Genomic DNA, 72,089 nt, shown 5'->3' with positions numbered 1-72,089 from the left:
TTTATTGAAGAGACCATATCATAGAGTTTGAGTTCCAAATCCAAAATCCATTGAAGTTAATGTGAATCTTTCCATTGATTTCTGAATTGTTTTAACTCCATCCCTTCCTCTTCTGCTCCTCCCCAAGCATGAATAACTGAATTCACTGCAGGCACAGCAAATTTTCTTGCAGGGAACACAACTGATGTCCGTGTGGGGAAGGCCCAGAACTCTAATGTACCAAATTACCAATGCCATTTCCTCTACTCTGACTCCACAGTGGCAAAGGTCAAAGAGTCCAAAGCATCCAGCAATCCTTCACAGTCCACAAGACAGGTCCTTTCTTTGCTAAATTTATTTAAACTTTGCACAAAATTTACCCCAGACTCTGAAAAGTTGCACTTCAGCCCTCCATCTGCACCTTGTCTGCAAGAAGGAGCAGCCCAGAGCCACTGGTTTACACAGCATCCATTTTCTGTGGAGGAAAATATGCAGAAAGTACCTTCTGTAGCACCAGAGCCCAGTTCCAGATGGAAGCAGCTTATTCATTGAGGGAGAGCAGAAAACAGAGACTGTCACTTCACATGCAGTTGAGCATATAAAAAAAAAGTCAGCAACTTGTTAATGGTGGGCAGTTCACCCACATAACCATGAGAGAAGTTTTTGAAGGAAAAGTCAGATGTGGAGCCTGGTTTATTTTCAGTGTGACCCTCTTGTTTTTGAGCATAAGAGCCCCACACCAGAGGATGTTAACAAAGTATTAGGCATCATCTTCCAGCAATTTCAGCCTTGAGCCACTGATTTGTTCCAGAGAGACAGTTGTTTCCTTCAGCTGGGAAGCAAGGAATATATTTCAGAGAATATCACATATGAAAACACAGTATGAATTGCTCAGATGGAGCATTTTCTAAGTTGTTCTTTTGACAAAAAGTTTCAATATTAAAATAGTTCCAAATGGATGTAAGAGCTCTGAGTTCAGAAATGAAGCTGAAGCAAACACATAGATATAACATTGCATTTTCTCTTACTCAGTATAAATTTGTAACCAACTGAATACTTATTGCACATTGACAAAGTATTTCCACTCTGACAAAGGCTCTGAACACATTAATTAAAGAGGAGTTTTGTATTTGAAGACAGCTAAGCTGTCTTTTACAAAAGCCTACATAATTTAATTTATTCCATCTGATTACTTAAAGCAGCAAGAGATTTTATACACAGGCTCAGAATAATTTTTAGTTCTTGTCTTTATTTCTCTCATCTCCATGCATTAACTAAGGTGTTTCTTTATAGTTTCCAACATACAATTCTTGAAGCAGTGCACACACTGTGTATCATACATTCCCTTGAGACACTACCCCTGAGAAATTTAATAGCAGGCCCCAGGGACAGAAGGGTGAAAGGCAAGTGTAAAATATACCTTGCCTAAAAAAACCTCTTTAAAACATTCTTTTTAGTCTGTGACATGAGCCATTAGTTTATAAAATAGCTATTTTCAAGAAATCAGCAGGCTGAACTTGGACTCAGAAACCAAAACTTTAATTACAAGAATAAGAATTGTCACCTGAAAGCAGCTCAGGAAGAGCAACACTAAGGACTTCTCCCACAGAAGTCACCTTCAACCTGTATAGAGCTCTTGAGTGCCAAGACTGAAGACAAACCTTTTTAAAAGAGAATTGCACTTCTAAGTAGGATAAAGAGAAAATAATTCCCATATGTAAGTCAATATGACTAAACCAGAAGTCTCACAGAAAGTCCCATAAAAACTCATCCCAAATTCTCACCAAATCCCAGAGCACTGTATCAGACATTTTGGCACTGAAACTATTTCGAAATTCTAAAACCCCATGAACCTATTTTAGTACTTCTCTATTATCATGGTATGAGGAGAGAGCAGAAGACATTTTTCCAGAAAATTCTGTTACTGCCACAGTCCAAAGGGCTGGTGGTGACCCAGCCTCTTACGCTTTTGAAGCCTTTGTGCCACAATTCTAAGTTCCTTAGTGCAGACTCTATAACCTAAAATTTAACAGATTTTCCCTCACTTTACTGTAAAACCTCAAAAAAGCTGCAAAGCTGGTTTTGAACTAGTCAGAAGGCAGACCCTTGAGACAAGGCTAAAACTTGCATCAAAGAGAATTTCCAATCAGCCTCAAAAGCACATGCAGAGAGTGGTTTATATTCTCTTCCCCAGAGATCTTTTAGCTTAAACAGGCAAGACTAGGGTCTGACTTTGATTTGGCCAAGGCCAGACAGACATTAAACATAACTTTCAAGAATTAATGCTTATGAAATTCATTACTAGAATGTATGGAATTCTCCAAGGCCTCCAGGTATTCATAGCATGGTTCAATTTCATACCAGCTTCCATGAAGGCACAAGGAATTTTATTATGCAAACTTGATAACATGTTTGTAACAGGACTAATATAATCTTGACAGAACAATATTTCCAGTAAGTACACTTAAAAATCCTTCACATAGGCACAAAATGCTACCATCCCCAGGCTGCACTACGCTCCTGTAGCCAGTTAGATTGCAATTTAAGTGAGGACAAAACTCATCCTTAGCCATGCACTCATTAAACGGCAGCTGTCTCATAGGATGGCTAGGGGTGGAAGGGACTTTAAAGGTGTCTTGTTCCAGCCTCCTGCCATGGCTGGGGTCAATTCCCTCCCCTGACCTGCTGGTCACACCTCTTTTGATGCAGCCCAGGGCACGGTGCCTTTCTGAGCTCAGGCACATGTTGCAGTCAGCAACCTCAGGATCTCGTCCAGGGAAGCAGCAGGATTCTGGGGACCAGCATCAAACACCAACAAGACGGGCTCCCATTCATGAAACCATTTATTCAGCATGGGAACAAACCCAGGTCCAGAACAGAGAGCCCCGAACAGAGGCACAGCAGGGGTTTTTGAGGGACAGAACTCTCAAGGGTCCCCACCTTTGAGGGTGGAGTTCAGGGTCAGGGACCAGTAGAAGCACACCAAGAGAGAACCCCCAGGGAATCAAACCCAATCAGAACACCTGGGCCACCCTTCTCAAGGGGTTTGGGGTGGGACAATGGAACTCGTTGTTTCCCTGAGGCTGCTGCCACAGGCACGCACTGCTGGCTTGTGTCCAGCTTCCCACCCACCAGCACCCCGTGTCCTTCCCCTTCCTTTCCCCTTCCTTTCCCCTTCCCATGTCCTTCCCCTTCCCCTTCCCGTGTCCTTGCCCTCAGGGCTGCTCTCAGTCCATTCTGCACCCAGCTTGCAAACACACGTGGGATTGCCCAGACCCAGGTGCAGCACCTTGCACTTGGCCTCGTTGAATCATGAGGTTTGCACAGGCCCACCTCTGCAGCCTGTCCAGGTTCCTCTGGGTGCCATCCCTTCCCTCCACCAGGGCACCACATAGCTTTTCTTTCCTTAAATAAAAACTCAAAGAACTAAGAATACAATGGGTCCGGAACAGAAAATCTGTGGACATTGCATCTACACCACCAAGGGTAGACAAAGCCTGGCCACACTGCCACAAGAAAAGTACCCAGTGAAGCAGATGATTCCATCTCAGTGCAACTCAGCTGATTACAGGCTTGAATAAACCCTGTAATAACAGACTTGTATGAGAAGCAGAGGGTAGGCCAGGCAGAGACTACCTGGACCTTCACTAACCAGAATCCAGTGGGCAATTATCCATCCTTTTCTGCTCATCCAATGCAATCACTCAGGGAAGTGATGGGACAAGCACTGATGAGATATCTCTTACACAATTTGATCATCAAACTCCAGGAGAGCACCTACAGAGGAGGGAGGAAAATAACTCCAACCTGAGACTGAGACAATGTGTTTGAAATGGCATTATACCACAAAAAAAAAAAAAAAGAAAAAAAGAAAAAAAGAACTCATAGCTCTAAAGTCTCCTACTAGCTCCAAATAAGTGATATGTCTGACAGACAAATGAGAGTTGAAAAGATTGCCTGATGTGCAGCAGGCTGAGAAGGAAAAAAATCGAAAGTGCTGTTTAACAGAAGTCAGACTGATCCCTGGGTGCTCCTATGAAAGGAATCAGACCACTTCATCACCATATTTTCTCCCCTTCCCTTCTACCTGCCAGCTATGAGTTGCACTCAGAAAAAATACTTGGCATAAGAGAGCTTTTAAAAAGCAGTAATTTAAATTCCATACTAGGAGGGTATTTTTTTGTGTTTCACAATGTGAAATTCCATCTGTTACGGTATAATGAACCCCAAAGTAACTAATGACTGTGGAAGGCATCCCTTCTTGGACTTGACTTTGGCTCACACGGACACTAGTGAGCTGCACAGAGCTTCAGGAGGACCTGTAGATTAAAATTTAATTTTAATGCTCAGGTAAAGAGCACCAAAAGGTACCACTGGTGCTCCCCCTACTTTCCCAGGAGAGAGGATCCAGGCAGGAGCTGCTGGAACACTGCACTCTGGGTCGCTCCAGGAGGCATTCAGAGTTCTCATGTGTGTTTCCATACAGCCCTTTGCATATTCCTTGGTTTGTAAAGAACTGCTTGGGAGCAACCCCTTACATCCACTACGAGAAGAGAGACATCAATTTGCAACTCTTGTTCTTATCCAAATTCCTTGAAAGAGAGAGGGAAATTCCCACAAATTTGTGTCACATGTTTCTGTCTAAACCTGAAAAATCTGTAGATTACATTCTGTTGGGAAGGATGAAAATTTTACAGGAGAGTTTTACAGATATGAATGCTTAGCAGAAGGTTCTCTAGAAATGAAAGCAAGCTTTGATATATAAAAGATGCTTTTAGGGCCAGTTGTTGCTGAAACAGCTGAGAGAACAAAAGTTTAGTTGAGTTGGAATGTTTAGAACAAAAGTTTAGTCAAGCTGGGAGGAGGTTTTATGGCTAAAGTTCATCAGGTTAAGTGGTCTTAAAACAAGGCGTTTTCTACAAAATAAAAAAGCATAGGCAGACAGAAAGATGTTTTTTACCAAACAAGAAGAATTTTCTACTGCAAAACAAGTTTCTAAGTTTAACATGTAATTACTAACTCAAATGATTAGTTAGTCACTAACACAGTCTGGTAATTTTAGTAGTTTTGATAGGTTATATGTACATGTAAAGGTATTGTGTATGATGCAGATGGGTTGTTGTGTAATAAGATGCACAGCAAAAGAAAAAAGATAAAATGCTTTGTAAGATGAACAGAAAAGGGGCTTCAGGACACAGGGCTTGCCTATAGCCAGCAGCTGTGGGCTGACCCACAACCCTCAACTGCTGTGACCCAGTCCATGCAATAAACAGCATTTTAAAAGAGAGCTGTCTGAGGTTCCCATCTCTCCATCAGGCTCTTACAACATTCCACACAAGTTCCACCAGGAATGCTGCTTCCATATCAGGGAACAGCTTTGGGTTGCCACGGAGCAGAGTCTGATGCTGGGGCAGACAAAGCAGTACATGTAGTCAGTCATACTGTCAGTGTTTGTCTGAAGCTTCCCAGAGATTTTTCCAAGTAATTTCCTGTCAATAAGCCTGACATAAAAAAACCTTGCCAAGCAATTAATCCAGGTCTTGGATGTCCAGGTTGAAGCATGTAGCCAGTGCAGGAAATGGATCCTTTCTGCACTTGAACCAGCTCTCAGAAGTGGGGAGCATTCCAGGACGTGCAGTCCCAGACACTTCTGATTCAAACACCAGCTTCACTGCTGTTCATCTGCTGTGTCTGGCTCTTGCAAGCAGCCTGCACTGGGCTTCCTCAGACAAATATTTCGACTCCCAACCTTACTGGAAATACAGCCATTTTCAGCAGCACAAGCAAAATTGGCAATTACACTAATACCCTGCTTATCATACAAACATAACCCCTAAGATCTGCTGTTGAGAAAGGAACATTTTGCTCCCCATGTGGAGATGGCAAGCATATCATTAGACAATTTCCTGTTATTGACAGATACTATATGTATTAATCTTCTTCTAAGAACACTGAAATACACACTGACAAAAGGAGAAATCCTGCCAGCTCTTGAAATAGGTGTTTCATCCACATTATTTAGACAATAATTCAGATCACAGTTGGGGAGTGAACAGTAATTTGTGAATTTAAGCATAGATTTCTGTAGAAAGAAAGACAGACAGAAAGACAGACAGACAGACAGACAGACAGAAAGACAGACAGAAAGACAGACAGACAGACAGACAGAAAGACAGACAGAAAGACAGACAGACAGACAGACAGACAGAAAGACAGACAGAAAGACAGACAGACAGACAGACAGACAGAAAGACAGACAGAAAGACAGACAGATTGATTTAAATAAAATCAGGACAGAGTGTGTAAAATGGGATTGCTTAAATGCAACACATGTTGCCAGATTCGTTCTGACATATTTTGAGCTTTCTTCCTCAATAGTTCTTTAGTTAGAATGGGATGACCTCGTTAAAAGGGCACACTGGGGAGATGTGACTTTTCTAGGTATGTGAGCAGCATAACTAAAACCTGCACACACTTTCCCCCCCCCCCGCCCCCCATAATTAAGTTTATAAGGTCTCTATCCCATACATGGAATTTCAAAGAAGAAACCAAGCACACATTAAAACACAATGTGATACTTACTTAATAGTATTGGCAAAGGATATCTTCAGTATCTTCATAAGCACTCAGCATCCAGTGAGATCACACAAATCTCTGCAGAAATACAGAAGCCAGAATCCAAAATATTTGCCTTCTATACAGCTTGAAAGCAAAATTCTCCCTTGTTTTTCACCATAGGAAATGGCTCTTCCAGATGAAAACCTCACTCAAAAAGCAAGTAGCTGATGCAGATGAAGACAGGTTTCAGTAAGTCAGTTCAAGCTTACTCTTGGGTTAGACTGCTCAGAAGCCACCAGCTTCTGAAGATCATGAAACAGCCAGATGTTCTATCCAAGGAAGTGTTCTATTCTTTCTATTTATTACTCTATTGTATTGGTGTCTAATGTGGGGAAAGAGGAAGGATAGTGTTAGAGGAGTGATAATAACTTATTCAAAATTACATAAGAGAGGCACACATGGAAATAGCAAATATCTCCTCTCCCCATATGGAGAAATTGGTTGGTTCTTTTCCCTATTTTAAAATGCTAACTAGTCAGAACTGGGCATGGAGCAGTCTCCTTTACACAATAGTTACAGCTGGCCCAAAGTCAACCAAGCTCTACAGGATTTCTGCTAGAGATGATAACTGAATTCACTTGACATTTGGAGCAAACTTTTGTCAGAACTTGGGCACCATGGAAACTTCCCCCTCTTCCCCAGGCAAGGTATTCATCGCTTCTGTTCTCTAGTTTAGACTCTCACCCATCAGTACCCGCTCCAGTGAGTGTCCCATTAAACAATCTTGGAGGTTAAAAGGACATTTTACTAAAAATCTGAAACTAGTTCTCAGACTTCAAGATGAGGCTCGATTGCACAGTGCTACTGATGAGGGTTGAAATTACTCTTGCTATGTGCAGCAGTAAGGACAGCCAAGGAACAGAAGACCTGAAATGCTGAGTGCATTTAGGGTCTGCCTAATCTAATATTCCCAGAATGGTCAGGACCAGGCACTTCATATGATCTGCTTCACAAATGTAACTCTAAACATGGCTCGCATCTGTCAAATATTGTGACGTTAGAAAATGATACTCTAGACAGGGAAGTCTGTACTTAATTAATTACCAATAGTAATTACTTAGCAGGAATGGAATTCTTTTCCCTCTAACATATGGCTTTAGATAAGAGAATTTTTACTTCCACAATCAATGGAAAAGTAGACTTCATTATCTGGAGTACAGAATTGGAGGGCTTGCTTTAATGTAAGCCATATGCCGGGGTGCCGAGTCATCACATGGATACTGTGCTTGGGAAATTCTTGTCACAGTTACCCTACATTTACCCTCTAGTGAGGGTAAACTATTTAACTTCTCATTTATGTTGGCTTTTTTTGTTTCCCATTTTGTAAGCACACTTAAATCTTTCTAACATTTACGTACATGTCTTACTTGAAACAAAGTCCCGATCCTTCCAAAAAAACCCCAAAAAAACCAAGAAACCAGTACTTAAAAGAAAATTAAAAAGAGCTTCCTTTTACCACAGAATACTTAGATTCAATTGCAGCATCTGTTTTTTAAACAGAGTTCCTGATTTCTGAGTTTGCCAGCTGGGCTAAATCAAGTCACAGGAGTCAGCTACCCCCTCGTTTTCAGAGGACATCTCAAGTGACACTCCATGTCAAAAATTAGGAGTGTGTGTAAGTTAAAAGTACAAATTATTCAAGTAACAAATGACACATGGTGTAAGCATTTAATTTCCAGACTTAGAGCCAGACAGTGTCTCCAGGCCACCACAGCAGGGAAGCTGCAAGGCACCAAGAGCACCTCAGGGAACTCAGATTGCCAAGGGAAGGCCAGGGAACATATGCTACAGCAGCAGCCTTGCAAAGGAGCTCAGGTGTGCTCTGTCTGACACCCTGGAGCTGCAGGAGCTGTTGAAATTCCCTCAAATAGCACTGACAGCCTGGAGTTTCCTGCTTTCCTCACTACTCTGCTCTTCAGTCCCTTCTTGGAGCTCCATTCACCACATGGATGCAGCAGCACCCCTCATCTCACACAGGGGTCAACAACTTCTTTATTTCAAACTCTGGAGGAAAACTCAGTCTTTTTATCCTTAAGTAAACAGTGGCAATGCTGGAGGTCATGAATGTGCTCATTTCCCCAGATATAATGGATGACAGCTCAGGATTCCTCAATTAATTTTTAGGACAGGGACAATAGATTTAACGTAGTGGCAAGCACCAGTGGCAAAATGATTCCTAAATAATCCCATTATGGAAGCCTTGACTAAGACATTTATGTAACTCTGTCTCGTGAGCTGAACCTCTCCCTCCCTTAATCACTGGGTCCAGGCTGCAACCTGTTGTCATGGAGCAGGGTGCCTCTGTCACTGCCAAGCAAAGCTCCTCTCCAGAGTGTCACTGCAAACCACAGCACACAGTTTGGAGCTTCCCAAATGAGCCCTGAGGGACACAGGCAGAGATCTGGTCCCCCCTGAGCTCACATGCCTCAAGCTCGCTGTGCAGAGATACTGAGCTCCCTTTGGGCAGAAACTTGCTCAGAACCAGCTGTGGGTCTCTGTGCCACATCTGCTCAGGCAGCTGGACTGAATGGCCACTGCAGGTCCCTTCCAACTGCAACTATTTTATATTTTACATCCACCAGCCTTCACTGAGGTTGTACTCAAACCCTGCAACTTACTCAGCTTCTGTGGTTGAGCTTTAAAATCAAGGTGTTTGGAAAAGAAAGAGTAATTCCATTGCACTTGTACCTTTGACAAAGGAGAATTTTGTTTTCAACCTAACTCAAAGTAAACTGACAGGTAAATGAAACTGTGACATCACACAGATCCTGATGGCCACATCCATTCAGACCACCTGACAGTTCTATGGAGTAATTACTTTGATTTGCATAATACCTGCCCTGCAATAAATCTTTGGACTGGGAGAGAGGGGGAGAGAGGGGGAGAGGGGGAGGGGGGAAGAGGAAGGCTTTGCCTCTGCTCAGGGGAGCAGAAGTAGCATGTTTGGCTTACCTACCGCGCTTTCCCACTCAAAACCAAACTGGCATTCCAAAGGGAACGTAACACAGCACTCCTGCCTCAGGCTTTTTCATCACCTTATTCCACAGACATGCTTTAAAGACTTGTTTTGGAGGCCTTGCTCACCTTTAGGTGGCCAAAAGATTCACTCTGAAACACACATTATATCATGCCCAGATGTAACCCAGAAAAGTGCTGAGTGCTGAGTAGCAGCACGTTCCGAGCAGAAAAGAGGATTCTTTCACCACAGCCCTTCAGCAAATGGACTGAGCCCTTGCCCTTGAGCCAAACATCCACAAACATATTAGTGTTTCTAAATGACAATGTTGAGTTAGCTGGCATATCTGGCACAGTTGCCAAAACCCACTCTTGTTAGCTGTCTTTTGAAATGGTGAGCTGTCTTTTGAAACAGCTCCAGATCTATTTTGGTGTGAAGGACAATTTGCTTTCCTCGGTTCAGCAGGTAGGAAGCAACAACGTCAACTTTCCAAACAATGTTCAAAGTGGAAATTTAACAGTCAACATGCTTCTGCTTCCTCAGGCTGTATCTCTAGACTTTGAAGTGGTGATTACTTTTGCAAAACCTCATTTTACAGGCTTGCCAACAGATCTCCACATAGATTGCAAATTAACTAGTGCAGAAAGCTGCGACTGGGGTCCTCATTAGCACACAGTCATTTCCAGTGCTTCTCTCCAGCTTCCTAGATCATTACTTGAGCTCTGAACTAAATCCAGCATCATAATTAAACTACCTCTTTTAACTTGAGACCCTATAAAATTGCAGTCTAGTTTATTCTGCAATCTGTTTGTGCTTTGTGTTCTGACTGAATCGCAGGTTTGCTTTTTCTGAGACTTTGTTATTTGAATTTTATTTTTACAACCCAAACAAAGCAGTGAAAAGGGTTTGATTTAATTTTTCCTGGACTGAGCTTAGCTTTAGGCCTTCTTTGATTTTCAATGTCAAATATGGCAAGACTATCCTTCAGGACTTGCAGACTGAACCTGACAGATATTTACTAGAGGAAGAGGAGGGAAGAGAAAGATTAAGTGCAAATACCAAATTCAGCACCTTTCTCTATGTAGAGAACCTTAGGAACCTTAATCTAGATGTCCCATTTTTTAGTAAAGGAGCACTCTTTAGTAAAGGAGCAGTCTTTTTTGACTCTTTAATCAGTCCAGAACCAAACCTCAAATTGCATCATTGGGGTGAAAAAGAACAATCAAAAAAGAGTAAGTATTTTATCAAACCCACATTTTCAGCAGCTGAACAGGAACTTGCCATCCTCCCACAGTGCCACAAACTCCTTTAACTGCTTTGGTCAGCAAAACCCAAAACAAGGCTTTTGGGTAAGGCAAGGCATTGCTGGGTCTGGGGTAGCTGCTCCAAAGGTCCCACAGAAGATTGTAGGTGCCTTTAGATTTCACATGGAATTCCTCACTCTTGACAACCCATAAGGTAGCAAGAATCACCCTAGAAAAAAGTAAAAAAAACACCAAAAACCCCAACCTTAAACCAAAGAAAAAGCTGGCCTTTGATTAATTTCAAAATGATGCTTCCAGTGAGTCAGTGAAAATCCCTAACTTTTGAATCTAGCTAGGTGTAAACCAACATGCTGAGTAGTTAGAAGATAAAAAGAGGAGGTTTTTAGGAAAAAAAGCAAGTTTGGCCACATGCAGTGAAATAGCCTTGGACACTTCTGCTGGGGCAAACAAAGCTTTGGCTTCTGCATCAACTCATTGTTGCTGCCTCCCATACTGTAGGTAGCAGATGGAAATTAAAGGCATTAAAATGCTACCTAAGTCAGGATTTTATGCTTTCATGCAGTGTCTCAATTAATCAAAGTTTTGATGTAAAATTCAAGCATCAATGCTCAAAGCCAAGTCAAGTCATAAAATACAAGCTGATTAATTTCCCTCTAATTTGTATGATAATTAAAATTCCAACTTTTAATTCTTTTAATTGTCCTCCCACAAGGAGGTTGATTGGGCTTTGCTATACATGCTGTGAAAATGCATTTCCCACAGGTCTGTCTTTGTTTTCTTTAAAATGCAACGCTTTTACATAATTATCCCTTAACTTCCATAGATAAATGCAAGCTTATCTCTGGCCTGTTTTGACACAAGTCCCCGTGTAACTTAAGCTGTGTCCATAAATCAAATGCTCAAAGCCATTAGGTGTTTCTTCAAAACATTGTGCCAGTGTGTGCTTCTCTGTGACTTTTAATGAGCAATTAAACTTGCAAAAGACAGAGGGGGAAAAAAGAATCTAGAATAAAAAAATCCACACACATTCTCACCTGGAAGTCAAATACCTGTGAACTGGAAACAGACAAAGTATGTGGTACAGCAGACATCCTGCTTTCCTCTCACCCTCTGCTTTCATAACCCCAGCAAACTGCATGTAAGAGCAGAGCTGGCACCTGCACACAGCCCCACTGCTCACTGGAAAAGAAAGTTTAACTGGTAAAGCTGCAGAAAACCCCCAGCTTGTGCACCTCTGGCTGGCTATAAAATAAACTTATCCTTTATCTGGTAGCCCTGAATGGAAAGTCTTACCAGGCCCTTCCTCGGGGCACAAAAGTTGTTTGGGGTTCACAGGCAACACCTGCAGTGCTGTCTGCCAGGAGCAAACACATTCTGGACATTGCAAAGAAGTAACAAAAAAGTCCTCTGTGTATTCTTTGTCTCCAGAACATTCAAAAGTTCTGCATAAACAAGGGTTGAGATGAGGCTGTTTAATCCATCACCATTAGCAGGTTATCAGTGTCCATGCAGACTCTTTTTGTTCCTCAGAGTATGAAATGACCACGTGCCTTCTGCCCTTTCATGTGCCTTGATTTTCCTGTCTTTACCCTTCCCTGGCTTATACTTTTTTTCTCTATAAATGTGTCCTCCTGAAAACCAAACCTTCTGATCTTGTTCTCGTAGTTTTAGTTACTTTCCCAGGAAAGTAACTATAAACATAAGTTGTTTACACTTTCCTTCTAAGAAACGTCCCTTGATGGATGTTTCACATGACCAGTGTGATTGGGAAGGTGGCAATTTAGTTATCCAATCCTTGGTCATAGTCAAGAATCTATAAATACTGGAGTCAGCAAATAAAGTTACTTCTTTTTCCTGTCACACCACTGAGACGTGTTTGTGTGAATCATTCTGTGTCCTTTAGCAACATAAATGGGCATCACATCATAAAGACACAACATCAAAAACCCTCCCAGAGCTGTCAGGATTTCCAGGGTAGATGATTACACTTCTGTCCACAACAGGGGCCGTGTTCCCACCATTTAACCACCCTGTAAAGCCCCCAGGTTACAACCATTAAATTCCAAACAGCAGCAGCAGCGAAGCTGGGGCTCAGCTGATGGACGACAGGTTTGGAAAAGCAGAGTCTAAGCCCTCATTCCCCTCAGGAGCAGCAGGTGGCCCAGAGCTCTCCCCTGTTTTCTTAAACCTCCTCAGCACCATTCCATCATCCTGTGTGAGAAAACAAAATGTCTTTCAGGCCTGAACCCCTCACCTGGGACTTTTCCCATCTTCCAGAGCAAGCAGTAACCATGCAAAGCTATTAAATCTTATTTTCCATGGAGAATTACACATTCTATACACTAATTCACCTCTGTGTGGGTCCCCAATATCAAACCAAAGCCAAAACCAAATGTAAAAGGGGGCAAGGAAGCTCTGGCATATATCACCCTCTGACTCAAACCAGTACAGGAATATGCTGAGTGTGTTACACTAATCAAATAGGTGAGATCTTGGCAGATAAGACAAGAAAATCAATTGTAATTTCTTTGGCTGTTTTCTCATACATTCTCAACTTGTTAGCAGACATTTTTTTTTAAGAGAGTGGTCAATGAATATTTAATGCTGGGACACACTGCCAATTTTATCTGCCAGCTAATAAAAAAGCTGCTTGGTCATGGGTGTAAGAGAAGAGGTCTATTTTAGCCTCTGTGGCTGGCTGGCTGTAATAAGAAGGATGACAATTTTAAATTGGGAGATTAATGGATAATTTGGAATCACTGTCATTCTGACACAGCCAGTGACCTTTTCAAATTGACAGATAGCTCCATTTCACCCCAACCAGCTACAACAAGAGATTGTTTTAAACAATTGGACCTAAATGCCAGGCTTAGAGGAGGCCAGGCATAGGAATGTGGCAGGGCAGCTTATAAGTAAAACAGGCCTCCCACAGATTAATGGAATAGTTAGGAGGACCATCCATCCAGGAGTTCCAATTCCCAGTTTTTAGCTACTGCAGCTTTAGCAATGTAAAAGGCACTGGTGTCAGAAAGAAGAATGCTCAGTATTCTCTTTTCCAGCAATAAAAACAGTACAGCTGAAACACTGAACCTTCTAGGGTCTGTCCAAAATTATATTGTGAAAAGATATGAAATAGGTGAAAGGAAACTGCTGCAGACATCTGTACCCATCCTGTGATATTGGGCAGTATTGCTTCAGCAGTAGCACACAGAGCCATAAATCACTTGTGAGAAAAAATAAAATAAAAAAACCCAAATAAAATAAAAAAAAAAAAACCAAACAGAAAACTCATTTCCTGCTAGAGCCAAGTTTTGCTCAAGAGTCCTGAAATAATGGACCTTAAAAGTAAGTTATTGCTAACCACAGAAAAACTACTTTATGCAAAGCTGTGAGAACTATGTCTTTGTATGTTCTCTCCAGGAATCTTTCACAGTTTGATTCCCAGTGTTCAAGTCCTTGACTTTGGTGAGGAAGTCATGTTTATAAACAAGGAAGTGAGTTGTCTCTTGACTAACTTGACATGCCATTGTGCAGTTAAATACACAACATGAGAAGAAAATCATTCAAAGGGGTACTCTCACATTAATTTAGAATTCTATTTTTAAAACTTAAAATTTAAGCACACATGAGGCTTTGTTTTTACTTGCAGAGGTTTGCTAGATGTGGATTAGCATTTCTTTTCAGTGACAGATCAGCTGTCACACACTGTCAAATACTCATTTGCTCAGGAAGATGGATGGGGCAGCACTTCAGGCCAGCAGCCCACCTTCCCAGTGATCACTGCTGGAAGATCCACATTCCCAAATGCCTCCAGACTCTTACCCTTATTGTCACAAATACTTTCTGAGCAGTTATTTTAAAGCACTGACTGGGCCATTCTCTAAATGCAGAATATGTCACCAGGCGCTGCTCATGGGGAGAACTGAAAGCCCGTGTTGGAAACAAGATGGGGATGTTGCAAAGCAATAAGCTCAGTTTCCAGGAGGTGGAAAAGCACGTGTGAGGCATGTCAGCAGCCATGCCAATGAAAGGCTCCCCATGAACTCCAAAGTCAGCAGTGTCATCATCTATTAGAGCTAATTTCAGCTTGTGTCTCCAGATCAGGACCCAAGTCCCAAATGCAGCACAAGACACAGCTCAGGATGCCATGCAGATGACTGTGCACCCCAATAATCCTTATTTGCTTCAGCAGCATGGCTAAGCTGAGATCTTGGAGGTAGGAGCAGATTTTAGATTCTCTGGGAATTAAGCAGGACACAACTCCTGAGAAATCCTGCTTGCTGGTGCTGGCCACTGAGAGTGACAGAGCCTGTAACACATTCCAGTGCTCAGATAGAACAGACTATTCCATTTGGGAGGGACTGGCAATGATCACACCCTGTCCAACTGCCTGACCACTTTAGGGCTGACCACAAGTTGAAACTTGTTATTAAAGGCACTGTTCAAATGCCTCCTAAACACTGCCAGGCGTGGGGCATTGACCACCTCAGCCTGTTCTAGTCTAGAACAGGGTAGTTCTAGTGGGGTCTGACCCCACTCTTCAGTAGAGAAATGCTCCCTTGTGCCCAGCTCGAGCCATTCCCACATGTCCTGTCACTGGGTGTCAGGAGGAAGAGCTCAGCACCTCCCTCTCCACTTCCTCAGGAGCCCTTCAGAGAAATGAGGTTCCCTCCTTCCCCAGTCTGCACCTGTGGCCAGCACTGCTCTGCCCTGCACAGGAAATCACCCAAATGGTCATAAGAAGGCAAAGCTACCATAAATCACCCAAACCTTCCCAACAGGAGAAAAAAAACAACCCCAAAATGAACCAAAAAGCCAGCAAACCTGCAATGAGATCAGCACCTACTTTTCCCAAGTCTTCAAAACCTGAAAATGTACTTATGAAATACACATAGCAGATTCTTAACTAGCTATATAACATTTCATCTGGCTCACGTGTAGTATTTATTACATTTAGTCCAAGTGATGCACAAAAAATTCTGCAATTAAACATGACAAATCCACTTCCATTATCCATTATTTGTGAGCACACTGAGAAATACCAGCTAACAGGCTGAATTCCTTGCATTTTTTTCTAAATTATCACAGTATTTTCAAATTTCAGCATCATTTCAGAAAATGTTTCATAGACAAATAGGGGAGTACGGGGTAAATTCATCACCACACTGTGATAAATTCCACACACATTCCATATGCACTAAATCTTGTAGGTAAGCTAGGGATGAGTAAGTAGAGCAATTGGTATGGATAACAGAAATCAGGAGATTCCAAATGTTTGATAAAGTGACAAGCTCTGTAGCACAGGGAGGGATGATCAGAAAGTTACCATGGAATGGAATCGCGCTAGGTCTCAGAACAGGATGAAACATCCCAGAGAGGAATGACCACAAAAAGCATCCTGAGCCAAAGGTTTTGGCATTGCTCCTGCCAGAAGCAAAGAGAAACCAGTGTTCTCTGTCAGAGCCCATCCTGCCTGCACACCTGAAAACAGAACAGACACAAGAAAGGGCTGAAGCAGAGCAGCCAAGTGGATCATTTCAATATTTCAATACATGTTTTTAAATTACATTTTTCAGCAAATGCAGGACAGGTAATTCTGATATTGGAAACAGCTGAAACTTATGATTTTCTTTTTACCCCACAACTAAAAGCAGGAAATTATCTTCAAATTTATAGTGCAAAACCAAAGAGGTGCATTTGTGACACTCCAATGCTGTGCCACTAAAAGCATTTACTCAAAGTCATGCAACTAGAAAATGGGCCACTATAGCCAAATTGCTTCTTTTAGAAATAGAGTGGTTTGAAGATAGTTGGCTGCTAGTAGATTACAGAATTACAACTTTGATTTGATATTAGCAAGGCTGGAAAGTCTGCACTTTGCTGCTTCTGTAACACATTAGAGCATTTGTGCAATTTCAGCTGAACTAATCTGGCACCCCATTGACATCAAAACTTTGCATGAGAGCTCTATAGCATACAAAGACTTCAGTTTGTGACAATTCTTTCATTTGATGGCCTCTGAAAATAATCCTGTCTCAAGTAGACAGGATTACTTTGCAAGTTTTATTTTCTCTTATCAAAATACCAAAACAGATTTTGAAGAGGAAAAACTGAAATGAATCCTCCAGGCCAAATAGACTCCACTTTATTTACAGAAGAAAAACGAAAAAGTAAAAAAGAACAAACAAAGAAAAAAAACCAACCCAAATCCACACAAACAGAAGAAACCAAAGCAAACAAAGCAAACCACCCCACACTGGAGAAGGTTGGTAATGTTGCCTGGCATCTACCAGACTCATCTCTGCCCACTGTTAAAGCACAGGGCACTTGTGTAACTGAGAGAACCGCTCACAAACCCAAATCCCTGCTCACAGGCTTCAGACCCTGAGCTTTTAAAGGTCACAGAATTGTTACTGGAGAATTATATTAATTATATCTTGCTTTGGTAAGGTCTTATCACAGATTCAACATTTGTTACATGTGAATTTTTTTCCTCCTACTTTGCATGAAGCTCACAGATCACTTGGGCTGAGGGGTGAAACAAACTCCTGTCTTTTAAATCAGGATAATTCCCTCTCCTTTCCCATTGCCACACCTTAGTGACCAACTGCTTAGAATTTGAAACTGGGCATCCAAAATTAGAGGAAGCTTGAATATTTTGGCTTTTGCCTAATCATGTCTGTCAACAGGCCACAGGAAAACCAGCACATAATGAAATTAGTCCCTGCCAAATTCAACAGCTCCTATGAAAACAGCACCACATAAACTCTCCTAACAGTGGCTTCATTCTGTGCTACATCTCCTCAAGTGACACACTCAAACTGGACTGTTTGATGGGACAGTTTTACTTCTGGGAGCTGTGTTAGTGTGTAACATCTCCTCTCCAGAAGTCCACAGATAAAATACATCATCTTTTTCCTGTCCTGATGTACAGAAAATTACAGGTGAAATGTATCACTCCGCTAATCAAGCAGGGGCTTCCATACCCTTGACACACCTTTGCTATGTGAATATAATTCCTGAGACAGTAAAAAACTGGTTTAATACCATATTAAAGTAATGGAGTTAGATGAAAAATTAATTCCACTGAAAAAGCACCTAGGACATTCTATATATGTATAAAGTACAGCAGCATTTTGAAAAAAAAATATGAAACAAGAAAATAAAAATGAATTTTTGTCTTTTTGGTAGTTTTTGAAAGCAGAGGACAATGAGAATAGTTTCAGGTCTCCCTTTTTTATAGAACATTCCTGCATTCTAACTGAACCAAATCAGTTACCATCCCAAGGGAAGGCACTCCAGGATTTACTTATTTTTAATGAGAGCTCAGTAGTGAAGTACACCAAAAGAGTTTCATGAGTGGAAGAGCAACTCACTAAGTTTTAGTAGCATAATAAAATTATTTACTAGAGGATTTTAAAAAATATTATACTGTTTTACTTGAAAGAAAGAACAGGAAAAAAACCCTGAAAAATATTAAAGGTGCTTCAAAACATTTTTTTCCTTTTGATATTTAATGGATATTTTTATTGCCCTGCTGAGTATAAACTCTCTAGATACATCCAACTGCATGTTCAGTTATGTATTAATCAAAGACAAAATTCCTTAACTAGAAATCACAAAAAGGAAAGGTTTTTAGTACTTCTGTATGGTATTTTAGCCTCAGATTCCAAAATTAGCCCTTTTTCTACATGAAAAAAAAAAAAATCACTGTTTATTTAGGATTAAATATAAGCCCCAAATTAATAAAAAGGGTTTAACTGTTTCAGACATTATAATATTTGGTGTACACTTTGGCCCTCAGATGCAGCAAGCAAGGACAAAGTTCTGGAAAGCAATTGAAAACCTCACTCTCACTTTGAAAGGTGAATTAGGCAGTAATAAACTGCCATAAAACTTTCACGAGCTTCACTGGCCATTTTCCAGAGGGAAGCTAAGGTAATATCCTTGGTAGAACAGTGTAGTGAAATGGAGAAGTCCAAGGATAAAAGGAGTTCTTTTAAAATGCTACTACTCCATCTGTAATCTTAAATATTAGCAAGGCTAGTGCACGTTTTTCTTGCTGAAAGGCCAGGTGTGGCAGTCAGCCCATCACCCAGGATTTATGTTCACAAGTGGCTCAGTGACAGTATTTCTCCTCTGCTGCAGAAACTTCTTATTCCCCTCTGAATAAACCCAAAGCACAGCAGCTCAAACCTGGAGAATTCCTCTAATCCCAGAGCACTGCCCTGTGCTTGGAGGGACCAACCCACTCCCCTAAAGGTTCTTCCTCCCTGAGAGAGGAGGAACATGTCCTGCTTGGGACAGGCTGCTCTATTGGGAAGGCAATAATTCCAGCTGAGCAGCAGTAAATTCAAACCCACCTCCCCATATCATTACAGGCTTCATGAAACAACTCTGCCAAATCGCAAAAACTTGCAGAGATGATAAGAAATTAGAAGAATTTACAAGAACTGTTCGTTAAGAACAAGCAACACCTTCCTGTCCCTCTCTAAATGAGCTATATTTCCATGTGGAATCCATAAAAACAGGCAAATCCCTCAGGATTTTTAACTGCAATCCTCAGGTGCTCAGCCAACTTCTCCAGGGTTACCTCCCAGCCTGGCTTTGTGTTCCAGAGCCTTGAGGAGCAGCCTGCATGGAGCCAGAAGCACACCAGATCCTAATTCCAGCTGGCATCCTGCAAGACTTTGATGGGTCATTTGACCTCTTCGTGCCTCACAGCACGGCTTGAAAGATCCGTGGAAAAGCCACAGCTCCCATGTAAATCAACACCTCTAAACAGTGTTTCCAATGCCCATTAGGATCCCTTCAACTCCCAAAGAGATTACACTGCTGGGAATGGGCTGTGAACACCCCAAAACCAAGGTGAAGGATTTCACATTCTACCACAGTCATTTAAAGAAAAAGACAAACCCTCAGACTGGACAGATTTATTAGTTTCAATTAAATGAATTCTGATCACATCAGTTTTGTGCAGTAGCTATTACATAAATATATTACATAATACTACATAATTATATTACATAATATGTCATATTCTTATATATTATATATATTGTATATAATATATTGTATATTATATATTATATTACATAATACGTTCAGATTATTCAATCAAAACCATGTCCATGCCATCACACAACACAATTCCTGCTAAAGTGAACAGATATACTCTCAAAATTCATCTCACTTTGTCCATATCCTATTTTGTTCATGAGACAGGCATTTTGGTAGGCCTAGGAGGCTTCAGTCTCTCTTTATTCTCCAGTGGAACTCCTCCTAAGGCACTTCCAGAAATATTAATTTTCTTGACCATTAGGGAGAATGCATCTAGCAAAGAGGGACAGAAAGATGTCAAAATTACATTGAGAGGAATAAATTACAACCATTCTAAGTTTTATTGCATATAAAAGTTCCTAAACTGCATGGAAAATGAATTGACAGAGAAATAAGGCAGTCTGCTAGGAATCAAGGATGAAGTTAGTAAAGGCCAAACCAAATTGGGCTCAATTGCTGTGTGCCCTTTTGCAATGGATAATAATAGTCTTGGTGGTATGAAGGAACCCACATTTAACATTTCCTGCTAAAAGGCTTCCCACAATTCATGGAAACAAAGGAGACAGGCAGTTTTATGATCTTTATTGGAATGGAGTTCGCAGCACAAAATTTCTCCCCAGATGGAATGGAAGCAGGATGGATATAAACCCCATTCAGCTGGAGCATGCACCAAATCTGACCTCCAAAAATGTAACCAAGGCCCAGCTTAGAAATTTTAATATAGGAAGGTAAAAAACCATCAAACAAACAAAGCAACCACCAAGAAAACATGACACCAAGCAGTCATCAATCCAAAGATCCCAAGAGGTGAGTGCCTCAATGGCTTTATGGTTTTACATTCCTGACTGAACTGCTGATCCCCTTTGCTGCCTGCACCAGAGGCACCAACAGGGCCACCTGACACTGCTGAAGTGTGAGATCATTTCAAAATCTGAGTTTGTTCATCAAAAGCTGCTACTTGGCAAACCAGGCAGCTCTTCACAGCACAGAAACCAAGATTGGGTATGCTTAATCAAATATATAAATACGTTTAGAGTATACACTCACCTTATAATCTAACCTTAAGAGAACCAAACATTTAATAAACTCTGTTATAAAACCCTGACAATATACTGAACAAAACAGAATGCATCAGCTTCTAATAAAATACACCTCCAAGTTTCTACTGTCAGATCCATTTGCAGCAGATACCGTGTTCATTAGAAAAGGAGCAAATCAGACAAATCACAGTCATCCCAGTTATTTTAAAAGTATTTTTATTTTTACTACAGGACTTTCAGCTTATTGGAGGAGGTCAGGAATTATATTACCTTTGACAAGGTACTCACTATTTTCTCCCTGCCTTAGTTCTAGTTATCAGCTGAAGAATTTGGGCTAGATTTATTACAACTACTAGAGAATTCTCCCCTCTGACTCATGAGAGATGCCTGCACTTATTCCACTCTTCTTGCAAACATAAGTCCAAAAATAGACCAAAATACACTGAGACTTTTGCCCCAGGAGCCTCATGCCACACTAATGAAATCAATGTGAAATTCACCACTAACTTCAAATAAATGTAAGAACAAGCACAAAATTATCTTCTAAGATTTCATACTTATTCAGAACCTTGCAGAAGACCTGAAATTGCTTTAAAACCTTTAATAAATTAAGCTCTACATAATTCTTGTGAACTTGAGCATACCCAATCTGAGCCATAAGCAAGAAAAAGCATTTTAAAAAATGGTTTTCAAATGCAGCTACTAAATTTGTACCTGACTGTGCACAAGACCATTGAGCAACGTGAACTTCATTTTTAGCATTATTACAAGACAACTGGGACAAAATGGTTCTCCAAAAGATCAGGTCCAAATTTTCCAAACTGTGGCCTCTGTAACTTCATGCCAACAGAGAAGAAAAGTCAATAGTCACACTTGGAAATGCAATTGTTTTCAACTTTACCAAATCATGCCCAAAAATATTTATGGCAGAGGTCAGTCACAGCAGTTTTTGTACTCTCTGTACAGTTCACTTTTCCTTCTGCTGCACTGGAATTCTTTCTTGTTACTTTGCATTATGGCACAGTCAGAACTGTTCGGTTTTATGGGGTTTTTCCTCCCCTAAGGTCACCTTTCTGTTCTTGAACCAACCTTCATGGCACCTTAATGGTTTGGGGTCTTTCTGTACATCCTCTCACTAACGAGATTCAGTTCATTGTCTCATGAAATAGCATTTGACACCCACTTTTGTAAGCCCAAAGCAGAACATTTAATAGCAGATATTATCCATGATGTCTTGTTTTACCTCTTGTTAACTACTGCCCCCCATAATCTAATGGAAAAGTAATGGGAAATTATAGACTCAAATGCTTGGTAAGATAGACCATGATCCACAAATTCCTTCGCCTAAGATAAAAGCTTTCCACCTAATCTCTACAGCATTTCTGGAGATATTGTAGACAAGAATTAAGGCAGAAATCACAGCTGAAGTGCATTAAATGATTCACCATCAAACTCAGGCAATTGCCACAGAGATTTGCTAACAAGGTTCCAGACTCTGAGGACAGATGTTGGAGCCTGTGACATATGTTACAGAGCTAATACAAAAAAACCCACAACATTTACAGGTATTTGCTGAGCTGCTGCTTGCTCCCAATTTGCTTTTTCACAGCTCAAGGACAGACTGCTCATTTTCAGAGCAAAGATACCTGCATGTTACTAATGCCCATGATGCCAATATCAAATTTGGTGTTTAAATTTTTATACAACACTTTGCAGTGCTTAGAAGACTTAAGTAAAACCCTTCCAGAGCACCTTCAGGAATAAACTTTTTAGCTGTTGGGCCCTGAAAATACAAGGCATCTGGCTGTAAAAAGAGCAAGGAGAGCCCCAGAAGGCTTAGAACCATCAGGGGCTGCTTGTGGGTTGTTTGGCCCAGAACAAGGTCGTACCAGCACATCCCTGCAGATCAAAAGGGCCTTGACAAACAGGAGAAATGAGCTAAGGAGCATCACACGCTTCAGCAGAGCCAAATACAAAATGCTGAACTTCAGACATAGCCCCAGGTACTGCCACATGTTTGGGATGGGCTGGTGAGGTAAGAGTAGTGCAGAAAAGGTCCTGAGAGACCATTAGTTCTGTTATCCACACAAATCCCCAAATACTTCCTCCATAAAACATAAAATTCTTTCTTTCTTTAATGAAGCAGCATCATATTTAGCAGATGGTGAGTGGGTGACCAGGTAATTGTGTGAAGCAAAGGTTTCAGAAGCAAACGAGATTTTGTTGGCGATAAATAAAGTATCCCCTAAATTCAGCAAAATCCCATAGTAATTTTTCTATTCAGTACAAAACTAATGGGAGAGTCTAACTTTTTATTTACCTTTAGGAATTTCTTATCTACAGCTCCTAGACAATCTTCCCAACAAGACAAGAAATATCCTGCCTCAGGAAGTGAAGCAGCCCTTCCTGTCAGTGAAACCAGGAGCGCTGTTTGCACCGAGATCCCGCTCTGGCAGCCTTTCTTTGACATCCCCCTGTTAAAACAACACCAGAGCAGGAGCAGTAACCTCAGCCAGTGAGAGCTCTTCCACCTTTGAAACAGGGCAAGGTGCACAAGCAGCCTGAGTGCAGAGTGAGGAGCTGCAGGTGAGAGCCCCCACCCCTGGGATTGTCTCCAGGTGGGAAAGAAGAAGGTGAGGGAAACCAAAACGAACCAAAAACCCCAATCTCATTCAACTCTTACTTATTTATTACACAATTTCAGGAAGAATTACACTGATCATCACACAAAAGGTAATTTCAGATAAGGAATAATGAACTACAGTTGGAACCAACAGGAGAGCTAGGTGCATGTGCATATTTGGCATCTTCCACCTGTTTTACAGAGGGAAAAGAGAAGGCTGGTGGTATTCCAGCCTGTGCAGAAGAGGGCATACTCTAGTGGCCAGAGCCTGAACAGCTGTTACGTGACAACCCAAAATAAAACCATGACCAGATTTGGATAAACAAAAATCCAGTGTCACAATCTTAAATTACAACATGTGCATCAGATTAACATCTGAATATGATTAAACAGAGGTAGAGTGCAGAGAGTTAACTTATGGCAGCTCAAGAGACAATCAGGTCCACCACAGGTATATGACAGATATCATCTACTAGAAATAAACCTGCACAGTTTAGCAACTATATGTTTTTAAGGCATCCCTTCCTACACAATTTTATGCAATTACAGATTCAAGTAACAATTCTGAACATATACACTACAATGGGAATAAATGAAGAACAGCAGGATCAAATTCAAAATAAATAAACCCCAAGTAAAGCAGCTTAGTATGCTTGTTAACTCGAACATCAGAGCAAAAAAGTATGCTCAGCTTTCACTCCAAGAGAAGTCCACAATGTTTCAGTGCAAAAAGAGCTGGGGCAGTTAAGACTCACTAAAAATAGTCAGCTGCATATTAATTCAGGAGGTGAGAACATTAGACTTAGGCTAAAGTATTTCTGCTGCAGGGTAGGGGAAAAGGATGCGCTCATTCCATAGGCAGAAACATTGCTTTTCTGTTCTGTAGAGCCTTTTATCCTTTTATTGACAGGGAACACAAGAAATACTGGAAGACCTTTTTGCCTCCTGTGGACAGCTAATCCTAGACCTCTGCTTTGGATCAACTTGTCTAAGCTCACACAAGACACCCCACAGGACTTGTCTGAATTGCTTTTTGTTTAAACTTAAACAAATATGTAGATTCTTCACTTTAGAGCTGCCAGAAATTAATATTACATCAAAATTTTTAAGACCCATTCATTGACTATGATTCTTTTAAAATTGTATGTAAAAGAAGTTTCAGCCTAACTGCAATTCATGTTAATATGAATTAGCTGAATGCAGCACTGCTGATGAAGCTTCAAGGTACTTACTAGAGGAGAAGCAAAGTTCTATTTTTGTAAAAAGCATTTTTTTCAAATGATCCCTGGCAGCCTCTGTAACATTTCAGGTTATTTGCCAGTAGGGAGTACAGTCCTGGGTAAAACAGCAGTCCTGTGCCTGGGGATGTCTGCCCCTGGGTAAATCAGTAAGAACTGAAAAAAAAGAAGAAAAACCACTTTACAATGAAGTGCATTGGACAGCAGGGCAGCTCTTCAGTGTTGCTAGTTATTTTGTCTATGTGTTTGCACCCATAAAAACCTATAAACTGTCTGCAAAACCGCAGTGAGGACTGACTGGTGTGGCAAAGATGAGCTGTGTTTTGTGATGGAGAGTCTCTCTCTGTGCAGCAGCAGCAGAATAGGAAGTTGGCACCGTGGGGCTGTGAGTGGCAGCTCTGGCTGCAGGTCCAGGACTGGAGACAGATTATCCTCCCTGTGCAGCTCAGCACATCACTCATTAAATTGGACATTCTCCTCTATTTCTCCTGGTATGCCATGTCTTCAGTCAGGAGACCCTAAACCCTCAGTGATCTACTACACACAAACACACACCCCTCCATCCTTTACAAGGTTACCTGTCCCGTTATGGACTTCGTGGTTAGATTCTTTTTCTTCTTAAACTGAAATTGATGAGAGAGAGGCAGTTTTCTCTCATTCTGTTTCGGTTGTTTTGGTTTTTTTATCAGCATTACATGTATACAAGGTACAAGGAGTTATGTGTACTAAGATAGGCACAAAATGGTTAACAAAGATTTTCTTCAAGGTCTTTTATATGTCTATTTAATTAACAGATGTTAACTAAATTCTTTTTCTTAGTGACTCAATGACTTAACACTTATGTACTGCACTGTGGCATTTTCTATTCAATCACCTACTACTATTTAAAAACTTCTAGAAGAAGATGAAGAAGAAAGAAGGACAAGAGACAACACCTTAAATCCTCCATCTTGTCTTCTGTTCTCTAAACTACTTTAAACTCTAACTTTTTCACTCAGTGACATAAGAAAACTTTTTAATTTACACATTTACATTCTCAGATTTTCTATTTAACAGTTATTTTCAGGATGTTATATGAAATTCAGTGCTTTCTTGGATGTCAGAGCCAGGTATCAGAGATAAGGGCACGCTCTCTGTGCCTCTGACTCCAACAGTTGCCTTCAGTTTTCAGCTCTTTATAGCAGGTAAAGCGTGACAAGTCATCACCACCTGCCTACCAGTACCAACCAGTTCATACAGTGTGTCCTTACCAGAATGCTGAAGCACTTTGTTGTACTTGTGTGCTTAACTTCCCATTTTCAGTGTCAAATCAGGATATGAATTTCAGGTCTAGTGAATAATGGGATCTCTGGGATACATCCTTGAAATAGCTCTCACATTGATTTCTCAGCAGAGCAAATATCTTTCAGCTCAAGAAGGTCCCAGCAGAAAAGAAGGCAGCTCCCCACTTCTCCCAGCACCACACTTGGAGAATAACACATAAAAATTCATTACTGCAAGTTTCCTGTGATTCTTTCACTCCTGAGGCAAAGCCTTCACCATGCACTGAAGTCAGCCTTGTCCTTTCAGTCTCCCTGCAAAGATTTACTGGATTATTTCTTTGCTCTATCCCACTCCTGTCAATATACCAAAATTCAGCAGAATAGTGCATATGACATATCAAACTGGCTCTTTCCAGTTAAGGATTAGGTGTCCTTGAAGTCTTGTATTTTTTACAGCTGCGCATACGTCACGTTCCAGTTGTGCCAAATGAAACTCTACATAAATATAGAGAAGATTGATTGAGATCCAGCACTAAAAAAGTCTAAAAGAGCAAATAAATTATCTCTATATTCAGATGGAAACAAATTCTTGGGACTGGGACTGTCCTTCCTGGTTAAGCTCAGGTATCTCATATTTCCTTAACAAATATATTAGGGAATTTGTTATTCCCTTTACAAATACATGCATTTTCGTTCACTTAACCCACACATCAATGTAATAACCTCATCATAAGCTCTTTTGAATAGGAAATTCAAGTGTTCTTCACATCAGAAGAATGCTTTTGCCTCTCTAATTTCGTATTTGGCAAGGATCATGCCCACCACAGCAACTTCCCATTAATTTTGAAGCCTCAAGATATCTCAAGGATTCTCACTACTTCAAATAGTAGGTTCAGAAAATCACATGGACAGAAAACTCCAAAAAATTAATATTACAGAACTGACTGTTGGTCAGACTCTGACTTAGAGCAATATGGTACAATATGAATTAACCCAGGCAACCTGATATAATTCCAGACTGTATTTGTGCAGGGTGAAATAACTAAGCTTTCTACATTCCTCTGAACTCAGTTACCTACAGGATCTTTGGTTTCACATTTTCGCACATGCAGCTGGCAAAATTCTCTCTCCCATTTGCAAACTGAAAGCTAAGCCTGCAGCACTTGAGCTCGCCTTCTGCCATATGTTTCAGTTTCACAGGTTTGGTCTTCTGTTTGCAGAGTCTGAGTGTGGGGTTTTCTATTCTTAGCATTTCTGCCTGATGGAAAGCTTTTTTTTCTGGAGACTTGTAGCAGAGAGATCACAAAAGCTCCAAGACTCAGGTTCCAAGCTCTGCAGCATGCACTTCTCCTCTGATGGTTTTTACCTTTTACTCATCCAAGGCCCAGCTCAGGCAGCAAGAACACATGCTGGACTGATCCACAGCTTCCCATATGTACTGAAAATGGGCCTTCTTCTCCTTGGCAACAGTAAATAATCTAATAAAAAAGACACTGCATCTTATAAACAGATTGTTATTCCTTCGCAGATCTCTCCAAGGGCCAGCAAACTTTGACCCAGCAGATTGACATCTCCAGGTGTATCAGATTTAAAAAGAAAATACCCAGAATCTCTGTCAAAATACCTATCATTTGCTTACACAAACCACATGCCACCTCAGCTGTTTGAGAGCACTCTGATCCTAAGGTCCAAATCCAAATGGGAATGTAAATGTTCTGAGGTGGCCAGTGGCTGGGTGCCAAAGGGCAGCTTTAACTAAGGTCACACTGTGGCTGCCAACAGGGAGACAAATGTATTTATACATTTTAAAGCAGCCACAACAGCTTTAACTGATCCCACAAAGGAATCGATTGCTCACTGTCTCTCCCAGTGCAAGAGAAGGGGGGCATCAAATGAAGCTGCATGTTACTGGTTAAAACAACCAGTGAAGAGACTTTCAGGCAGCATGCAATTGATCTTAGATAAAAATTAATCTATCCTGTCTCAACCATTCGTTTCTGGGCTCTCATCTAATTGTACTCATGCAAGACCATTAAGTTAATTAAGTTTAGAAGATCAAAAGCATCTCAATTCCAGATGAATCTGATGAATCCATATAGAAATATCTTTGGGAACCAGCTTTTTAGTCATGGGGATGATTCTCCTTGGTCAGTGCAGGATCATTCTTCAAAGTATTAAGACCATCCCTATCTACTTTTCAATACTCCCTTCTTTCATAAAACAAAATATTCATAGACTGCATGTGGATACTGTAACTCATGACCCAGTGATGTTAGTTACTTTTTCAACTTCTGGGACTTTCTAAGGCAGTTAGAAATTTCCCAGCTTCCTCATACCATTTGCTTTGATTAGTTAGACCTGGAATTTAGGAAAGGAGCTCAGAATCCCTCCCCCTTCTGTGCCTCAGAGAGCTCTGATACCTTCCTGTTATATGGCACTATGCCCCTTTAAAACAAAACTGCTCACAACTTCCAAGTTCCCTTTTCACAGAACAAATTCAGCTCCAAAATTCTGTCCTACATCAGACCCAGCTCTAACATTACTGATTATAGGTTTCTCTCCTCTCCTCCCTCCTACTATTGAAAGTATGTTTCAGATTAATTTCCCTACACAGGTATTAGCTGTAGAATTAAAAAAAAAATAATAATAAATGAAATATTTCATCCCAAATTTCTGAGTACTGGAGATATTCCCAAACAATTTGGTAGGAAAGTACATTTGGAATAAGAAAGAGGCTGCTTGCATTTCACTTCAAATTACCATTTGCCACTTTGGATTTATTTTGCAGTCCACTTCATTAACATGCTCTGCTGTTGCCAAACACACCCATGCAATTGTTGCCCTATAGAATGAAAATCCAGCTGTACACACAAGGACCCAGGTGTCAAGGCATATTTAGAAGAATAGCAACTATTGGAATTGATGGAGTTGCACACTTAAATGCTGCAATGGAACTGGGGTCAATTTTTAGACACAAATTAAGACAATGCAGAAGCTAAAACCACTCAAGAGGAAAGTTTTTCATGGTCTTGGCTCCACTGCCAGTGTTGTGACCTCTTGGATGTTGTCAGTGCTTGAGAATGTCAGATAAGACTCATTACAGAGCAACCTGCCTGAAATCCAGTGACCTCTGACACCAAGTGGATCAGACTAGACAATCTGATTACGCCTTCTGTGAACCTCCTAAGAGCCATGGATTAGATCCCCCAGTGAAAAGGCTTGGCAAGGCCCCCCACTGCTCTCAGAGCAGAGGTCCTGCCATCAGCATTTCCAGACAGAAATCAAAGTCAACCTTTCAGTCACCTCCCTTGAAGCTGACAATATTATTCTTTTTCTCAAACAGTAAGAACCAGAAAGCAGCTTGGAATTTCTGTTTTCTAATAGTTCTGCTGGAAGCATTGAGTGGAGAAGCTGGGAATTTGTGACTTGGAATTTAGACACGAATCAGCAAAGTTGGAATACTCCACTTGGCAGAGTGCCCTTGAATTAGAGGAAACTGTAAAAGGAGCAATTCTCACAGTTCCAGCTATTGAGGTTTGTGCCCTAATTCTGCACAGATCCACACACATGGTGCTGCTCAATGAATAGATGGTGCTAGTGATTCTTGTCTCTCCCATCATTAAGTTTTATCCATTAAAAACACAAGTTTCTCCATGCAGACCTATTTTTATGGTAAGTAATACAAAAGAGTAACTTAGAAAAGAAAAATGGTGGATTGACATTTGCTGTATTTAGCCAAGGACTACACAGATAGGATTTCAGGTACATGAAAAGCAGGATGAGTCAGTGCATGAAAATGCTCAAAGGACAATGAAGTATGAGAGATCCACAAAGCAGAAGCTGTGAATTGTGACAACTACTTGTTTTTAAAATACTTACAAAACAATTGCCTGCATTTTCTAGCATTCTCTATAAATTAAAGTTCAGCAAAACAAAGCCTGTGTGCCTGCAAGACTGAGCAGTAGTCCTGCTCCAGATAGATTTATTCTTTTTTAGAAAACAAACAAACAAACAAAAACCCACCAAATAGGAAAGCAAATAGGAAGCTGGTAAAGCCAGGCTACTTGACAAGCACAGATCCAGCTGTGCACATGGACTGGTCACCTGCCAGGGATGGAGAACTTCCCACTGGGCAGTGAGCCTCAGCAGGAGCAATCACTGCTCCAGGCAGAGGAAACAGGCTGCTGCTACATGAAGATAAAACTTGCAGTGCTTCACAAGGAGACCCACAACCAAGGCTGAGTGCACAGAAGAAATTCTTACTGCAACCCTCTTTCCACAGATTGCAGCTGCACACACCTGAGCCGAGCAGGGAGCCAGCCCACAAACAGCTCCTGCAAACAATCTGGGTGCATTCCAGCACTTCCAATGGAGCAGGTCAGAGCTCACGGTTCACTTGGTCTGGATACGACTTCAGTGAGGGCAATCAAGAATAATTCTACAGACAACTGATACCAGGGTCCTTTAGATCCCATTTTAGCCTGCTTACAAGGATTTGTGGTCAAACAACCTATTTCTCTGGCTTTGGAAATTCTAAGACTGGGTATCCAGTTAACAGTGCAAACAGAAACATAATGAGGCACCACATTGCATGGCAGGGCTGGTAAAGTGCTACATTTCTCCTCTAACCAATCTAAATGTGCATGAAGACACATTTGCTTTTGGGAGAAAAAGAGAAAAGGGAAAATTGTCCTAACCAGATGAATAAGCCTGGCTGACTGTGGCTGTGCTGGTACACTTTGCCAAGTGCCACCAGGTGCCAGCCACATTGATGCTCCCAGTGAGTCACCACAAGCCAGATGTTCTCCAGAAGAAGCTGTCCTGTGACCAACTGCAGACTTCATCCACACAAGTCCAGCTGTGCCCCCAGCATCTTGCTTCAGAAGCTCAGACTACACATCCTAGCCCTACTAGCCCCAGGAATCCCACCAGGTCTCTGGACACAGAATAACAACAAATCTGTTCTGTTTTACTGCAGCTTGATGTCTCCATCTTCCTGCCTTCTTGAGACTGTTGTTCCAAGAGATGCTTCTACCCATCCCTGACTCCTGAGCAGCACTGGGGCACTCAGTGTTTACAGAAAGAAGAGTGTGTGTGCGTGCTCCAGCTGTGGTGCAAGCTGGCTGAACAAGGAGTTGGCAGCCAGGCCCAGTGGTCCATCCAAACCAAAGTTCAACTCACAGCTCGGAGTCTTCGCCCTTTAAAATGTTTTCCTGCACCACTGTGCGCCAAGAAAGCGAGTGAGCAAACTGAGAGAGGCAAACAGAGGAGGCACTGATTGCAAAAGTCTCTTTCTGATATTCTTAATGTGCTTCGTGACATCGTCCATCACGGCCAGATGTTTGAGATTTAAGCTGAACAAATTAAAAGCCTGTTTTTTGCCCTCGGCGTATTTTGTTTTGTAGCGCATCTCATTAGTGTGGTTTCCTTTAATGGCTCATTTAGTCTCTGGACTGAAAATTAGAAACTAAGCAAAAGCTAATTTAAGCAAACACTTTTTGTACAGCCACTTGCTGGCACCTCAGAACTTAGGGGGTTTGAGAAGGATAGGGAAGAAAGGGCTTTCTGTTTATCCACCTCACCACAAGTTTTTTGACTCTAAAATATTCAGGTTCTAAATACTGCAAAGAGATTATTTGTTTTCTCAAAAAACACTTCCATGAGAATTCAGAGGTCTGAAGCTGATATATCTACCCTCAGTGGCCAATTTTAATTGGCAATATCCCTTTAAAAACAAAGGGCCTTAGCTGCAAAGAGGTGCTTTGAGTGAGAAAACAAATTTGGTTTTGAGGAGTTCAGATGCCTGGAACCTGACATCTTTAAAGCAGAAAGAGCTTTCCTCCAGAGATTCAGCTTCCAAAGAATCTGAACTAAAGGCCAACAGCATTTGGAGAGGGAATCTTAAGAACTGAACAGAAAGCTTCCGAGATCTGTCTACGTGAAAGAATCAAGTCTTTAAAGTTTGAAATAACAGCATTATATAAAGAAAATTAAATTCTTCCCTGTGAAGCTAATCACACTTTAAACTGCAGATGAAGAAAATGCTAAGGGTTTATGTTAAGCAATGAACCAGACAAAGCCCTCACCCTTCTGGCCTTATTAAATATCAGGCAGACATTCACAAATGTATTCTAAATACTTCAGTGTGTTACATTAATGACACACCATCTGACATCCCAAAGATGCTCCAAGGGACTTCAGTCTTTAATGCTGCTGGGCTCCTCTCCCCACATTGTCATTGCAGAAACATTTATCTCCTCAACAGCATGATGCCAGCAGCATCTTTGGAGGTGGGCACCAAACAATGATCCCCTTACATACAAGTTACACGTGTTTTTCCAAGTCCCTTAGGCTATCTAGTAAATTCCATGATGCCATGGAAATACAACTCAGGTCTGACACTCTGGGGGAATCAACAAAAACAAAAATGGCAAATTGCACAAAGAGCTGTTGTTTTCCAATCCACAACTTCCTTAAATAAGAAAATATGTTGGAACTCCTCCCTGTAGAAAGTAACATGGCAAGCAATGCTTTTGTAGTCCTGGAAAGTTCTGGAGAATCTCTCACAGAGGATACTTCTCATGTGGGTGTGCATTACAACATTTTAAATCTGCACTAATTTATCCACATCAGGAAGCTACTTGTAAGTGATCCCAGCTATCAGCTCCCTTCCCCTCACAAATATATTTTGATAAAAAGCAATTATCCATTTCATCAAAACAACCCTTCAACGAGGCATTCCTGCAGCTGAAATGACGCCTGCCCATTCTCCCACCTCTTCAAAAAAGGCTTGAACACTTGTCAGAGTCTAAGTCACACAAAGGAGCACAGAAGATGAAGTGAAAAGTCTTTCCCTGCTGGCTCCCTGCAATGCAGAGGTACCACAGGTACACAGGACACTTATTTACAGAGGCTTTTCCACAGGATCAGTGTGGTGCTGGTGGAACATCCTCCCCACACCACGGGCCTAGGGGTGCCACAGATTGCTTTCTCCCAGGCTGAAAGGATGCTCTCAGATTTCAGAGCTGTGAGTGACTCTCAGGTCGACGAAGGCTCCTCTCTCAGAAGATGAACCCCAAGCTGGCACTGATGCCATGATGGTTTTTGCCTTTTCTTTTTATATACCTTCATGTATTCTCAATATTCTTAGCATACATACTTATAATTCTTTAACCCTAATATCTTAACACAGTGCTGGTATTCTGCTAGACCAGAAGAACAAACATCCCAAAGGCCTCCCAGCTGGAGGCCGAAAAGCCTCATGTTATCCTGAGAAACCAAGGTTCTCTTAGAACATATTCTATAAACTAGGATTCAGCCCATCTGGGGAGAAATGCTTTAAAATAAGGAGGTGCCACGCCCTTCATTCAAGCTTCTCATTGGGAAATCTTTGTTAAATATGCTAATTTGCAAAGTCTATAAAACTATATATGCTATGTACCATGTATGTGTGTTTCAGCATATTCCACCCTGACAAATTGTTGCACAGAAGAATCCTAATTAAACACCAAAGTATTTATAAAAACCCTTTTATCCCTTAACTGTGTTTGGCTCATCATTCTAAGACCAGGAGAAAAGGCATAATCACGAAGCTCTGTAATTTCCTTGAGGACAGAGGAACATAAGCAGGCCCTGAGGAGCTGGGCCTGGTCCTCAGCCTCACATGCTAAACTTGAGAACTGATCTGCAACAGAAATTGTCTTGGATTTTTTAAGAGATTGCTCTTTCAAGCCACACATAGGTAGCACGGATCACACTCTGCAAGGTTCTCCCAAAAGTCCATCTGAAGCTGTTTCTGTGCACAGCATAAGAAGGTCAGCAGGCACAGGCTGTATTGAAATGAACAAAATAAGTTTAGCTTTCTTTTTATCCAAATTTTCTTTGCAATGCTCAAAGGAAAATGAGATGAGTAGAGCTTGCCAAGTTTTTTTTTCCTTATTACATTTGCTTTAAAAATCCATAATTTGATATCAAAATTGTTTGTATATTTGGACTGAAAACAAAGAGCTTGAGGGAAAAATACAGTTCAAAAGTTGGTTGTTTTTTTTTTTTTTTTCTAATATTCTCAATGAAACACTTTGGATACTTTTCCCAAAGCTGTTTATACCTTAAAAATTAAAGGAAATATTTTAAATTAAAATATTTCTTTAATGTCTGAATGTTTTGGATTAACTAGAAAGGATTACACACCAGTTTCATAGCTAAATAGGAAGAACAAAAAAATCCTGTTATTTCAACAGCTCTAAAGAATGTGGATTAGAAAGACACATCATGTACAGCACTTTATAATTTTTGGAAACTTGTTGTGAGAAAAGCTCTAGGAGAGCTACCTACAAGGAAAGCCATAAATAGAACTGGTATCCTGTCCCTCAGCACTGCTGCTGGGAGGCTGTTTCTGTGTTCTGTATTCACAGGTCCCCAGGAATATCACTCTGTCTTGTGAATATCACTCAGCTTTTGAGCAGGTGAAGTCACTGCACTGAAGCAGCTTCAGAGGAACTTTCTGGACGTTTTTTTATTGCAACAAATATCCCACGACAGAGAGGTTGTTTTTTGGTTTGGGGGTTATTTTTTGTTTATTTTGTTGTTGTTGTTTATTTTTTTAGTGGATCGGTACCCCACTTTGGTAACTTCCTAAAGATACCACCAGACTAATTGAAAAGGCTCAAAGTAAATAAGTAATGAAATGAAAGTCTGAGAACTGATTCAGAAGGAGTCCTGTTGGTTTTGTGGTTTGGAAAAATATTTTAGAGGTTTTGGGCAGAGAGCCCATTGACTGAAACTTGCAAGATAAAAGCTGTAAATCCAGAGCTTGTGGTGAATACACAAATCCCTTTTGAAACAAACTCCTGTAACTGGAATAGTCTTTAGGTGTAAGCAGTGTGCTCCACAAAGGCTGTTTGAATTCTTATGACTGTATCAGTTGCACAAAAAGGTGCTGTCCCTAGAACTAGAATTTGTCATCTGAAAGCTTGGGGCTTCAAGGAATCTATCTGAGGACTAAAATAAAATAAAATAAAATAATTCAGATTCTTCAAAAATTTGAATTAAATTCAGTGCTGAAGTAATGGGAGCTACAGGGAGAACACATCACAGAGGAAATTTAGCCACTACTGTCTCAGCAGAGATGCTGGAACTCATGGATGTGCGTGACATCCCAGTTTGAGCCAGAACCCAAAATCATTGCAAAGTAATTCCATGGATGTCATTACAAAGAGCAGCAGCAGTTTGGCTGTGCCAGATACAGGGTCAGGCTTGTGCTACTGTTCAAAGCCAGAGCCACACAGTTCCTTGGCATGATTTTCCTTACGTGTTTAAGTCTTCTCCATGATTGTATTTGTTGTCAAAAATGCCTTGGAATGTTTATTAATAATGCCAATAACTTGGAATATTTCTTTCCAGCCTCCAGCAAGTGGCACAGAACAGAAACAAATCAATGGCAACAGCAGTAATCTGATTTTTATCTATAGTGGTGAAAAATAGGGGTAAAGTTTGAGTTTGGGACAGATACAACTAAGAGCACCATCACAACCAGTGCCCCAGTGCTGCAGAGTAGTGTCATGCATGCTGAACTGTTTGACATAATATTGTGTGAAGGTAAGTTTATAGAAATAGCAGGACTTTGAAAAGAGTTTCTAATACCTGGTTTTTCAATGGTCTTTTTAAAGAATTTTGGTTTATATCTTAGAAATCTGCATTTGTCTATGGAGCTATTTGAAACTCAAACAAGCCTTTAATCTTATTTCCACTGAACAGAAGGGAGGCAACAACTTCATGTTAGATCAAGGATATGGATGTATAAACAGTAAGCAGCTGAGTTTAATTTTTAGAAAGAGCTCTTCAGTTCTCTGTTCACAGACTGCCCTAAAAACATATCCCTGCTCAATTCCCAGGCTGACTTCTAAAGCCAGCTACTTTAAAGGTTCAGACTTAGCTAATCAGGCAGACAGCACCACTGTCCCTGTAGCTCTTCTAATCAAAACCATTCCACAGTTCTCCATTTAGATACAGAAAATATATCACACTTCTACAGAACCGCAGAGTCCTCAGCAGCTGTTGGTTTCCAGATTAGTAAACTGTAATTGGAGGGTAGGTGCTGATCCCAAATCATTAGCAAAACCTCCACAGATACTGTGGATGGCTGCCTGCTGTGCTCCTCAGTGCACATGGACCAGCAAAGAAACACTTTCTGAAGACCAGAGATAACAGAGGTCACCAGCATTAGGATCAAGGTTCCAGATAATCTCCAAATTAAAGGCCTTCAGGTGCAATGAAGCCCAACTGGCACACATCAGGGTGATAATCTAAACACAGTCCACAGCCTGCCAAACTGAAGACTGAATTAATTATAACACTGAGGGGCTACATAAAAGACCAGAGATTACTGAACTCCTAATTACTGGATTTGATTACCCTGGAAACAACATAGCTATTCATTTAATTTTATCACCCTCAGTTTTGCTTCGGACAGACACAGTTTTGTTGAACTGTTGCTGCATCTCAAATTAAGCCTCTGCAAGATTTGGCATGCAGTAGCAAGCTTGGCTGAAAAGCCTGAAAAATTGACAGCTAGGTAAGCTACTCAAATCTTTTAGTTCTTTTCTTCAGAATATCAAATTCTCAGAACAGGCTGCCTCACGAGTATCCTGCCATGCATCATCAGGTGCTACAGAACCAAAGAATAGTCACATTCTTGCAGCACTCTGGCTTTTTATTAGCTCCATCTTAAGTGGACAGTACTAAAAATAATAGGCCAAAGCAACAAATAAAAATCTAGGAAGATTCATGTTTAATTAATTTCAGTTTTAGATTTATCTCAACTGGTTTACCGAGGCCTAATACACTGTTATAACATAACTCAGTTCCCTGACAGCGAAATTCTCTACATCTGCAAATAAATAGCCTGCTCTTCATGCATTCCAGGAATTGAGATGCACACTGCTTAAAGAGGAATGGTCCAAAAATACAGCAAAAAAAATGTTCTGTTCATTTTCATAAGCTAATTTTTTGCAAATCCTTGTTAATATGTTTTAAATAAACCCACAGGTCATGTAATTTATGACCTATAATACAAAACTGGAGAAAAAAAATGATTAACAGAGTACAGTGATTCACTAATCTTCCCTCTTCCACCTGAAATTAAGGTGGAGCTATCCATTTAAAATTTCTCATTGCTTACTGAATTGAGCTTTACTGTTCTGATCACACCCTCCTCTTCCAATAGAGCATTTTTAAAGCAAAGGATTTGTTCCCCAAAATACACCACCATACCATGATATGTCCAAGTCCTTTGAGCGAACACATCATCAGCTTATCTCCAGAACCCAAATAATTTCCTTCCAAATTTGAACTGAACAATAGTGGAAACCTGCCTCAATTTGCTATGCTAATTTGCAAACTTTATTAGCAATACATCTTTATTTGCAGCACAAAGTGAGCAATATTAAAACACTCTGACTACAGCATTTCAACTCAATCTCTGTTCCTATGGACTTAAAGCACCTTCTTCACAGACAGTATGAAACACTGTCACAAAAAGCACCCTGGAAGAGCTGGAGAGTGAAAAATAAACTTAACAATCAGGTCCCAAGGATGACAAATACTGCATTCAAATGCAAGAGATTAAGGCTTTGGTGGAGCTGCAGTTGCACCTTTTTTTTTAAGAAAAGTAGTGACCTGGTTGATATTTAGCATCACTTTTACATAATTAACCAAGAGAGACTTTCCCCCTACTTGAATGTTTGCTCTGCTTTGAGCAGCATCACTTTGACCTGGATGTCTGAAAGTTTTGTCTGAAGTCACACATTTCCAAAATTTCATTCAAGGCAGACTTTGAAAAGTGCATTAAGTGTCAGAAAGTCCTCCTCTCAAAAGTTTACTAGTTTTTAAAGAAGACAAATTAGATATAGTTTTGCAGAAATCTACAATTATTCTTTCCTCAGATAAGGAATATGAGCATGAATGAACCAGCATTTGTTTGAGGCTGTGAGAAGTTGTAGGAAAGGGCCAAGGACACCAATCTCCTGAGACCTAATTCACAGCTGAATTCTCAGGAAACTTGTTGGTAATAAACACAAACTGATATTTTTAAAAACACTTCAGAAGAATTCTAGGGTTGCTCCCTTCAAAAGGAAAAACCATAATGAGGATGCTCCCTGCCATGCCCCTTCCTCCTCTCTTTTATCCCCACACTGTTTCTTAAATGCTGGAATTATCTAATTTGAATATTACTCATTATTTAAAAAGAAAAAAAACCTCAAGCTTTGGCACACCAAGTATTCTCTAAAGGAATCTCACATATTTCTGGACTAGATCACAGTTTGTAAAGTCCCCAGGGCATAAACATGGAAATAAAAAGCACTTTAAACAATCAAACTACAAATATGCTGTAAAATGAGCATGGGCTTTGCAGTAATTATGCTCATAATTAAAAAAAAACAAACAAAAAACCCACCCCTTAAATATATTTGTAAATTATTTTAAATATAAATGATATAAATAAAACCAATAAATAATCATATAATGATTAATAATCCTATAACTATGATAGTATTATAATTATATAATGATATATCATTATATTATTATAATATATTATTATTATTGTTATTAATAATAATAATAATAATATAATGACACACAAAACTACTCACCATACCTTAAAACTTCTTACTAACTAGCTTAATGTTTTTCTATCTAAACTACAAACCAAATTCTTGCTCAAGGTCTCTAAATCTGGGAGCATTTTCCAAGATCTCAGGTTGAACCCTGTATTCATTTCTGTGTTCCAGCCTGCATATACAAGATTTTGAGAATTTTCTGTTTGGAATTCCCACAGTCCTGTGCTTTTCCCCTTGTAAGAGCTTGGGCAAATCCCAGGCTCCCCAGAAAACAGCCCTAGGGAGGTTTAGGCTATGCCTGAAGACCAAGACTGTGACCCTATGGCTCCAAACCTGCTCCTTTCTGCACTGACCCTGGGGGTTCTGATGCCCAGAGAGGCTCCCTGGAACAGAGGCTGGCCAGAGTTAAAGGAATAAAGTGGGGATTTATTAAAAGGCCTTCAAAGGATACACCCTGGGCAGTGCAAGAGCCTGGCTGAGGATACACCCAGGATGGAGCCAGGATGGAGCCAGGATGGAGCCAGGATGGAGCCAGGATGGACCAGGATGGAGCCAGGATGGATCCAGGATGGAGCCAGGATGGAGCCAGGATGGAGCCAGGATGGAGCCAGGTGAGTTCTCACACTTTTATGAGTTGTGCTCCATTTCCATCCTGGATTAATTGTGCCTGGGTTTAATTAATTAATTAATTAATTAACCTGGGTTAATTGTGCAATTCCAGCTCCAGGTTTGCAGTCCCATCCTCCCAGGTTGCTCTCCTCAATTTCCTGCTCTTTGCACCTCTTGGGCCTGAAGCTGCAGCGGTGTCCTTGGTTCTGGGGCTGGGAAAGGATTGTTGTGTCTGGCTGAGCTGTGAGGAGAACTTGCTACCACGTTCTGTGGAGCTCAGAATTATATATTAATGCAGTACAGAATCTGGAAAATATGAGAGCTAAAACTTAAGGCATCAGTTCTGGTGGACATCAGGTGGAAAGTGACCCAACAGTGGGCCCCTGAGGGGCCAGAGGGCTAATGGTCTCCTGGGCTGAATTGGGCAGAGCATCACCATCAGACTGAGGGAGAGGATCCCTCCCTCTGCTGAAGGCCTGCTGAGGCCACACCTGGGCCCACAAACTGCTGAAGGCAGCACAGGGTCATCAAGATGCTTGAGGGAGTAGAGCACATCACATGAGGAGAGACTGTGAAAGCTGGGACTGCTGCCTGGAGAAGTGAAGGACCACGGGGATCTTACTAATGCACATCAATACCTGAGGGAAAGGTGTGGAGAAGGTGCTGCCAGGCCCTTTGCAGCGGTGCCCAGTGAAAGGACAAAATCAATGGGCACAAACTGTGACACAGGAGGTGCTGAGCATAAGGAGTTGCTTTGTTAGTGTGAGTGTGACTAGCACAGCTCGCCCCTGGAGTTTGTAGGGTCTGCACTACTGGAGGAATTTAAAAGCCATCTGGACATGGTTTGGGCAGCCAGCTCCAGGCAGCCCTGCTTCAGCCTCCCTGCTGGGGGACAAATGACCTCCAGAAGCCCCTTCCAACCTCAACCATTCTGTATTATATCTGTGATTCAGTACCCATGCTCTTCCCAAAGCTGAAAAAAGGAAATCACACCCTCAGACACTTCACTTTTGAGTTACTTCAGGGAAAACCTTTGGTGCCTGACGCTGAGAGCCGCTGCACGTATTTGGAGCGCTGCTGAGTACAACAAAGGTTATGTGGGGGCAACAGCCCTCTATGAGAGACCTGCAGGTGAGGTGTCACCCACAAAGGTGCTCTTAGGAGCTGCACAAGCCACAGGCAGCACGGGAGAACAAGCCCTCTTGCAGCACCAAGCTGGGCACTCACAAGCTGAAAGCCACGCAGAGCCAAGACATGAGTGTGACATGGGGAAGAGCTCACTGCCCGAGGCTGGAGTAATGAGCCAGGACTATCAGAACTGCAAACAGAATCAGCCAGGCTGCAGACATTTTTTCAGGCTCCTCTGACCTAAAGAAGAAAGCACTTTTCCCATTCAAGGCAACTTACATGCAATCATATCTAACTTACAGAGAGCAATGCCCTTTACCATTGGACTTTACAAATATCCAGTGTCAAAATGTTTATATGTTCCAGAATCAGTGTAAGGTGTAAGAGGCCAAATTTTCCATTGCCTTGAATCTCCAGCAACCACTTAAACCAGGACAAAATGGAAGTATCTGCACTAATTTCATATATGAACACACATTGAAAATCGTGTCCAGTAAAGGCTGTAAACCAGTAATGATTAGTCTTGTTTGTGCTTAATACTTATTTTGTCCCCATTTGTCATTTAATTGCTTATGTAGCTGGTGACAGCAACAAAACAGAGTTCTCATGAAATGGGAGTAACTTCTACCAACCTGAGCAAGACAAAAAGTCAACAGGCCAGTGGGGGTGACAAAGAAACACCCCTCCACACACACACACAGACCACACCCCTAGCCGTAGGGCAGGAAAAGATTTTAAAATGCAAATTAGATATCCAAGTAGTAACAAATCATTGTAAGCAGAAAACCTTTCAGCCCAGCACTTTAATTTCAAGATGACATATAGTTTGATGTTGGTGCTATAAAACCTCAGTGCTGTTTTTAACTTGCTGTTCTGCTCTCCCCTCAGATTTACTGCAACAGAATTGAACCAGGGTTATAAAGAGCATGTGTAGTTAAAGAAATTCTATTTGATCCTGGAAATAGTTTCAGAATAGACAATTAAATCCATTTTTCCAGCAACTTGGATAGTCTCAGCAGTCAATGTTGTAATTTGTTGTAAAGCCTACCACACATGAAATATCATGGCTATCAGCTTCTGGCTTTTTAATGGTGTGACACCAACCACAAGAGCTCTTTAATACAGTAAAGCTTAAAAGACCAGAAAATGAACATTTTTTTCATCTTCATTTTTCAAAACTGAAAAATTCTCAGACTCTTGAGATGAAAGGCACCACAGAAAGACTTTTATATTAATTGTCTGTGTTACACAATTTGAATATTCCTACAGGAATCTTAAGAGTGATATTAATATAAGCATGACTTAAGACACCAAGTATGACTGCACATGGATCAAACAAGACATTCAAGAAGTTGTCTTCTGTGGCTTGGGCACGAGGATGGGCAGAAACATCTGACATTTGTTTGTATTTTGAAAAATCTGGACAGAGCATTTTGTTCCTCCCTGACATAACCTCTACTCTCCTAGCAAGGGGTTATACTTCTTTCCCTGCATTCTCTCTCTCGCCTGAACTCAAGACATGCTGTGGATTTCTGCAAAGTACCAAAGCAGACAGCTCCTGATCTCAGTTGTCATATCTATACAGTACAATGCTGCAAAATAGAAAGAAATATTCCAAATGGGAAATACAAAATTCAGTGTATAAGGAAGTAAATCTCATTCTTTTATATAAATATATATATATATATACACACACATATAGAATTACAGAATCCTTTAGGCTGGAGCAGACCTTGAAGTCCATCAAGTCAAGTAGTTCCCTCAGCACAGCCAAGCTCTCCACTACCCTACATCCCCAAGTGCCACATCTAGACATCTTTTAAATCCCTCCAAGGGTGGTGACTCCACCACTGCTCTGGGCAGCCTGTTCCATTACTTGAAAACCCTTTCCATGAAGATTTTTTTCTAATATCCAATCTAAACATCTAAACCCTGGGGCAATTTGAGGCTGATTCCTCTTCTCCTGTCATTTGTGCCTTGGGAGAAGAGACTGACCCTTGCCTCACTACCATGTGCTTTCAGACTGTAGAAAGAATTAAGGTCCTCCCTGAGCCTCCTTTTCTCCAGACTAAAGAACTTTCCCCAGCACCAAGGTCAGGCTGACAGGTCTGTAGTTCTCTGATTCTCCTTCTTGCTCTTCCTGTAGATAAGGATAATTCACAATTGCTCACCTCAGGTCAGCTGGGACCTCCCCAGTAGCCAAGGCTGCTGGTAAGTGCTGGACAGTGAGCACTTGCACCAGGTCTCCCAGCAGCCTTGGCAGGATCCCACCCAGCCCCACGGACTTGTGTGTCTGAGGGGCATGGAAAGTCACCGAGCATCCCCCCTGGATTATGGTGCTTCATTCTGCTCCCTATCCCTGTCTTCCCTCCTGGGGAGTCCTGGACCTGGACAACAGCTGGTGTTCCTATTAAAGACTGAGGGAAAGAAAGTTTTAAGTATCAGCCTTTCCCTCATCCTTTGCCACTGTGTTTTCCTCTGCATCCAATAAAGATGGGAGGTTCTCCTTAGCCCTTCTTTTGCTGCTATGTATTTACTTTTTACTGCCTTTTGTGGCACTGGGCTGATTAAATTCCAGCTGGATTTTGGCTGAGCTGTATAGCACATATATAGGTGAGTGTGTGCATAATACAAGAGGCAGAATGAATCCACATCCTCCCTGTTCCATTCTTCCAAGTCTGGAAATCTTAGTAGCAACAGATGAAGAAGCTTAACAGAGGTAAACAAAAGAGACAGTGCTGGAGAGAATTGCTGTGGACAGCCATGCCATGTGTTGGTGTCACCTGGAGGGTCACACCAAATCCACACACTGCAAAAGACACTGGGGCAGGCAAAGGAAAAAGGTTTGAATTGTAACTGACAAGCTGTTTGAATCAGGTCTATCTGAGCAGATGCTGCTGCAGAAATATTTACCAAATATACCTCAAGCCCCATGTAATTAAGAAAACCTAGTAAGATGTTTCTAAGAATTTAATTTTAGGAAAAACTTCAACTGCCACCAGATTAACAGATCAAAATCTGACCTTTTATAACTGACACAGTCAGCAACTTGCTTAGTGTCTTGCCTGACCCACAGGACTTGTGACAGCACACAACCTTTCCTTTTCTGTTGTGCTTTCCAGCTGAAAGATCATACAGAAGTCCCTCAGCTGAACTTTACCCAGAGCTGGTCAGGTGGCCTACCAAGCTCTCTGTGCTTACTGAAGGAAAATGCCATCAGATCCTGGGTTTTTTTCCAGCACTACAGTGGTCAGGCATGATGCTGAAAACTGAAATAGCTGTAACCTGTGCATAGTGGGAAGAAATAAAACCCAGCTGTAATTTTCAGGGCTTCAGTTGTCCGCCCCACCTTTAGTTCAGGAGTTAACATTTTTTTAAGTGAAGCATCTTGGACTGCCCTGAATTTCATCTCATGTCTGGATGGGCTTCGCTATTCAAAGGGCACATTATCAGTTCCTGATGTCCAGGAAGAAAACTGCCTGGAGAATTTTTAATCTCTATCTCAGGACAAAAAAACACAGTCAGAAATATCCTTAGAGGCAAAAATATTACATAGCAATCCCCATGTCTGTATTAAAGGCCCCAACTTCTTGGTGTCTCCAGCTACGTATTATAGAATCTAAATTTATCATTAAAAGCCATAACCTTTAGCTAAAGAAAATCTAAGGATCAAAACAGCAAAGCAAAGGGATGATAAATTCAATACAATCTCCTGTGTAGCACCAGACAGGAATTTTGCACTGCACCATCTGCCTCCAGTGAGCTGCCCAAAAATGAGGCAGATATTACTCTTAAAAATATGCTTACTTTCAATTTGTTCACCTTCAGTACTCAGAAGAGTTGTGTGCTGTTTAGGAAAGGCAGCACATCTTGAACACAGCCATAACATTTCCTCATGTAACATCACACCCCTGCTCACAGCCATGCACAGCACAAGCACAGACATGCTGGGGTCTATGGCTATGAAATCTGACAGCACCAGTCAGCTTGAAAACTGCAAGAATCAGTATCCAGCTACCAGGTTTATCCCTCAAACCTCTCCTCTCTTTGATGACTGCCCCATTATTCAAGGGTCAAAAGCCCCAGTTTAACCCGAGAGAAGAGAATAAAATCTGTCTATAGAAAACATAACTGGTGAAACTCATTCACTCTCCTGTTTCAGAATACTGAAACATTTATTTTTAAAATAGCAGTGATGTAAATCCTCTAATTTACTGTGACTTACAAATGCCAGGATACTCAGCCTTAGATCCCTGTGTTCTGCAGACCACACCGACACTGGCCAGAGTATCAAAAAATGCAGCCAAACACCAAGATGAGGAGGAATCAGGGAAGAAGAGAAACTACAGCAGCCAGTCAACAAAATTTTTCAGGCATTGAGGCAAAAAGTTTCAAGGCTGGATGTCAGAACCTGGCTAAACCAAGTTGCATTTGAATGAGTTACACTTGAATGTTTGAAAAAACATATTGTAGAGAATTTGCAAGGAATACTTTTGTCGAGTTAATTGCCTTGCCACAGGTTGCAGTGATGACTGCATGCCTTGAGTACTGCTCACACTTGTGCTGGGGAAGCTGAGATGAGGCTTTACTAATTTATACACTGAGCTGAGCCTTTGCAAGATTCTGCCATTCAGAATATTTGTTTTTGACACGTGTGGATAAAGATTTTTGTCAAAGCCTGATTTTGTTCTTTAAGTAATGAAACACTTAAGTAATGAAACTGTCTGCCTTGTATCATGTGCAATAGAAATAAACACTTAATGCTGTGAAGCCTGAGAGAATTTCCAGCAGTTGTGCCTCATCTTACTAGACAGAGCAGAAATGTCTAAACAGTCCTCTGCTTGCTGCTTCAGTGTGTTCCATAAGTGAATTCCCCTTCCCTCCACTTCACTGCTCATTTTCTTTCTAAGCTGATCACATTAATGGTTTCACCCTTGTCTGTTTGTGTGGGTTTGAAATTGGACAAAGAATCTCTCATACCTACTTTCAGAACATTTTACTTCTCTTATCTTGATAACATGCATTAGGAGTGTGATAAAGTGGTTTCTATCAGCACTTTCCTCTGTATTTAGATGAGATCATTTTGAGCAGCAAGGCAGAAGCAGAACTTCCAGATGAGATCATTAAAAACGATGCTGTTGAATGCCAGGGAAATCCAATCTGAACAGGTCTCATTATCACACAGGCTACACACCTATCGTGAGCAAGCTAAACTATATTCATTGTCAGCTTTCCTTCTGATAGTCTAAATATTGACTGTCCTTTGCTCATCCTTGCCTACCAAAGTGCTCAAAAACAAATCTTACCTTATTCCAGAGTCCTGCTCATCCCTGACTTCAATCCATTATTATGGGAAAGGCTACCAAGATGATTAGAGGGATGGAACACCCTACTTTCCTGCTATGAGGAAAGGCTGAGAAAATTGGGATTGTTCAGTCTGGGAAGTTTCATGGAGACATCAATGTGGCCTTCAGTACCTGAAAGGAGTCCACAAGAAAGATGGAGAGGGGGTTTGTACAAGAGTATGTAGAGACAGGACAAAGGAAAACGGCTTCAAACTGAAATAGAGAAGGTTTAGATTAGATATCTGGAAGAAATTGTTGACTGTGAGGGTGGTGAGATCCTGGCACAGGTTGCCCAGAGAAGCTGTGGCTGCCCCATCCCCAGTGGGAGGAGGTGGAATGAGATCCTTAAGGTCCCTTCCAACCCAACCCATTCTGTGACTCTGTGATTACTTCTAGTGAGTTTAGCACCTGAAATGTGTTAGATGGAAGGTCTAGAGAATCAGCCTAACACACCATTATTAAGGTGCATGATAAATAAACAATCATTTACAGCCAGGTTTAGCCTCAGCTATATTCTGAAATGTTAACTTCTGGGATAGGCTCACTCTAAATCTTCTGTTCAAAAGCTTCCCAAGAACTCAGGAAAACAAAGCAAGCACAGCAAAAGCAAAACACAAAGCAGATAATGTGCATTCCAAAACCTAAGTCCTGATTGTGCATGTATGGAATGTTAACTGAAATGCAAAGCTCCATGAGAGCTGATACTGCAGGGCAAGGCACTGACTCACACAGATGTGCAAAGCATCACTGCTTCCAGCACAGATCAAGTGCCAGCACCACAGCTGAAGGATGAGGCTATCAGGATGATGAGGGAAACACAGAATATGAAAAAGTTTAGTACTGTCAGGTATAGCAGGGACCAGGACAGAGATTACACATTCAGCCTTACCTTTGTCACTTCCACAGTGCTTTTGACAACCCTTAAAATAGCAGTCTTTGGTGCAAAGTGCTGTAAGTCTTCACCTCTGCAGAAAGAAAAGCATTGACATTTTGTTGCTGATGTGCTTTCCCACAAAAGGTGAAAGAATGTCATGGCAGATCTAAATAAATTCTGCTTGCAACAATGGTTGCACAATTGTACATTTTATAATTTAAAGAACAGTTACAAAATTGTATCTCATCTATTTCATTTTTCTTTATAAGGAAAGAACTGCAAACTTTGCCTGCCTTTTCAAAACTGTAACTAATAGTAGTGTATACAGAAAATAATTTGTTGAAAACACTTTCAAAACCATCTAAAAATATAAATGCTGTTAAAGTACGACCCTTTGTCTTACTTTGTTATGATTGTGTCAGAGCAAATAAATTCCTCTTGAATTTATTTATTTACTAGTACCTTAGCAGATTTTCATTTTGTTGACACCTGCCCCTAAAAATGATAAAAGCACACCCATTCTGCCTCTCCCAGTGCCTTATTCTAATGCATATTAGGGCAATTACTACCAGACAACTCTCTGATGAATAACTGTGCTCTTTGCTAAGCTTGTCACATTGATCACTGGCCAGCAATATAATTAATAAAGTATTGCTGTCCACACAGCACATTAATAACTAGCCTGAACTAGGGGTGGCAAGTCTGGTAGATCCAGAGCATTTTAATCTTTCATGCCCTGCCAGCTTGGAAGATTGAAGGAAATCTCCAAGACAGTCTCCACATGCCTGCACTGGGTTCCATGACATCCCAGCCAGGATTACAAGCTTGAGACCTGATATTTCATTAAAAACAACTCAGCTGGACATTTCAAGCCTCATTTCCAAATGCTGCACTGCCTTGTGGTCAAAACATTATTTATTTCTTTCTCCTTCCTATTTATATTCCTGAAAGGTAGAATTGATTAAAGTTGTCAGTCCAACCAGAATTCTTTAGAAAATAATGGCCATAAATTTAGTGCACTCTCAAAGATTGCTTAATAATTCTATAACATTTAGAATGGAAAAAATCAATCTAGGAAAGGTCCCACCTCTTTAATACAGAAAAGGATGAGTTAAAGCTCAGTTATGAACTTTATGAGTTTTCCCACAACATTTCAGAGTATGTTTTTCTGCTTTTAGAGTTTTGCTGATGAACAGGCTTCAAGAAGATGATTCTTTTATTTCTAGGATATAGTATGATCTGTTCTTTCAGTCAAGTCCACAAAGGACATTCAGCAGAAATATATTTTCAAGAACCCCAGCAAGCTGCTTTGTCATCCTTGGAAATATCTGTGCCTCCATTTCACATTATGAGGAAATTCCAATTGAATCTCAAGCCTTGGATCAACAACATCCACATTAGGGTCTCTGCTACTGCCTGTCCTCAGCTTTGCCCAAGTTCCAGTCACTCAAGGCTGATCATTCCTGGCAGCCACAAGGAAATATGGCTAGGATCAAATAATCACCCATTAATTGCCCTAGCTTTATTAAGCAGGAGCAACACAGGAAATGTAAAATATTCTAAGAAAAAAAGAATGTGATGTTCTCCCTTCTTTAAGAGATATGAGAGGCAGGAGAAATGCTTGAAAAGACCTCACTAATCCTAATCACTAGTCATCAGCCAAGAATAGTGAAATGGGATGAAAAAAGAATGCATATCTCTAGCAGAGCCCACCATGATTCATGTGTCCCACCACTAAGATTACTCACCTTCAATGGGCATTGCAAATCTTTTCCATTTTATTTCCAGCTTTAGAGATTTTGCAGTTCTCACACCTGGCACAGAACAGTTCTTTTCCACACAGTTCTGGAGAGAAACACACAGATTTTTATTGTTTATGTGAATTTGACCTGCATTGTCCTGCATAACAAATATTCTCTTACTGTTCTCCCATTTGTAAGTGGTCTGCCTGACATATCCATTCCAGCTTTCCCTCGGGTGTTCCCTAGAAGTACCAGGAGTGTTCAGCACAGCACCTCAGGCAATGACCAGATCACCACTGAAGTATCTGTTCCAGCAGATAAGCACAGTCCCACTGAAATACCTGTTCCTCTTTAGGCTGTCAAAGTACAGAAAGCCTTAGGATAAAGCTTCCTAGGCAACCTCAAGTGCTGAATTTCTGTCCCAAGGTTATGGCTGACAGGGAGGTTTGCTATTAGCTCATCTCATTGTGAACTCAGCCCTAGGAATGGGTTACACCCATAGGCAGATTGCTAAGGATGTTCTCAGCCTCCCAAAACCCTTCCCTTCTCAAAACCTTGCTTCACAGGCCCAAGAATAGAAGCTGTGCCATCAGGCTGTCTTGCTATGGTGTTTTTTATTATGCTTTATTTTGCCTTTGGTTTCAAGGGCATGTTTAACACCCGTAGGCAAACACAATGGGATATCTTATTTGTCTATGTACATTACATTACAATAAAAGTGACAAAGCAGAAGCAATGTGGACTTTGGAAGCTTTTCCTCATTCTGTTTTAATAGAAAAGTTTAATAAAGGAATCTTGACTCCTATAATGAAACGAAAGTCTATTGAAGTGGCATAATAGACTGGCAGTGGATGGAATCACAGTTTGCACTTAATTACAAAGACGGCTTTCATAAGATTAACCATGCAAATTAGTTGTCGCTTTCCTATGTGCTTAAGGGCTGCAGAACCAAAAGATATTTGTATTGTAAACTGTGAACAGAAAGATGGCAGCCAGTTAAAGTCATCTCTTAGGAGTGCTTTTTCTTTGTACACACCACTTGCCCAGCTAACACAGCAGTTCAGCTGCAGAGATCCATTCTACCATTAAATTTTGCATGCAGACTTTTGGAGAAAATAATATGCATGTAAAATGTCACTAGAAAGGATTATCACGGGAAACAAACTTATAACAGCGCACTGAGGATGGATAGATGAGACCTGTCAGAAGGAATAACACAACTGACAATCCTCAAAGACTGCTGAAAAAGGTATAGCATTAAATTCCAGATACTCCTATCAAGTGCTTTTTAGCACAGACAATACCAGGGCAGTGGGAAGTGGTGAGATAGCTCAATGCCCAATGCTGGGGTTCAGAAGAAAGGGACTGTTGGTCCAAGCCATTTATCCATTGGTCTGGAATGGATAAATAAATATAAATAATAATATAAATAAATAAATAAAGCCATATCTAGCTTTATACTGTTAAGTCTGTTCTCCTTAGCTGGCCAATTTTGTTTCTAAAAGAAAGAATTTCAGCTAAACACTAAAAGCAAAATTTACAAACTTTTGAAAGAAAACAGTTAAAACGAGCTCTTTTCAAATGCATTTGTCCTTTTGGTTTCGTGAAAGAGCTGTTGAAGGGAGTTATCACAGCAGGAGACTTTCAAAATGCTCTTTAGCAGCCACCCTAGCGAAAGTCAGAGGAAGAATTTTTCCAAGGAAGCCTTCAGAGTGGTAACAGGTAAAATGCAGGGATGACAAGTGAGACTGAACTAAAAGGTGATGGCTCTACCTTCTGGCAACATGTGTGCTCTCTGCAAGGCCCAGCAAAAATGGGCCTCACAAGGAGGTTGGTGCACTATCCCACTCCAGAGTTTATCTCTTTTTCTTTTTTTAGGGACCAATTTTTAGTCAGTGAAATGTGCTCACAGAAGCCCAAACCAACCCACTTATGGAAGATAAAGTCTTGACAAGACTTTCTAGGCACTTTCCAGAATGCTTGGGACCAACTTTGGTTAAGTCAGGCAATGAAGGAGTAGGAATATATGCTTTGAGTTTATTTAACTCTCCACTGTAATCAGCTATTTGTTTTATACTCATGACAACAGGATAATTTAATAAAAGAACCTTTGTCAAGCATCCTCTGTTAGCAGGAAAGTAACAGACAAAAGGAACTGCAGTGATTCTCACTGAGACACTTGTCCCAATCGTTCTGTGGCTTGAAACTGATGCCTGAAGCACCTCCAGCTCTGAGGAAGTTTAGAAAGGATTAAACATCCTGGTCCAGCTGTTTTCATGGCTGCTGCCATGTGCAAAGCACTGAGAGGTAGAAGGTACCCCCTCCTTGACTGGGACTCACAGGCACTCAGGGCCCTGTTCACAGCAAATATTAAAATACAGACCAAAGCCCATCACCTTTTCTGGGGATCTGGTCCCTGAGAGCCAGCCTAGTCACAGTTTTGGTAGGGTTCAGTGAGGCAGGATATGGGAGATATGAGACTGGGGTGACCAGAGGCATTTTCCACTGACATGGAAGTGTCTGAGTGCAGACAACAGGAGAGCATGTGGAAGCAAAGCATATTTTGGAAATAATACCATTTTTATCATCAGCTGAAGTAAGTTAAAAGATGCTAGCCTTCAAGGATTCATTCAAATGATTTTTGGTGAGCAAATGCCCTCAGACATCAGGAAGTCTTCCCTCTGGGAGAATCCCACTTTGGAGAGATCACTGGAAAGAGGTCTCCAGGAGTCTGTTTTAACTCCTACCCTGAGACACCCTGATGATGTCCTGAGCAGCCAGACATATTAATTCAGCACCCAAAACATGAAAAGATGGGAACAAGCCCCAGGGCCAGTGAGGTATTCAGTCAGGTAGATGCTGCTCAAGATCTTTGCCTCAGTTCTTGGGAAGAGGGAGGCTATGGGCAGTACAGGGAACAGGTAACATTTCTGCAAGGGAACGAGAAGAGTGTGGCCAGGGACTCCAGGCTGTGATGTGCAGTATTCACTGAAACTGATAATAACTGGGGAATGAAGAAAACTAAACAAAGACAACACAAAAGCCACAGTTTTCAAACAGAAAGGGGCATGTGGCAGTTCAGATACCCAAAAAAAAAAAAAATGACAGCACCCATGATAAGAACTGGAAATGCCTATTCTGTCTTTCAAATTTAGCTCAGCATCAGCCAGGAGCAGTGAAATAAGTGCTCTGTATTTAGTGACAGTGATTCACTATAAGTGGTGACAGTTTTGGTTACATGTGCTGTTCACTGTCGTAAAGATCTGTCTTGAGCTCCCTCAGTGGTTCCTCACAGGGTTTGTGTTCCAAACTCCTCACCAGCCTCGTTGCCTCCTCTGGACGTGCTCAAGTGTCTCAGTGTCCTTCCCAACCTGAGGGGCCAGGACTGGACACAGCACTCCAGGTGTGGCCTCAGCAGTGCCGAGCACAGGGGGAGAATGATCTCCCTGCTCCTGCTGGCCACACCATTCCTGATCCAGGCCAGGGGTCATTGGCCTTCTTGGCCACCAGGGCACTGCTGGCTCATGTCCAGCTGATGTCACCAGCACCCCCAGGTCCCTTTCTGCCTGGGCACTGTCCAGCCACACCATCCCCAGCCTGTGCTGTTGCACAGGGTTATTGTGGCCAAAGTGCAGGACTCAGCACTTGGACTTGTTAAACATCATCTTGTTGGACTCTGCCCACCCATCCAACTGTTCCAGGTCTCTCTGCAGAGCCCTCCTCCCTTCCAGCAGATGGACACACGCTCCCAGCTTAGTGTCATCTGCAAATTTACTAATGAAGGAGTCAATAGCCTTATCCATGTCATCAATAAAGATATTGAACACAACAGGCCCCAGCACAGCCCCCTGAGGGACACCCCTGGTCACTGGCCCCCAGCTGGAAGCAGCACCATCCCCACCACTCTCTGGGCCCGGCCTCCAGCCAGTTCTGAACCCAGCACAGAGTGCTCCTGTCCAACCCTGAGCTGCAGCTTTTCCAGGGAATGCTGTGGGAGACAGTGCCAAAGGCCTTGCTGAAGTCCAAATAGACACACCCACAGCCTTTCCTGCATCCACCAGGCGGGACCTGGTCATAAAAGGAGATCAGGCTGGTCAAATACAATGGGCAGATCATTTTGTTCTATGTCCTCGGGCTGGCCCTCCTCATCCAGGGCCTCATTCCTATTCTGAAGTGGCACCTGGGTGGGTGATGGGGTCAGGAGGAGCTTTTATTGCCTCTCTGAGTAGGAAGCCACTTCCACTCCCCTTCATCCCCCAGGTGTTGTCCTGTGGCCTGGCAGTGGGAGGCGTGGCAGTCCTCTGACTCCTGGGGGGCTTCCCTCAAGGGTGGAAGGGTGGAACTCCACCAATCTATTTCCCTTTCCCTTTCCCTGGTACTCCTCAGTCTTTCAACTTCCTCCCTAAGCTCGGCCACCAGCGAAAGGAGATCATTCAGCTGTTCACACCACAGGCCTCTTCTCCAAAACCCCCTGGAACCACTGATAAGTGCAAACACTCTGCACAGGAATGGGTCTGGACAGACACATCCTTTTGGGAGGGTTCTCCGTGGCCATGGATTGTTGCAGCTCAGCCCACATGTAAAGCTTGTAAGGAAAGCATGTGGCATGGATGGAGCCTTTGTTCCTTATCCAAACAGAGCAAGACCAGTGCCCACAATCCACTATCAGCTTAGAGATTTTTTTTTATTTTTATCACAGTTTTTAACTCTGCTTCCTCATAAATACATTCACAAGCACCATTTAAAAGTCACTTCTTTGTTCCAAAGAAATGCAACACAACAGCAGGAAGATATTATGCAGTAACACACCAGGGCAAGCTACATGCAAAGGGAAACTGCCAAAACTAGTTTTTCCTCCTTTTCTGCAAGGCAGCAATTTTTTTCCTTAAGCTGTCTCACATGAGGGCTTGTATGAGTATATAGTAAAGAGGCAAAAATCCATTTCATTTTCCTCTCTTTCAGGCTGTCATCAGCTTCATTGCCATGTCAGTAAACCTCCTTTTACGTTGCTTTGTGAGTACACAACTGTGTCACACACTTGAGGCTGACTAGGGACAGCACTCCAGCAGCATTTCCATGGCTCTGAGCCCTGATGCTCTGAGTGAGGAATGGAGACCTGACTGCAGCCCTGCAGAAAGCACTTTCCCTCTTCTTTCCCAGGGCTGTACCCATCAGAATCCACAAGTTTTGTGTCTCTTCCACATGAGGCTTTCCTCTCCAATTTCTCGCTCACATCAAAAGCATGCCCCTAATCCAAATATCTCAAGTCAGGTGAGGTAACAATACACTACAGATGCAAATTGTCTGTATCTTCTCAGGGCCACACAAAAGTACAAAGTGTTTATAGCTCCAGATGCTTATATTATTGAATTTAAAATAAAAGCAGTGTTATTTGTAGTTTCAGTGGACAGCTGACTTGATGTGATTTATCCTCGCAAAAAACCTCTGCTTTTCAAAAAGAAAATTCTCACTTCAGTCTTAAAAAAACCCCACAAAACAACAGAAAACCAAAGGAAGTCAGCTAAAAATCTGTTTTGAGGCCCTGCAACATAAATTAAGTTAACACAGCAGGGCTTTCACTGTAATAATTTAACTTGTCAGTTCACATCATTGACTAACTTGAAGAATTCATGGGGCTTAACTGATCAATATAATAAACAATTTGGATGGCTCTGCAGGAATAGCCCAGTCTTAATTTGAGGTCAGTTCTTATTCCTTTTAAGTCTCATTAGCAGAAGCCAATGTAAATCCAGAGATGTGAGGACAAAAGCAGAAAGCTTTGCATCAGCAGCAAGGCCAGCACACTGTCCAGTTGAATTGTATACATCCCAGCTGCAATCTCTTCCAGGCCTCTGGCATGGAACAAAAAGCCTGTGTGATCACTGGCAACCAGCTAGGTTCAAGGAACCACATCTTTTCTCTGGTTTCAAGTTGAAAATCCACCATGGGTGTACCAGGCCAGATTTGCAGCTAGCACAAAAAGGCTTCACTCCAACAAATTCTGCAGAGAAAGGCAATCTCCAGCAGCCAAGGTGTTGAAACAGCACACTTCAGTTTAACTATTGCCTTTCACCCTTCATTTTCTCAAGCAATTCCCTGAGCGCCTGTCCCAGCGTGTGACTTTGTCCAAGCTCCTGTGGAGTCACAAGGCAGCTCTGCATGAGCTGAGCACCACCAGGAGCAGCACAGCAGCACCAGCTATGGCACAGAGCCACCCAGCCCTGTCTCAAGTCCAGCCACGCAGACGTAGCCCTGGAGTCCCAGCCTTACATGCTGGCAGCTTTAGGGGAGGCAGAGCTGTGTGAACTGGGAGCCACTGCCCCACCACCAGCTTTAAAGCTGGCTCCAGAAGAGGGGCAGCTCTGCCCCTTTGGAGAAGACCCCTTGAACGCTGATCTCTTTGCCCAGTGTGCAAAAGATTGAAGAGTGTTGCTTTAGTCTTTCTCATCTCCTTCCACACACATTTAATCACTCCCAAAGGAGAGGAATTCCCCAGGCCTGGCTGAGCAGAGTAGCAATATGTGAACTCCACTGAAACGAGTGAGAAAACTGAAGCTGCCAGGTAATTAGTGAATGTTCTTTTTCCTCCACCTGATTTCAGAGCCCCTTCAGCTGGAAAAACTCTTACAGCTAGAACTCGTGGCCTATTACTTTTACCCACACCATGCCATCATCCCTAAATGAAGCCCAAGGAAACCAACTAATTAACTTGTGCTGAATCATAGGAACAACCTACTGTGAAGCCAGGTGAAGCAGCATCCCATGCACCCTGGAATTAAGTTCAGGTAAGGTCAGCCTGTGGCCAGATGGTTCTGCAGCAGAGTGAAAATGGAAGAAACATGCAAATCACTTCTATTTGAAGAGCCAGTCGAAGGCCAAGTCTGTAGGCTGTGAATCTGTAAAGGAAGAATTGAGCTCCATAAATTCAAGGGCTAAACTCACTTTTATCTCAAGAGGGAGGCAGAGAAAAGCAATAGTGCATGGTAGTGACAATGACGTGTTAGAAAACCAAATGCATTCAACAATCCTTCCATTTTCCCTATTTACTTTCTGTCATTCTGTGTGGAACAAAACATCTGCTTCACAGCTGAGACACTCAGCTCCTCAGAAAAAATATCCTCAGCCTGATTAAAACACAGTTGAACAGGATTGAAAGATGACTTCCATGCAGTGTTATTCAGGTGCATAGAAAACATTAATGGATGGTTATAAAAGTGGCTGAGCTTGAAAGGAAAACAGACTCCTCAAAAATGTATCAGGACACCAGCTGCAGCAAAATTCCCAAAAGTGTGTAACTAGAGCATCCAAGCTCTGTACTTCCCAGTGCCCCAGACTGAGTTCACATTTTAACAGGAAGGCCACAGAAATATAAAAAAAATAAATCTCTCATAATTCCATCTGGAACAGAAGCACATTCAAGATATGCTTCAAGGTTCTTGCTTCCAATTTCAAATACGAAAGAGTGTTTACTCTGTTTCATGTGTTGCAGACCAACTGTCAAGCCACAGCAAGATTGCTGAAGCCAGCTCTGAAATATCAATTTGCCCAGGTAAGTCAAACATCACTTGTTTTCCGAAGTGAGGCTGATGAAATCATTGTGATGATCAGAGCAGAGCAGTTTCAGTCCTTGACATCCCATATGTGGCTTTTCCCCACAGCAGGATCCACAGCTCGGGGAGAGCGGCATTTTTCAACCACACAAAGACAAAAAACAAAGCATACATCTTACAAGGGATGCAGAAAGAACATTCTGAGAGAGCCAGATCTTCACCTTCACCAAACCTTCAGATTGGTGCCACTTTCACCCTGGTAAAAATCAGTGCTTTGGTAACTAACTTTGGACCATCGCTAAATTCATTTAACTAAAAATGTCAAATCTTTTCCTTAACTTTTCCTTATTAACACAATGTCCATGTCTAATGATCTATTTCCTCCATGTTTTTCACCCAGTCAGTGCTTTTCCACTCTGCATTCTCAGCTTCTGCTGATATCTGCACACAAACTCCTTTTTCTGATACTTTTGATACTTGAAAAGTTAGAAGAAAAGCATTTCCCCCTGCCAAGTGTTAAGACACTTGCTCCAAATTTGAACAAGGTATACTAAACCCTGTGCCTCAGCTCTCCTGCTATCAATTCACACAACAAAGGTGTTATATGAAATGGACCATCACTTAATCTGTCAGCAATGCTTGCAATGAGAGAAGTGCATGGGGACCTCACCATAAATTTCTCATGTGTAAATGGAGAAAAAGGCATAGACTAATGTCATGCACATCAGCTTTTCAAGTGTAACAAGTCTGTGATGTACAGACTGCTAATCTTCCATGTAAATATAAGCCAGTATAAATTGTCTAACATCTAACTGAAAGATCAAATGGAAGCAAATTTTTTAAGGTGTTTTGCTCCTGAGGAATAAGGCCTCTCCCAGTAAATGGTGCTTCCCTCTGAAATCTACTTTCCCTGAGCTGAACATTGCATTTAGAAAAGAAATCAAAGTGAGACATCTAGAAGGAATTTTAATTCTCCTCATGAAAGCCCCTAGATAGGGAATTTAAGCCAACTATGACTCCTCACATGTAGGCATCTTTACAGAAACAGGAACAACTTTCATGTGGACAATTCTCACTTGGTTCAGAACTCCATTGTGGAAAGCCCCATCAGCAGATACCTGCTCTGATGGCTTTTGTAATAGGAGGGGGAAAATTTGCTTTTGCACTAGAGATAAACCCATTTCCATAACTTTCACTCCAGTTTTTATTGCTTCAGTACGAAAGAATGACTCAAAGGAGACGCGGCTACGTGCAACAGCTGAGTGTCTCTGGTGAGTAGTCCCAAAACAACAGCACAACTCTGATGTCAAGTCTGCTCACAGTTTAAAAGCTGTGTGATGATATGCAACCAAACCCCTAGCAGGGCAGTTTTCCTTCTGAACCTCTTGAACCCCAGACACTGCTTCTTCTTGCAGGTACTGCACTATTCATCAAGTTCTAATGTGTCCTGCCTGATGCTCCAAGGCTTCCTCTCTTCACATGGCTGGCACTAGCACATTCCTGAACCAGCAGCATGTATGCCTCACTCAGGCAGCTGTTAATATTTACCCTGTCACCACATAATGGTGGTGTAGGTAGGCTTTAGCATTAGTTTTATTCACCATCAATACTGTTTACATGAATTCCTTTTCCAGGAGCAATATGTCTTTTTGCAAGTTCCTATTCAGCACGTTATCCTGAAAGTCATAAAACAGAAGGAAACAAATCAATAGCATCTAATCTGAGTGTGGCTCAGTTCTGTGATTTTGATTAAAGGAAAATTAACTAATTAGCAGCCATCTTGTTTTAGATACAGTATCAAACATTGCCAAATAGAGTTTAGCTTTCAATACAGTGGTCCAGATCCAATAAAACACTTAAATCATGCTAGTAAAAAAAAAAAAAAAATCCATTCATTATTTTCTATGGTATAATTTGAAAATAGAGTAGTTCTCAGATAATTGCCAAATTTCCATATTTATAAGAAGATGGCACATATGGGGATAATAGCAAAAATGGAAGTAACACATTTCTATTAATGTGGAAATTCAGAAATTATTGGAGTTATCTGTTATAAATCAACTTTCTCATTTTTTTGCTGATGGAAATGCCATTTATGCACTACAATAAATTCCAGAACTAGTACTAATGCAAGTCCCCTTCCACTCTGATAAATCAGTGTAATGGTTGTCATGCTTATCTTCAAATTTGGCAGGAGTTCTGCTCTTAGATTAAAATGGGTCAAGCCAATCCTTGGTGCAATACCACCACAGGTTCTGAAGCTGGAGGGAGGAGGAATTTGCTGACACAATTTTGTTATTTGCTTAGTTCAGCTGCCCCAAACAAATACTGCACAGCCACGAGGCAGCCACATTATTCACTCAAACTGACCAAAGCAGGCAGATTCCAAGGCAATATTTCATCTGCTTGCACTGGATGAATGATTTAGTGGAAACTGGCAAGAACAAGAGATTTTTCAAGGATTTATTTTTATACCAAGATTTGCATGTTGCTTGATATCAGGGTGAAGGTGTCATCTTCCACAGAGGAGTGCAGCAGTGGATGCCTTCTTGTGGAGCAGAAGAGTCTTTCATCTGCCTTTACCTAGAAACCAGTCAGATGCTGAAATTGCAATGTTTTTTCCAAGTGTTGGTCCCTTAAAGACATTGTTCCTCTTTCCCAAAGGTGGTTTCACAGTTCTGTGACACACCTAGATGTGGCAGTCAATGTGAGATAACAGCTTATACCAGAGCCTGACATGGGGCTCCTGCTCTCACTTAATGCAAAAAGAGAACACAAAGGGTTCTGTTTGACCCTTAGCACTGTTCCCCCAGTTCCTCCATGCACAGAATTTCTCCTGTCTCAAAATGAACATAGGAACCTGTGTCAGATATTTGCTGCTTTAAATTAAGGTGGTATTAAGGTATCCAGCCTTTTGATGTTTTGCCTTGATAAGGTGAACGCAGGAGCTCCCAGGCTTCCCAGCGAGGTTTCCCATACATGAAATACATCCCAAGATGATGCTACTGTAATCAGATCCAGAAAAAGAATCCTGTCAGGCCTTTTCAGGTGGCACCTGCTTGCTGCAAGGCCTGTAAGGCAGTTGGCTGGACCAGCACTGCACAGGCAATGTCAGAAGCAGCAGCAAACAAACGTGAGCAGTAACACCTTCCCTGTTTTTCCACAGCACAAATTCACACAGAAAAGAGGAAATGCTGAAGCTGCATCCACTGACATCAGCTTCACAAAACTGTCTCTACAGGGGACTTTTTCAACCTGAAAAAGTCAAACAATGGGCTGCATCACTACTTAGCAGTAGGGTCTTCATAAGCATGAGTGAGGAAAGATGGTTATCACCTGCTATGAGGATGGATTTACTAATCACAGGGAGATGTCTAGAAGAAAATTGTACTTTTATCCTGTGCATTATTAAGTTCTAAGTGCATCCCAAGGTCTTCACAGGGTCCTTAGCCTACCTGTTCAGAACAAAAGCTCTTCCATCAATATTCCTATCTCCTGCCAGACTCTACAGCTGCTTCTGCACAGCTCATGCAGCATTGAGCAGGCAGCTGGGACAGAGGGTTAACACAGCACTGGACAGAGAACTTTCTCCCAAATAAACCAGTTCCACAGGCAAGGCTCCAAATGGTACCAAAGGCCAACCAGTCACGTTCCTGTCACCACACCACAGTCAATAAGCCCATGAGAATCCTTTATATTCTTCCTTGTCACTACAGCTGGGTTTTAACAGTTTGGCTTCCAGCTAAACAGTGACCTTCCCCCAAAGCCACTTCAAATGCTTTTATAGCAGTGCTCACATGTGGAGGATGGAAATTCAGAAATACCATTCATGCACAGGTTAATGAGGAGCCATCAGCCCTGCTGATACCTCCTGCCCTCTGTGCTGCTGTGGTTTGGGAGAATCCACAGAGAACCCTCTGCCACGATCAGCGTGGCTTCCCCTCCTACCACAGCTCTCTAAACCCAAAGAATATTCCAGAGTTTAAAGGTCAAACAGAAAAAAATTGCAGGATGATGACATGAATAGTTTGTTTCAGTAATTTAGCAGCATTGGTTTGTTGTGATTATTGCTACAAACTCCTTTCATATTTACAACTGTGACCCTTTTAATATCTGAATAATTTATATACAGCCATCAGTGATGTGTGTGTCAGAGAATCAGGAAAATTAGCTCCTCTACTGCTCCCTGACTCTAAGAGAACACATTTTCCCATCCAATTATATTGTTTCTCTGTTGTTTGCATTTTGAATAAAGAGAAGTACCATGCCAAGGGATTCTGAATTGGAGCCACAAGATGATCTGCACTTAAGATGTAGCCATACAAACAGGCCCATCAGACATGACAATAAATTCCACCTTCCCTGCAAGAATCCAGTGAGGATCAAGAAGATGGGAACTTTTCACCAACTCACTCTGTGCCGCAATTTAAAATCAAAACCAAACAAAAACAAACAACTCCAAAGCAGACACGTCTCCCTCCAGAATGTTATAGAATAAAAGAGAAGGAGCTGAGGAAGAAAGAAGTTACACTTTGTGACACCTGCTTTAACTGCATGCAGCCCTTATGGGCAGCTGGGATCCTGGAGGACATTGAGGGAAGTCCTGTAACTTCAAAAACCCAGAATAAGAGGTGTTCTATAAATACTGAAGTCAAACCAGGAGACAGATGGGAGATTGGTAGCATTAAAAGTGAAAAAAAAAATCAACAAGACAAATGCAGATAAGACAAAATCAATCAACAATCAACAAAACCAGTTGATTTTTATGTAACATGAGGCATGCCTGACAGACTCACTTTTGTGCAGGAATTTGATCTACCAAAAGAGGGGTCAATGGAATCCAGATGCGGCCACGGCAAGTGAGGCTGGATGGGAACTTCCCTTAAGAAATGGCAATATCTGGAACAAGTTTGATGGTGACATGCTTAAGGGACTCATCAAACACATCTATTCCAGCCTAGAACTGCAATGGCAAGGCTTCCACCAAACAGCTCAAACACAGTGTGCACTGCATTACTGTTCAGCTCCAGCAAGATTCCAGATCTCCAGGAACTCCTGCAGGCACCGTGTCTCTGACAAAGCAGTTTTCCAACATCTACCAAGGTGTTTAGAAAAGGAGAAAAAAACCAACAAAAAACCCCAGGTCTGCTTCCCTGTCTACCCATGAGGAACTCAAGCACAAAACATGAATCAGGAAACCACCTCAGGAAACCACCACTTCAGCAAAAAGGTTGCACAATATTTCCTGCTGCCAACCAAGTGACAGCTGTGAGGGATTGTTATCCCTCCTTCCAGAAAAGGCAGAGACAACAGCTGCACTGGCTGGGACCAGGCTTCACTCAAAGTCAAGGTGAGACATAAACTTGCCTTTTGACTTGACCTTCCCAGCTACTCCTAGAGTATCCTCCTTCACAGTAGGTTTATGTCAAAGCCCAGTTGTAGATTCTAGATCTAGATTTCCTAGTTAACACAGGCTTGCTCTGATACAGCAATGCATAATGCAGAGCCCAGACCTATTCCTATGAGCACAGTTTCCAGAGACTAAAATGCTAGAGAAGGTGCTCTCAAAAATTTCTTACACAGAGATAATTCCAGGGACTAAAACACTGGAGAAGGTGCTCTCAAACATTTCTTATGCAGAGATAATCGAGGAAACATTAAGGTATGAGCCTGCATTACATTTGCAAAGCAGGGGGGATTTGGCATGTAGGAAAAATGAAAAGCAGATTAAGATGCTTATGCTTAGCAGATGAAAATCAGGAAAAAGTACACTGATTGTACACATTTTCCAATATAACAAATAGAAGACCAAAATATAAGATGTGTGGCCCAACAGCTGCATTACTTTGAGCTGCCAGAGCCAAAACTTACAGAATATTCCTTTTGCTGATTGAAATCTGCAAGACACTTCAACATCTGTTAGAACAAGATGTTTGTTTACCACATTCCCCTACAAAATGGAATGATGTTTCTTACCTAATGTACTGAAGAATTTTTAGATGAAAGAGGGATGTTTATGAGATCCATGCAGAGTATAATTGAAAGAATATTTCTGGATAAAAATACCATACGTTTTGTATTTCCATCGAACCTATAAATATCTCTCTAACAGTTTGGGCCCATAAATACCATGATTGGGAAGAGTTTTATGCATTTGCTTAAGGCTTTCATTACTTTCAATTATCAGTTTGCATCTCATTTCCCTCCCGCTACATCGCAGCATTCTCCAGGATAAATTCTGAGGTGTCAATAAGAGCACAGGGATGGGCACAGAACTGAGCAGTGCTGGGGCACACGGAACAATCTGGCTTCCTCAGGGCACAGATTCCTCCCCCACCACAAATGCCACGTGCTCTCTACAGTGTGTGACCCACAAGATTTATTTGCTGCCTTGGTTGCAGGGTATGATGGGGAAAACCTTAAAAATGCAAACCTCCAGGAAGTCCCAGCTGCACAGCAGAGCTGTGTAATGTAATTCTTCCTGCACAGCACATCAGCAGCAGGAACAGTGGAATGTGAGCACACAGAAAGAAATCTAAGTCCAGAGAGACAGAAATTACATTACATTACTACTGACCACGTAAGAAATTCTTACTCTCTTTATAAAAAATAATAAATTAAAAAACATCAGTGTTTGTTTTCTAAATCCTACCACTGATAGAATCCTGTCCCCCATATGAACAGGGAAAACTGCCAGTATTTTAGGGAAAGATGCCATTTTCACTTTTTTTTCCACTGTGTTTTGGTAGTACCAGAGCACTGTTTGCCCTTGTTTCAAGAAAAACTGTTTTACTGTCAGTCATGTTAAAATCTGGTTTCTGCACTACTTTTCCACTCCCTCAGAAAGATATTCTAAGAAAAATTGGCCTTTGCTTATTTCATTTTCAGCTTAGTTTATACAGTGGTGCCAATAACAGTTTTTGGATGCATGAAGATTAAAACAGAGTTTAAAAGTTGAAGAATTCAACAATATGCCTCCACCAGTATAGAAGGTATAGAAGCTGCTGAAGTCTCCTGGAAGAACACACAGTTGCCCCACCAAAATTTTTCAGTGTGACTGTAATTCGAGATGACAGCGTTTGAAGTATTTGAGGTTCCATGGTCTCTCCATTCTGCACTCAGATCACCACGTGCCCTTTTCACCTTTACCAGGTGAATGCCAAAAGCATTCTGTGGCACTCCACGAGCTGAGAGCTTGGAGGGACAGCCACCTCCACCAATCAGGAAGACAATATGTTGCACCCAACCATTTCCATGATCAGACTTTTACAACTTTCTTTAAGCTAGAAGGAAGAAAAAAAGGGAGGAAAAATATTATCTCTGGAATTGGAGCCTGAATTCAAATTCTTCAGCCAAATTCAATGTCAAATAAGGAATTTTTAAAAAGGATTTATAGTTTAATAAAAAAGTTTTTTGTGCCTCACAGTACCAGTTTAAGTCATCAGAAACTCAACACTGAATACACAAGTTCATTTCCCAGACAGTCCAAAACTAAATGCAATTTCTTTCATTTTTACTTTTTCCAGTACTGTTTTCATTTCAGGTTAATAGTGTAGCACTACAAGAGAGATAAAACAATTTACAAGTGTGTGTGTTCCTGACACAACAGTTATTCAACAACTACTTCTTAAAGATAAATGTTACCACCATTGTTTAGGCAAAACAGCAATTTTAACTTTAATTTTAAAATTTTAATTTAAAATTTTAATTTGTAAGTGGCTCTTAATTTCCCGCTGCTCAAAGCACCTACTGACCATGAGGACACTGTATTTCCACCTCACCATTTTAATTATTTATCAAGTGTTCAAGCCCCACTGGAACAGAGCTCCCATGAGTTTTGCAGGGTGATGATGCCATTCCCAAACAACAGCCCATATCCTGGCCTATTCATCTTCCTGGAGTCCACAGGACCTATCAAGTCAGAAAAACGGCAGTAGACTGCTTTGACAAGCACACTTAGAGGGAGGAATAACATCTGCTTTAGGGCAGAATTCTTCTCACTGATTTACAAGCAATTTATAATTAATGCAGGAAAAGCCCTTTGGAATAGTGATTTTCCATGACAGCCAAAGCTTCCTAGGGAAAAAAAATCCACCACAAACAACAAAAGAAAACAAAACTAAACAATTAAAAGAAAGAAACAAACAAGAAACACAAACTGATTAAAGTGACCTAATGGTAGTAGATTAGAATTCAACCAGAGCTCAGTGGGACGCAGCAGCAGCTGAGTCCCTGTTCCTTCTGTCTCTTCCCAGGGATGTGGAGATCTACAAGGTTTAGAAAACACTGCCATTATCAGAGGAGTGTGAGGTATCCCCACAGAGCTCCAGCTTTCAGTGAGCCAAGGAGAGCTCCAGGAGACCAAATCACAGCCACCTGTGTACAGCAGCACCTGGAGCACGGAGCCAGGGAGGCCAGGAGAGCAGATGGGCTCTGCTTTATTGTGTTAGGTGCAAACTGGGATGCTCCAGGCCCAGGTGGACATGCCCAGGACTGACTTGATGTGAAAACTTCAAGAGACCAAAGTCAATGCACATGGCTGGGCAAAAGGATCTCCACAGACCTTGGGATCAAATATGCTGTTTCTCTTGGACTCCACAGTCTGAAGACACTCCTGGAACTACCTGCAGCAGCAGAGCTTTTCCCATTTCCTAACTGTTCACTTCCTGTGCCTACTGCAGCAAAAGCACCTGGACACACTTTGTGCAGGCAAGAATGAACGACAACACAGAGACTCTCAAAAGCCCTCCATAAATGAGGGGTTTCAGATGCTTTCCCAGTGGTCTGGACAGAACTGCAGAGTTATGAGCACCACAAGTGACAGCCCTGTAGCCTCACAGATGGATTTCAGGGGGCTGGGGACCACCAACACCAGCTAGGTATGTTCTAGACATGTGTGCAGCAGCTGCCCTGGCCAAACCTCATTCCAACCAGCACTTCCCTGCACAAGCTTGCATACAGGCTAAAACTAGCAGGATCTCTTCAATTTACTGACAATTATGAAGAGAAAATGTGTCCTGGACACCCAAAACCAGGCAGAACTCACACAGAGGGCAAACTCTAAAGCAGGTGTGTGCCAGTGATCTGATTTGCTATGTTTTGGTTTCCCAGACACAACATTAGAGAACAGTTTTTATAATCTGTCACATAAAGCCCACCTCAAGGGATTAGTCTTTTGAAGTAGGCTGTTCCAGTGCAGTGTTTCAGAACATTTTCTCTCGATGTTAGACCTGCTTTATGTTATTCATCTGCCTTATTTTCTTTGGGCATATTTTCTAAGTGTTTTCCCCCCATCAGTTGTTGTAAGTCAGTGCTTTAGGACAGCCTAAGCTTTGGGAAAGCACTGCTGGCTTACTCTGACTAGTTAGTACTAGTGTTCTACTCAGAAATCTAGGGCAGAACTAGGTAGGTTGAAGATAAATTGAAGAGTACTGAAATATTAACTTCCAAAAGTAGTTTGAAGGAGGCAGATTCAATAGGAAGATTACAGATTACCAACCAGGTCTGGGCATTTGGAACTCAGAACAAGGAGCCTCAATGTACAGCTACCATTCAGGAAAGAGTGCTTCAGTGCTGCTTGCCAGGATGGTGGATAGAACAATTTCCATGCCTTGTGTTAATAAGAGAATTGATTTACTGAGAATGCTTTGGTATTGTGTGGTTACAGTCTACTGGAATAGTTACCCCTTCATCTTAACTGACTCCTTCACATCCATCCTTAGAAATAACACTGGAGGGAAGCCAAACAGGAAACAGCATCTCCAGATCTGCCAAAATATCATTTGATTAGATTGGCTATCGAGAAAAACCACTAGAGTTGTTTTTCTTGCTTGAAGTTACACAGCTCATACACAAACACTTTTATACCCTTTGAAACAGGTGCAGAACTGCCAGCAACAGAAGAATGGCTGTTTCCCAGACACAGTCTTTGTGCTAAATCCAATCTGCACACATTTTTCAGACTATTATTTCTATTCCTCACCTTGCAAAACTTGGCAATGGCTCAGTGTTGCAGTTGCCTTGGAGTGATGTGCCCTAGGGCCCATTATTGCATGCTGAACCTTTTTGCCAGGTTAATAATCTGGAAGAAGCTTGTTCAGGTAAAAACACCACAATAAAGATCCAACCCTAATGGTTATTTTCTGCAATTAGACTGCAGGTGAAGAAGGCTTTGAAAATTCTGAGGCCTGAGATAGAAAAGTGGGGATGAGAATTGTTTTGAATAAAGTTGGACAGCAAATTTCGCTTCAATGAGCATAGCTTCAAAAAGTTCCCCTTTATTAACAGTAGTTATGGAAGTTAAAAAAGCACTAATAGAAGAGTACAGCTTCCAAGTACATCACTGGTCCACTTGCAAGAGTTTCACAGTTTAAATTTACTGTGGTAAAGAGCTTGATGAAATGGCTCTTAATAGATGAAAAAAAAATTGAGCTTAAAACTTAAAACATATTAAATTTAGAATTTCTATTTCTCTGCTTTCTGTCTGATGATCACAATGCTTCATGGCAGCAGAGAGGATTTTCAGTAGAATTTATTTGCCTTCTAACTACTACCCTGGAATGACAACCAGTTGTGCTCTATTTCATACTAATTACACTGGCAGTACAATGGCCACTAGGCAGTCAGGATGGTAAAAGTAGTAGAAGTTCTGTAACTGTTTGAAAAAATATTTCTTTCCATAATTACAGTGCTGTAAATAAAAAAAGGAAGCTCATCTACTCCCATTTAAATCAGGGGCTCCTCATACAACCTTTTCTAGTGCAGTATAATATTACTTTTTAATGGCCAATACCTCTTCCTGCCTCTAGTGAAGATCCTGTTCTAGCAGTGAAAATAAATTTAGGATGGCATATAGGAGACAGTACCCAACTCAGCTTATGCTCTAAAAATCTGGATCAACTGACAAGTGAAAACTACATTTACAGGACATTATATAATCTTAAAACCCTTACTACTAATTTCACTCTCCCTTGAAGATTGCAGTTCAATATCTGAGAAATGATGGGATGAATGAAGAGAAAACTTGAAATATAAAAGTTAGAGAAGAGACAAATGGAAGTTCCACCCTGAAAATAAAATGCAGCCACAGAGAAGCACTGAGCAAGGAAATGAGGAGGGTTTGCCAGTCCTTACACTGGCTCAGAAATCCTCTGAAAGGCAGTAACAAAACTCAGCATGACCATGTTCTTCCCTTTCAAGGCTCAAGACAAGTCTTAGAGAATTCCTGACCAAACTCTATGAAGAAAGATCAGTATCAAGTACATTGTAAATTACATTTTTTTAGAGGTTTCCTGTTGCATGAAAGCATTTTACTGGAATTTTTTTATAGTTTATTGGGTGTATAAAGTGAAACCAAGAAGTGGTTATAAGTGTAAGCATTCTTCTTACCCTGTAGATGAAAACACACCTCCATGTGCATCAAACCCAGCACCAACAGAAGAGTATCAGTAAATGTGGGGTTTGGGGGTTTTTTCATATCTATCATGTGTACATTGCAGGGGAGTGAGGCCACATATACAAATGTATAAACCCCACAGTGTTTGCCTGGCTTTGCAACACACCAACCCATCTGAAAGTATTATTTAACTGACTGAGCAACTGGCTTGGGTGCAGAGGAGAAGACTGTCTCCTTTCTTAGATGACATTATACCTCCCACATCAGTGATTCATTCCTCTTAGCCTTGGGAGAAGCAGCCTTCTTTCCTGGCTTATAAACACATTTGTGAATTATCTGGAAACACTGGTGATCTCTGCTCAGAATTCCTTCCCTCATCCTGCTTCCTCCTCAGTTCAAACAGGCTCTTAAGAATTTTAGTAGGCAGGCTTAAATATATATAAAAATATAAAATATTTTATATAAATATATTTTATATATAAATATATATAAAATATAAAAATATTTTTATTATTGTTGATGATTTCGTTGGAGAAAAAAAAAATTCAATCCTTAAAAGGTTTGGGAAGAGGTCACACATTTAAACTGCATCTGTTCAAGAGCTAAGTATGTTTCCTGTGCTTTCCACATTCACTGCCAGTCCAGGAATTCACAAACATTTCCCTAATGCCCGTGAAAAAACTCAGTCACAAGATTTTCACCACAAATTGCAGGAAAGTAGGATTTTTAAGAACTATTTCTGGAAATTCAAATGCTAGACTGAAAGTGTTTCTTAATGGCATATTTACATGCTTGATGCTAAAATCAGAACTAGCCCAAATGTCTACATTTTTAATGAAAAAACATGATTGACCCAGTTTTTAATCACACAATCTGGTTAAAAACCTTCATGCTTTTCAAAGAATATTGTGCTTTCTAAACTTATTTATATAAATTTACATTCGATTCAGTTTATTTTTTTTTCTCTACTTTTTTTAAGTCTTTCTTTCTACTTTTCTTCTCCAGGAACTGGATGACGTGATAAATGCAAGCACCCAAACAGAATTTCAACCTGAAATTCACTTCAAATGTTTATCAAAGATTTTGAAAAAAGCTTTTCTTAACTACTTTTATAAGTTAATTTAAAATTTTTCTTCGCTATATATTTATACACACACACACACTATACATAGTAAACAGCAATAAACATACTCTCACCCTGATGATCTGAATAAGATTTCACCTCTGTATTCATCAGTTAATTTGCTTTGAAGGAAGTTTCTAATTTGAAAGAACTTTGCAGAGGTGAGTTCAAGCTTCTACTTTGTTTTGGATGACACTCTTACCTTTCTCTGCAAAAAGAAGCATAACATCAATGGCAGGAATACAAATGGCACAGGTTCTTCCTTGAATCATATAAAGGGAGTATCTGGAGAAGCTGATAAAGGCACAGCTTGCACTATCAGGGACTGGATTTCTGCTGATTTAAGAGCCCTCATTTCTACTTTCTTCATAGGAAGCAATATTTTTCAAATGCTGAAGCCTCTTCTGGCAGGTTCAGCTTTGTCACAAGCTGGTTGGTAGTCACAGAATTTTCAGGCTATAAAAAGGAAACAAAGCTGGGAGCTGATCCAGAATACAGGGTCTGTGGAGAGTGGCTGAAATTACCTCAAACTGATTTCATCAGGCAGGACACTAAATGATCACAACTGAAAGAGGGAAAAACAGAAACAGGGACCAGCAGAAAACAAGACAGTTCTCCTAGGAAAGCAATTTCAACAAGAGATTATAATTTCTAAGAGACAGGGATTGCAAAGTATAGATGTTTTTCTAGGTCCTTCAGGATAAATAGAATGATTACAAAGAACAGTCACTCTGTAATCATAGATTATATTCTGACCTTAGTGACTGTCAACATTAAGATAAGTGAGGTTTGCTTCCAAGTCAACATCCAAGCCACTGAAAAGACAGGCTCTTTATATCCCTAATCAAACACAGCTCCAGCCCTGATCTGTGTGAGGTGAGAATTCTGCTCTGCTCTGTTCAACCCCCCCTACACTTAGTCCCAAACAGAAACGTGGAAGTGCCACAAGACTGCTGTTCTGAGAGAATAAAACAAACATCTAAACAGGACAGCATAAGTCTGCCTCAAGTGGCATTTATTGGTCAGCCTTTACACATATACAGCACACGGGCAGGCAGTAAAGCCAAACACTTCAGTCTAAATGTGCACTTTGAATATTTCATTTATACAACTCTGGATGCTAAATGCAAAAAGAAGGGAACAGAACCTGTGTGAAACTCAGTCACAGGCTTCTCCTTCTGGCCTGAGAAAGCACGAGAAAGAATCCAAACAGTCCTTGGTAAAGGACAACAATCCTTGCAGGTGGTGTTTAGGAAAACAGTCCAGGGGTGATGTTACACTTAACCAGTGATGGTGATGTGGTGCTTTAATGACCAATGAGAGTTTTACCTCTTGGACTTTCTCCGACATGTCTGTAAAAGAAGATCAAGAATAACAAACTTTGCTCTCCTGTTCAGCACACAAGAGAGTCTGTGTCGTTCTTCTCACCGTTCCCCATAGAGCAACATCCAACTTCAGTGTTTTTCCCCCAGATGCCAATGTCAGGAGGTGATCTGGAGCACACTGCTCAGCTGAGCAGGAAGTGCTGCTCACACTGGCAGAGATGCTCCTTGCAGTCTCATGACGTGTCTTTCCAGAGCAGAGGAGAACAGGGCAAGCAGTTTATGGTGCATGGAGATAAAACACAGCACAAGCCACATTCAGTCATTTACCAGCAAAACTGGCGAGATCCCAGTCGAGTGGAGGCTAGCAAATGTGATGCCCATCCACAAGAAGTGTTGGAATGACAATCCCTGGAAGTTCAGGGCTGTCAGTGTCGGTGCTGGGGAATGTCATGGAGCAGATCATCTTGGGTGCCATCACACAGCACCCACAGGACAACGAGGGGATCAGCCCCACACAGCATGGATTCATGATGGGCAGCTTGGGCTCGAGCAACCTGATCTCCTTCTCTGACAAGAAGACCCACTCAGTGGCTGAGGGAAAGGCTGTGGATATTGCCCTGGACTTCAGCAACACCTCTGGTAGTGATTCCCACAGCATCCTCCTGGAAAAGCTGGCAGCCCTTGGCTCTTCCCTGGCTGAAGGGTGGCTGGATGGCAGAGCCCCCAGAGGGGACGGTCACACCCAGCTGGGGCCGGACACCAGAGAGGTTCCCCAGGGCTCAGCTGTGTGTAAGGTCTTTACCCATGACCCACACAAGATCACCCTCAGCTGGTGGGCAGATGACTCCAAGCTGGCTCAGTGCTCCTGCTGGAGGGCAGGAAAGCCCTGCAGAGGGATCAGGACAGCAAGAAGTTCAGTAGGCTGGAGTGCCAGGCCCTGCCCTTGGGTCACAACAAACCTCTGCAGAGCTACAGGCTGAGTGGCTTTTCCAACCTAAACAATTCCATAATTGTCCTTCCTTCATCTGGAAATTTTCTCAGCTACTGGGGAAATTTAGAGCCAAAGCTGTGTAATGCCGTGATCTGTTTTGACTTGCTAAATTTAAAATACAAATATATTCAAAGTATTTTCTGAAATCATGAAAGATTTTCCTGTTCTCACAGTTGCTTGCTATGATTCAAATGATAATTTGATGTTCTTGGGGTTGGGTTGTTTTTTTATTAACTGCATGTTAGAAAAAATTGAATGTGCTTTACTGGAGCCACATTCCAAAGAAAAAAGTCTCTGCTTTGGCCAGCTTTGCACAGGTAGTGTTTAAAGGTGTAATGCAACGGGGTCTGCTGGGATAGTTTGACAGACAATAAAGGATTGGTTGAACTGGAAATGCAACTTAGCAATGAATGAAAATCAAAACAGTCACAGCTGGATTTCAGTTCGTGTCTTGTTCATCACTAGTCAAGCACAAACTGCAGTAGGTTTTTGTGCAGGCTATAAAAAATTCAAATTGTTTTTGTACTGTGATTTCATTATACTGAATTTTTAATATTTATAGGCAAACTTTAGGTAAACAATCATAGAAGACACCTAAACTTTCTATGACTGTTCAAGAATAGGAGAAGTTCTTACCACCACACCAGTATATTTCTAAAAAATTAATCAAAGTGTTTGTGGCTAAACTAACCTTGAATTGAATGTCTTTATCAGTGTTTTTTTTAAGAAGGAAATGTTCTTCATTTGAAATATTAAAAGCTGAATTGTTTGTATTGAAAAATCTGAAATAAAATATATTGCATTTTAAGTTTCCAATTTTCATATTTCCATTTGCCTTTATACTGTAAAAGAGCAAAGGGACTCTTCTGGAATTTCACAAAGAGTGCTCACTATGATCAAATATGATGGTAAAATAAAAGGCAGCTCTTATTTGAAATATTTAACTTAAACTTTCGGACTCCCAAGATCCAGAAAGACATACCATCACTGGCCTGGATATACTATACCTGATTTTTCTGGCTTCATCATGGTAAAGTCATAATATCTCCCAAGGACACAAGGATTTCACCTGCACTAGAAATATCAGTGCTGCAATATTTTTACATTCAACAGATTGTAAATTTTCTAAGATTAACTACTGGCACTCATAATAAACTTTGTTATCAGTGGATAACAAATTAGACTTTTAAATTAAATGCTGAATCAACTCAAGTTTTTTCTGCAGAACAGAGGAAGCTGTTGAGATATTCAGGCATCACCAGAGTTCACCTCTTTGCATTTGTTGTATCCTGGTACTAGAGGATGTAGCCACACCTTTTGGATAGGCAGGTTTCTAGAATACAAAG

General features: G+C 41.3%; 1 long non-coding RNA gene across 2 annotated transcripts; it reads right to left on the bottom strand.

Moving 5' to 3' along the window:
- Positions 1-19,958: 19,958 nt before the first annotated feature.
- Positions 19,959-68,952, bottom strand: LOC148183494 (uncharacterized). 2 transcript variants are annotated; one of them, XR_015773497.1, is made up of 6 exons: positions 68,630-68,952; positions 55,096-55,255; positions 48,366-48,462; positions 46,633-46,708; positions 45,705-45,875; positions 19,959-20,151 (listed from the first exon to the last, which is right to left on the bottom strand). It is a non-coding gene; the product is annotated as an uncharacterized LOC148183494 (long non-coding RNA). The 2 variants fall into 2 exon arrangements; XR_015773498.1 differs by lacking the exon at positions 55,096-55,255.
- Between the last annotated feature and the right edge of the window lie 3,137 nt (positions 68,953-72,089).

This window comes from Pseudopodoces humilis, chromosome 11 (genome assembly GCF_049639895.1).
Source record: "Pseudopodoces humilis isolate 2021_Gansu_Grassland_sample_001 chromosome 11, ASM4963989v1, whole genome shotgun sequence".
NCBI classification, from domain to species: domain Eukaryota; kingdom Metazoa; phylum Chordata; class Aves; order Passeriformes; family Paridae; genus Pseudopodoces; species Pseudopodoces humilis.
The sequence above is the reverse complement of the archived record's forward strand: the minus strand, read 5'-3'. Positions and strand labels throughout refer to the sequence as shown.